General features: G+C 40.1%; 2 protein-coding genes and 4 pseudogenes across 2 annotated transcripts; 2 read left to right on the top strand and 4 right to left on the bottom strand.

Moving 5' to 3' along the window:
• Positions 13,238-14,145, bottom strand: Vmn1r-ps126 (vomeronasal 1 receptor, pseudogene 126; annotated as a pseudogene).
• On the top strand, positions 27,861-28,442 carry Gm19153 (predicted gene, 19153; annotated as a pseudogene).
• On the bottom strand, positions 35,414-36,517 carry Vmn1r214 (vomeronasal 1 receptor 214). Its single transcript, NM_134214.1, has one exon. The coding sequence runs from the start codon at positions 36,515-36,517 to the stop codon at positions 35,414-35,416; it is 1,104 nt and encodes a 367-aa protein (NP_598975.1).
• Positions 47,309-47,604, bottom strand: Vmn1r-ps125 (vomeronasal 1 receptor, pseudogene 125; annotated as a pseudogene).
• Positions 54,489-54,645, top strand: Vmn1r-ps124 (vomeronasal 1 receptor, pseudogene 124; annotated as a pseudogene).
• Positions 58,452-59,606, bottom strand: Vmn1r213 (vomeronasal 1 receptor 213). The gene has a single exon (NM_134215.1). The coding sequence runs from the start codon at positions 59,604-59,606 to the stop codon at positions 58,452-58,454; it is 1,155 nt and encodes a 384-aa protein (NP_598976.1).
• Between the last annotated feature and the right edge of the window lie 9,261 nt (positions 59,607-68,867).

Below are 68,867 nucleotides of genomic sequence, written 5' to 3'. Positions count from 1 at the left end.
GTGGTACATATACACAATGGAATACTACTCAGCTATTAAAAAGAATGAATTTATTTAAATTCCTAGGCAAATGGTTTGACCTGGAGGGTATCATCCTGAGTGAGGTAACCCAATCACAAAAGAACTCAAAGAATACCCAAGATACAAGATACAATTTATGAAATATATGAAACTCAAGAAGAACGAAGACCAAAGTGTGGACACTTTCCCCCTTCTTAGAATTGGGAACAAAACTCCCATGGAAGGAGGTACAGAGACAAAGTTTGGAGCAGAGACAAAAGGATGGACCCTCCAGAGACTGCCATATCCAGGGATCCATCTCATAATCAGCCTCCAAAAGCTGACACCATTGCATACACTAGCAAGATTTTGCTGAAAGGACCCTGATATAGCTGTCTCTTGTGAGACTATGCCGGGGCCTAGCAAACACAGAAGTGGGTTCTCACAGTCAGCTATTGGATGGATCACAGGGTCCCCAATGGAGGAGCTAGAGAAATTACCCAAGGAGCAAAAGTGATGTGCAACCCTATAGGTGGAACAACAATATGAACTAACCAGTACCCCCGGAGCTTGTGTCTCTAGCTGCATATGTATCAAAAGATGGCCTAGTCGGCCATCATTGGAAAGAGAGGCCCATTGGTTGTGCAAACTTTATATGCCTCAGTACAGGGGAACGCCAGTGCCAATAAGTGGGAGTGGGTGGGTAGTGGAGTGGGGGGGAGAGTATGCAGGACATTTGGGATAGCATTGGAAATGTAAAAGAGGAAAATATCTAATAAAAAATATTTAAAAAAAGAAAAAAAAGAAAGGCATATATTCCAGGTTGTTTTAAGGTTGGTTTAGTTTAGTGATATTCTTAGTTAGAGTTCCAAAGACTGCCCGCCTTCCCCAATATCTCACACTTTAACGTAATCACTTCATGAATAGTATGGTAATTTCTCTCTTTTTCTTCTTCTTCTCTCTCTCTCTCTCTCTTTTTTTTTACTTTGTGTATTGCATTAAACAATAAGCTGTTGATGCTGAAATTTAACCTATTTGTATCACCCCTCACGAAGCACATAGAACTTCACGCAACCTTAATTTCTATTTGCCCTCCATAATTTGACATCTCATCCACTTGAAAATCAGTTCTGAATTACTTTGAAACCCTCCCAATGACATGTTGACATTGGTGCTTACATTTCTACAGGAATCTGTGCTGTATTATCCAGGACTGATCTTTGCCCAATCTCCGTTCCTCATGGCACCTGCTTAGTGCTTTATCACTTAAGCTTTCCATGCCCTCAAAAGTCTGTGTTGCCTGTGTATATTCTCCCTTCCTGCACTGGGTAGTGAGCAGCCCTCAGAGACAATGGCTTCTATGTTTAAGTAAGTATTAGCATAGTGCCTGTTCAAAAGGTCATAGGTTGCTCAAGGAAACTGTTGGTTTAAAACTGCACTTTAATCACAGATATAAACTGACAAAGCAATTTGCAGAAACATTTGAGTTGGGCTCTTCCTGAGGACTGATAAAGCGCAGTATTCTGGAGAAATCAATTCCCCTTACATGGCACAGTTTGTAAGTATTTAAAACTTCCTCCCTTTTAGAATGCCATGAGATTTCCAGAAATTTACTAAAAAAGCATGGGATATCCTTGAAGTAACTTAACCAACAATGCTTCATTTTCTCTCAAAATCTCTCTATTAATATGCTTACAGTTTGATACTTTCTAGTTGTACCTGTGTGGTTTCTGACGTGCCAATAGAGAGGCTGGTAATGATACACATATACATGCACACGCGTGCGCGCGCACGCACACGCACACACACACACACACACACACACACACACACACACACACACAGAGCTTTCCCAGGTTAATTGGGAAGAAATATTTATATACATGTTTAATAAGCTTTTTAAACCCTCACTCCTCTAATAGTTAAGAAATAGCACAGAGCAATCTGGGTGAAACTAATCAAGGCAGCATGTTCTTTCAGAACTGGGCCATGGACCTTAGGGGCATAATATAAGGCTCAGATACATGTGAGAAAAATCAGTAAATTGGAGAAGGATAAATTATAAAATCGACAAGTTCAAGCTTTGTAACATGTCTGTTACATGTTGTTTTTCTTAATTGTTATATGCTGGTCTTCGAACATTTTTCTTGGCTCCTTTAAGACTCACTAATGTACAGAGGTACTTTGTACCATTCAAGCGTATTGTGAGGATTCAATGGAGCAGAGGCACATAGTGCTTAGGACAGTGTCTGCCCAGTGTTAAACATGCTCTAATAGCCATTGCTCTAGGATTTTGTGTCATGTCAGTTTTCTGCTCAATTGTGTTATATTCTGAGTCAGGAGAGAGAAACTTCAGGAACAATGAAACAACGACAAAGAAAGGCAAAGGGTAAAGTCCCCCATTATGAGAAAGTTAAAGGATACCTGATTTAAGACACTGTGGAGTAGAACCTCTTACTCCTGTGAGGACAAACACACAAACTGGAGAAACTGCAGAGAGGAAAAGCTTCCTCATATGAAGCTGAAATTTCAGCCCATGTCTCCTGTACCTGCCTGAGCTGTAGTGAGCATCTCTGGCTCAGTGCACCACACACAGCTGCACTCAGCTCCCTCATGGTCATGGAAATAATTCTGATTGGCAGGTGGGAAATGAAAGATTCTCCCTAGATCTTGTCACCTTCCTCTTTAACAGTGACAAAGGAACCCAGAAACTCCAGTCACCTCCCCTAACTATCCCTACCTCACAGTGTCTCTGTCAAGGTGAAAGGCAACTTCAGTCCACTCTGACATGATGGAACTCTCACCTGCAGAGTCTGTGCAGGGCTCAGGGTGGGTGTCCCTCACAGCACAACTAGACCTCATTTATAATCCTTGAGCCCTGGGCTCACAAGAACTTTCACTGCTGCTAGGATGTCGTCATCATCAGGAGTTTGGCTTCTCCAGGGAACAGGCTCCTTCTGCATATCCCTATCCTAGATGTCAGGTCTGTGTTCTCCCTGGTGCCCTGCCATTTGCTGAGACAGAAAGTTTCTGCTTCTAACTGTAGTACCTCTGTTTCTTGGTCCCTGGGACTTTTCTCTCCTAGGAACTGAATTGGGAGAAACTTCTCAGAAACAGAAGCATTGGCTCTCCGAATACTTCAAAGTTCAATAACATTATTCCTGGAGAGATGGCTCAGTGGTTATGAGTAATTATTGCTCCTGAAGAGGATCCAGGTTTGATTCCTCACACATGAATCATGTGCTTCAAACATGGTGGCTCAAAAACATGTATGTCCAATTCCAGGGTATCAAATGCCTCTGCATCACCTCCATGAGCATCAAGCACACCACACACCACACACACACACACACACACACACACACACACACACACACACACACACAGAGAGAGAGAGAGAGAGAGAGAGAGAGATAAACACAGATAAACACACATAGACACAATGGATTCATATAATAAAAATAAAGTTTTAAAAGTAAACAAACTAAACCTAGAAATCCCAGAAACACATAGAGTAAAAGATACTCAAGGACCAAAGACAGTGGCTGGTCTTATGTTATGGTATCCAGGGCAGGGCAGTAATGGGACTTTTTAGAGGTTGTGTCTGCTTCTTGCTCTGAGTGCTTACTTTATACAGGGAAGTCAACTCCTCTCCTGCCTGAATTCTTCATTTCTCCTCTTCTTTGCATCTAGCTCTTTATGATGTTCTCTCTCTTCATTAGATTCTTCAGCTATTGGCGAGATTAATTAGAGCAGGGTTGCATGTAATTCACTCTGTGGACCACACATCAGTTCTGGGTCTCTAACACCAGTTTTGAAAAAGAAGTCTTTAGTTCTCACTTGCTGTTAGGCAGCAGAAGAGCTCAAGGGGTAAGCACTGGACTCAGCATCCACACAACCAGCCCTTCAGAGCTCACACTTCCCTACCTCCACCACTCCTTTCCCCTCCCAGGGCCTTTTTACTTCCTGGTGTGAAGAAATGCACTGGAATAGTAGTGTTTGAAAACTAATATTCAGTAGACACCTTTTCTCCTCTGCAAGAACATCTGTACTTCCATTGGCTGAGGTGGATCCGTGATGTGGGAGAAAGTGGGATCCTAATCTTGCCCAGAGACACCCTGTGATCTTAGCCCTGGGCCTTTCACTCTCCCCCACACCCCGCCCAAAAGGGAGGCTGTGGTCCCTCTGCAGCATCAGTATGTGTCTTACTGAAGACTCACTGTCAGCCCAGGCCTGCCTGGGAATGCTATACAGTCACATTTTCTTCCTTTATTTTTCTTCAGCCTTAGTGGTAATGTGGCTAAGAGGCTACCTTTAAAGTTACAGGCGTGTGTGTGTGTGTGTGTGTGTGTGTGTGTGTGTGTAAGTCACAATCACATTGTTTGGTGTATACGGAGAATACGTGTAGCTTCCACCTTTGGTGTGTAGGATATAAATTCTCTTAACCAGTGACATCCTAGTTCTTGATAATAAAGAGTTTTTTACTTTTTTTCCCCACTCACATTTGGTGCTACACTAGGTCTCTGGGTTATTTAACCTCTGGTTCCTGGCCATCCAGGCAGTGTCAGGTACGGGCTTCCTTTCAAGTTATGGTCTTCAAGTTGGACCAGTCATTGGTTGGTCACTCTCACAAATTTTGTTGAATTATTACCCAGGCATATCTTGCAGGCACAAAAAATTGTAGGTCAAAATTTTTGTGGCTGGTTTGATGTCTCAGTCCCACTGCTGGGAGCCTTACCTTGTAAAGAAGATGACTGGTTCAGACTTCATGTATCTGATCACTAGGAGTCTTTATTAGGTTCACCCTCATAGATTCCAGGGAGTTTCCAATGTACTAGGTTTCTACATCACCCTGCAAATGCTCCCCAATTCCATTCATCTATCTTAGTATTTTATCCCTCCATACCCTCACTTGATCTTCCCTTGCCCCCAGTCCACATGTGTGCTTAGTCTTGTTGTAACTAATTATGCCATGTTGGGTTGATCTCCCTGGGAGGTCTGCTCTTTTCTGAAGGGTAACAGATGGGAAGTAGAATCTGGTGGCTAGGGGAAATGTGTGCTTGGGTCTGTGTCTTCTTAGTTTGGGTTTGTTGCTGAGAAAAGACACTATCGGCAAGGCAATTCCTATAAATCAAAATTTAATTGGGTCTGGCTTATAGTTTTAGAGGTTCAGCCCATTATCATCACGGCGGAAAGCATGATAATGTGTAGGCAGACATGGTGCTGGAGGATCAGAGAGTTCAACATCTTGATCTGAAGGCAGCCAGGAAGAGGTTCTTATTTTATACTGGGCAGAGGCTGAGCATAGGACACATCAAAGCCCAAGTACACAGCAATACACCTTGTTGGAAGAAACCAAGAAGCCCATACCTTCTCCAATAAGGCCACACCTCCTAATAGTGCAATTTCTTATGGCCAAGCATTCAAACACATTAATGTCTGAGGTCCCAACTTATTCAAACCACCTTAGACTAAGTGGCTTGGAGGGAGAGGAAACAGTTTTCAGCATGTAATGTGTACTTATTTTTATATTACTGACTCAGTGTAGTGTTTCAAATCAATCCCTTATAGTTTTCACAGCATTTTATTTGATTCAATATTTTTCCATTTCTAGTATTTCTATTTGTTTCTTTTTTCTTCAAAGTCGCATTTTTTTTTTTTCTGAATGTTTAATCTTCCCTGTTGACTTTCTGGTCTACATCCTGCATTTACCTTTCTTTCATTCTGCTTTTCGAATTCTCTTTGAGGTCACTGATCATTTGAAAACCATAGTTTTTTTTTGTTCTGAATTTTAAATATCACACTATTTTCATGTATAGTATATGTATGAAGCTATGGATATTTATTGTGAAAAATAATAAAAAAATGAATACACACTATTGCCAGCAAGGCACTAGTGGGCTGGCCAGCCAAGCACTGGTGGGCAATGACTGGCCTATTCTCATCTCGTGGAGACTCTGACTCAGAGCTCCAAAATCTTTCCACCAAGCTCCCTAAGAGCCCATCGGGGGCTCATTACCATGCCAGCCCCATGCTTCAAAACTCCCACAGCCTTTTGTGGTGTACTTTTGTCAAACCCACGCTTTGCCACTGCACCTTTCTCTCTAGAACCCAGTTGAGCGATCACGTGAAGGAAAACACCACACAAACTTAGTTCTGAATCAATTGTAACTCAATCGCTGGGCACATTAGCTAGAATCCTAATCTTGTAAGACATATTAAATCTAAATCTTCTGGTGGTGAATCTTGGCTGATTCGCCCTAGAAACCAGCAGACCCTAGTAGTTAGATTTTTGTCCTCTCACTCTCCCCATCCAAAAGTCCTTATTGCTCTCCTCCTTCCTCTCTTCCTTTGTCCAACCCAGAAGTTCTGCCTACTCGCCCAATGATTGGCTCCTTTATTCATTAGGGAAAGGTTCACAAGAAGTCCGCTGAGTATGTGACTCCTTCCTTGTTCTAGACAACCCCTCCGGGGGGAAAAAGCAGAATTAACATCAAAATATAAACAGCACCAGGGTGTTGCTACCATCTCCGACCAGCAGAAAAGAAACGAGAAGCGAGGAAACCGATGTCCTTCTCAAGGCAGTTTATTTAGGACTTAACAATGTGCAGGAAAAAGAATGCCCCGACCTCTCTCGGCCATCCCCCTTTATACTCTCTTGTCCACTCCCCATCACCCCAGTCCACATAGGCACAGTTCATAGGCTCAGGACTACATTTGTCACATCATCCGATCTTACGTTTTGGTGCATCTGCGCAATGCAGCTCAAGGTATGTCGCTATCTTGAGGGATATGAGGAAGTCAGGTGCCAGTCATAAGACTTGGCAGCAGTCCCGGGTGCCATCTTGGGGCCACAGCCACACCAGCTCCTCACACCAGGGCAATCCACAACACTTCCCCCTTTCTGTCCACTTAAGACTCTTTTATCTCAGATATAAAAAATGAGCACATCTATTAGCATTTTGTAATTTATAAAGTACAAGATAGACCTAACACCCAGGCCATCATTTTTAGGGGAAAGTGTCGTGGATAGTTCTGGTGTTGCTTGTATTTTGATGCTAATTCTGCTTTCCCAGGAGGGGTTGTGGATGAAGAGTGAATCACATACACAGGTGACTTCTTTCGAGCCTTCTCCATACCTTAACTTGTAAAATAAAGGCTAGAGCTGTGACTGGGAGGTAGAAGGGTATGTGGAGCTGAAAAGTTTGGGGGAGACGGAGGAGAGGCAGGAAAAGAGGACAGGGAGGAGAAGGAAGATAGAGGAAGAGAAAGATGATCATGATTCTGCATGGCTTTAAATAGCCACACATAGCTATGAATAGCCTATAAGGGATGGATAATTACATGACAGTTTGTCTTATCTAGGTGGGCAGTTATGTCAATATCAATTGGCTCTGAGTAAATTGTGTGGACATTGTGTGGGGTGAGAATTATTGATATATAAATCTGACTGATTAATTATAAGCTTCTAGAGTTTTGATTTACTGGGTTAAGGGGATTTGTGACAACTAGACTCAGCGGGTAGATGGCCGAGTGAGGTGAAACCAAGATATCTGGGGTAGAGAGTAGCTGAGTATAGTGCAAGATGGTGCATTTTTTAATATTTACAGCGACAGATATCCTCAGGGTGGGCTCAGAAAAAGAATATTGTATTTTAAATCCAATCCACATGGAATGAAGCAATACGATAAAACAATCAGAAGGTGATCCATTGGAGCACAGAAAGTCACCACAATCAGGTGAATAAATTCCTTAAACTACAATGATGCAGCCAGCCTTGTGAAGCAGGGCCCAACAGAAGCTGAAGAAAAATGAGTTTTCTAAGAAACCTTGATGAAGTTTCTTGATGAAGCACTGAGATGGCCTCATGCAAAGGCCGCCCTGGACCTGTGATGAGAGCAGATACTGAACACAGTGACAGATGCTCAAGAGTGCTGGTGACATCTGTCAGTAGATCCAGCATTCTGTCCCCTGGTACACACCTTTCCATCTCAGGTAAGGAGGGAAGGTCCTCAGGTTCACTCTTCCCAGTTCTATGATCTTCCAAAGAGAGACCAACATTTGTGGTTCTGAGGGACACTGACATGTGCAAGTGAATCAATGAACTACCAGGTCCACTCCCCACAATGGCTGAGCAGCAAACTCTGTCTGAGTTCTTTTAGCTAGTGACATTTGCTTGGCAATATTTATATCTCCAGTGTTTGCATAGCTCTCAGTCACCATAAAATATTAGGGAAACCCCAGTTTCCAAAGTTGTCACCATGTGAGGGAGCAGCAAGCTCTCCGTGAATTCTCAGTCCCTGATAAGCAACTTTCTTCTGCACCCTCCACAATTACTTCACTTGACTCACAAGTTATCCTAGTCTTAATTATATACTTTTAAAAATTAATTATTTTATTTACTTATAGCCCAAATGTTGCCCTCCCCCTTATACTGCATTGTTTTCTTATGTAAGTTTGACATTTATTTACATATATATTTTTGTATTTTGGTTTTAGCTAGATTTGTGGAAAGAGGCATAGATATCTGAGCTCTGGCCCTTGTGATTTGGTACAGGAGTACTCTGTGAAGAACACTTTTGTCCATGTCTACATCTTGAAGTATTTTCTTTACATTTCTATTCTGTGGTTTCAGAATTTGGGGCTTCACATGATTTGGGGCTTCTATAATTTGTTTAGAACTGCCATTTACACAAGACAAGAAATATTCTCCAATGCATTCTTTACATGTTGATTTCTAATTTTCCCAGACATTTGTTCAATAGATTCTTTTCCTCAAAAGCTTTTATGCCCACACTTGTAGAGAATCAGATGGCTGAGGGTATGTGCGCTTGCCTTTTCATCCTCTACTTCACCTCAATGGTCTAGATCTCTCTGACTCTGTGACATTTCCACATTGTTATTTCACCATGTGTTTATGTTACGATTAGAAGATGTGCTTTGTGGTGCCCCCAGAATTATTCTTTATGCTCTATCTTATTTTGGGCATTTGCAGGCTTTCATGTGTTCCTATGGTTCCTAGTGTTCAATTGTGGTTCCAAGCTCCAAATCTTCAGATGAGAATCCATAACCTGATATAACTGTAGAAGTAGGGAAATTAAAAAAAAGGGGGGGGCTATGGGCATGCCTAGTAGAGGGGGAGAGGGACACTTGATAGAAGGACAGCATGATATATGTGATCTGAATGAGACAATAGAGGTGTAATTTTGAATTTTGGAGGGAGTGAGGTTAATGTAGAGGTCAAGAAGGGTTAGGAGAAATAAGTAACACTAAAGAGGTTTGAAAATCCAGTATCTAAATTAGGGTCTCTATTGCTGTGATGAGACACCATGGCTGTAGCAACCTTTATAAGGAAAACATTCAAATGGAGTTGGCTTACAGTACAGAGGTTTAGTCCATTATTGTCATGGTAGGAAACATAGGAACATGAAGGCAGATAGGGTTGTGAAGAGGTAGCTCAGAGTTCTACATCTGGATTGTAGGCTGGAGGAAGTAATTACCACACTGAGAATGGCTTGAGCATCTGAGACTTCAAAGCCTTCCTCCATTGATCACTTTTGTAGGGTTAATGGGTCCTGTGTCTGATCTGCCATGAGAGGTAGGACGTGGGAAGTTGATAGAGCTTACCCCATGTGGGAGGATGTTAGGCAGTAGGGCAACCCTGAGACACTGCTCCAGGGGTGGGGAAGCACAGTCTCAGGTCCTCAGATACCCAGGTGCCGCTGGGAGCTGCAGAAGAGCTGAGAACAGAATGGGGGCCCACAGGCTGGATCTAACCCAGGGCTGAGGGGAAAAAGAAGGGAGCTCCTGCTGGTCCCTCAGGGATCATCCTTGGCTTGGAAGGTGGCAGCGGGCTTGGGCTTGGCTTGGTGGTGGCTGTGGCTGGGAGCACAGAGAGGCTTTCTATGGAAGACTAGACAGTGGCTCTATAGGCAAAGGCCTTCTCCATGGCTCCCCACAGGGGATCCCAGTGAAAAGAGATAGTCCATGGATTTAAGACATTTACTGTCATGGTTGAAAGTGGGTGAGTAAAACTATATCCCATTTCTCAGGGTCAGTCTGAGGTTATGCCTTTTGCAGGGCGGAGTGTCTGAGAAGGAAAGCTAATTGGCTAAGCCCTCCAGGCCTTTAGATTCCTCATTAAAATGAAGATATGTCTTGAGCCTATATGGCCACAGGTCATGTCCTCCACTTGCGGAGGGGCTTGGGGCATTGCCCTTACATGACTGATGACCACAAATCTATAGAGGTATGCAGCTAGTGAGAAGGAGCTGGTGCCCAGGAACAGGCAAAACACCTACTGTCCCTTCAAGGTCTCCGAGATTTGAACTTTAGCTCAACTGGGAACAAGGCTGCCTTTCGTGGTCCCACACACTTCCTCAAATAAAAGCATAACTTATTATGATGCTGTTCCCTGTGGGCCTATAGGGGTCATTTTCTTTTAAACCATCACACATAAGAAATCATATTATGTTATGTTTGCTTAAAATTGTACATCATGCACATATGTATGTGGATAGAATCAGTGAACTTGTGCCACTGCTTCTCTTAAGAGTCATAGTCTGTCTGGCAGAAACTCCAGTGTCAGGCTGAAAAATCTCAGAGTTACTGGCTTGAATATCCAAGGGACTTCAAAAGTATCACAGGCTATTACTGTTGCCCTTGGTTGCCTTCCATAAGTTAAAGGGAAAATTTCAATTGCTAAATATATGTACTTGAGATACAAGACTTGGGAGTTTGGAGTTGGAGATAACCTGAAATTCTCCTCCCTAAGGACTAACATTCATAGAACAAAACAAAACAAAACAAAACCAAGAAAAAAAAAACCCAAAACCAAAAACCAACCAACCAAACAAAAAACCAACCAACACACGAATGAACAAATGAACCAACCAACAACGAAACAAACAAAAACTCCAAACTCCAAACCAGAGCTAAGGAAAAAAACCCAACAAACAAAACAAAACAATTGCCCCAAGTCCCCCAAAACAAGCAAACAAAAGAGAAACTAATTTAAAGAGTTTTTTAAAACTTACTTTATGAGTGCTATGCCTAAAGATTTTAAAAATCTTATGGGTGTTTTGCCTGTCTACACACACACACACACACACACACACACACACACACACACACCCCATATGAGTGTCTGGTGCACATGGAGGTCAAAGAAGGTGTGAGAACTTCTAAAACTAGAGATATAGAGGGTTGTTAACCATCTTTTGGGTGCTGATGGACATTCCACTGCAAGAGCCACGAGCATTCTTAACTGCTAAACCATTCCTGCAGCTAGGAAAGACCATTATCCTTCCTGCACATTATCTTTCCCACACATTATCCTTCCCACACATTATCCTTCCCACACACATTGATTACTAGTATGGCTGAATAAAACTGTAAATTACCACAAGCAGAATTTGTTCTGTGATTTTCTTTTGTTTTGTAACATTTCCTTTGTCGGGTGCTCACATTTAACCTGTTCATGTTTCCACAACCCATTGGAGATGTGAATAATATTTTGTTGCTTTAGCCTATTTAATTCCTTTCGATACAGCTTGTCTATGGGACTTCATAGTGATTATCAAAACTACATACACTCAAAATTAAATATATAGAGTTTTTATTTTGATAATGTAAGAAAAATATAGGCAATAAATGGCTCTGGATAGGAATGACAGGCAAGGCACAGAACTCTCCTTTTTGTCCACTATCCACTCATGAGAATAACCAGATACCCTGTGTGAACATTCCAGGAAGTCTTTGGTGAGGCAGCCCTTCTCACCAAGGTGGTTTTAACCTAGTCAGACATTATTAAAATTTATGAAAAGGACATCACTATTTAACAAACCTGCAACCAGGACTGTTGAATGTATTCTTTGGGAGAATTTCAACTCTTGACCAGGGAAAAGACAATGGAAGGAGTGTGTATGTGTGTCCTTGGCTCCCCTGCCAGGTTCTGTTTGATACTCCTTCCATGACTGCTGAGATGTTTCCACTTTTCAGGTAGGAGCTGCAGTGAGCTGAAGGAGAACTTTGGTGAACATCACATAGGGCGCCTACAGGAGCCTCCCTGGGAAACCTACAGCATAGGGGACCAGGAGGATGAGGGCTCAGGGAACTTTCGTGATCCTTCTTGTTCCCCTGGGCTGGAGGCTGTGGAGTTCTAGGACCCAAAAGCTCACACTGCATGGGCTTCAGCAAGCAGCTCCTTTCTGGGCCCTCAGCATGGCAGTCCTTACATCATCACCTGAACTCCATGATCCTGAGCAGCAATGGGTGGATGGAGCCCATGCATGGCTGGTATTCAGGGAGTACAGTCACTTCGAAATCCCACATATTCTGTCTACACATTATTGGGTAAATCTAAGTGGGAACCAGCTGCTGTGGTGCAGTGTTCCTGAGCAGTTTGCACAGCCTGGATCTCAGGAACTGTCGTTCAACTGGAGCTTGTTTTCCAAACTCTGATGGCACTCTGAAAGATGACATTTCCCCTGTGCTTTCTTGTTTATTTTGTGACCACACATCAATGTCTTGAATGTATCTGTAAATGTTGTACGAGCTTTAGTCTTACCTGTTCTTTAGATATTGGGACCCTGCAATGCCAAGCACTTACTAGGGACAGTGAATTAGCTTCTGTCCCTGGTCATCTCTTCTTTGCAATCAGCCTTCAGATAAAGGACACTTTCTGACATCCTTCTTCTTCACTTGTTTTCCTGCTCTTTGGGTTAGGACAGCCTCTGGGACACAGTAAGTGCTTTTTAAATAAGTAGAGGAGTCAGTGATGGTGGAAGAGGAGAGGAAAGGTTTGTGGGTCCTTACAAGACTAAAACTCTAGCATTCAGAAAAATACAACTCTAATTCTAGGTGAATGCCCGCCCTCTTGTGTTCCCTGATGATGGATGCAGCAAGCTAAACAATTCATAGGAATGGTGGGATAGTGAGCTTCCCTGCCCCTTCCAGAGCCTGAACCAATCTTCAATTATCTAGAACAGGCTGCCTGAAAAACAACAACAAACCAAACAAAAACAAGACAAAAGAAATAAGCAAACAAAACCACAAAACAAAACCAAATCCAAAAACCCTCCATGAAACCAAAAAAAAAAAAGATAACCCAAACCTAACATTTATTATCTCATAACCAATTTATTGCTATGGTACATTAGAACGGCAAAGCACAGCAATTCCAATGTTTATAGCTTTGCTCACAAGGAACTAGGTGTGAAAAGGAAGTTCTTATTTTTCAGGGAACACAGCAGGGCTTAGAAACACGGGCATCTTTGATGATCAAGACAAAGGGGCTGAGACCAGCATAACTAAGAACTAAAAATGCTTTAATATTTAGTATTGTGGAATCATGTGTCACTGTAGAACCTATATATAAGGAGAAAATCAAATCTGCCCAATAAAAGAAAAGGAAACATGCCATGAGTGTGAGAACCCTCTGGGTAGCTCTGATTTCTGGCCTAGAATTATTTGCAGACCTGGAGCTGTGAAGATAGAGGACGCGGACATGATGTTTGTATAGATGTAGAGCCAATGACCCACTGCTCCATCCCATGAGACTCTGAAAATGACATCACGAAGAGCCATGAAAGAGAGGAACAGCCACTTAACTGTGGGCTTGGATGGTAGCATATAACAATATTCAGTAAACATCCCAATTTCAGACCTGTTCATGCTACTGCCTGGTGTGATATAGTGCAGCAAATTGGAGCTTATGAGGGAATTAAAGATCCAAAAGAGGAGTAGAAAGGCAATAACATGCCATGCTGTCTGTGGTTTGAGCTTTCTCCACAGTGTGGTCCTGGGACTGACGGTGACAGCCTGGACCATGCTGAGGAGACAGGTGGTGCAGATGGAGAGGCCACGGGCAACCCTTTCTAGATAAATTATAGTTTTACAACCAACATCACCTAGGAAGTTTCTGATGTAAAAAATTGTCGCTATGTCTCTGACCCCTATGCAATAAATAATGATTGTGTTTACAAAAGCCAAGTGGATGATAATGACATCTAAATTTTTTTTATCAGGACCTATGATGAAAGTATACAAATGTCTTACAAATAATATGATGTTTCCTAAAACTCCAAGTCCAGTAAGTGACAAGAAAATTATACTTTGGATGAGGTCACTCCAAATCATCTTCATGCCCAGAACTAGGAAAAACCTTTTGAGAAACACAAGGAAGTAAATATGATGTAGTTCATGCCTGTGGGTTTTCTGTTTTCTGTAGTGAAAAGAATAGTGTCTTATGTAAATGCTCAGAGATCCTTGCTTGTAAATACTTCATTTTCTTCTTGTGCCTTTTTTTCTTGCTTCTACTGACACAGAGATGATGTTGACAATTGGACATGAACACCATGCTGATGCCTTTACTGCCTTCACAGAAGATAGTTTTTTATATTCTTCATCTCTAAATGTTTTCTCATGAGAACGTCCAAACAATGTACAGCATCCTTCAGTTTATAAGCCATAATATTGAACATCAGATGCCTTCCTTCTCAGATCCTCTTTGTCATCTTCTACACATTCATCTCTCAAGCACACACTGAGCTAACAGAAAAATAGTTTCACTGATGAATTGTAATGCTTGCCCAAACAGTGTTGCTTTCCAGGTAAATCCATGTAGTTTTCTCTGTCTGCAATTCTGAATTGGCTTTGGCAATAACTAACAAATAGATTAATTGAAATGCCAAGCATCCTGAAGACAAGGTTGACAAAGTTCCAGTGCTTGGTCAGCCTGTACTGCCTTTGGTGGATATTTGCTCAACACCTTTTGCTGTACTTATGTTTCTTACTGTTAAAGGTCTCTCTTCGAAAGCTAGAGATGGGATAACAAAAACTCAGTGTAAACAAGAATGAAATTTCTGAAAGTTCCCTGGAAAAAACAGTTATGCAGAAAACTGAGTCCTTCCTAAAAACTTAGTACTTCAATAAACATTTAGATCATTAATTTGAGTATTGTTAGTAAGCATGAGATAGAGGATTTGAGAAGAATTATTAAAGAAGGAAAACTTAGGGGAAATCTGGAAGTTGACAAGCTGTAACTGAATTGCTAGGTTTTTAATGTTCGACAAGGAACTTTTATGAAGAGGAAAAGATTTTGATGATACAGCATAATGACAAGGCTTGGTACCTTCCTGAAGGCAAGAGTAAGCAGTTTAGGAATCCTGGTGTTTTTCTGTTCTTTACAGAATTGTAATAAAGATAGGAATCATACTGAAACAAGGGTTTCTGACAGAGACACAGAGGGGAGCATCTTGTCTCAGTGAACTCCCTGCCTTTCTGAACAGACTTGTCAGACCAGAGCTTTCATGACAGACTGATCCTGCTTAAGCAGAGGAACTGCACAATATTTTAAGAATCAAAGAAAAAGGCCTGTGCTCTTTTCTAAATATAAAAGAATTATAGAGGAAGGGAGGGAAGAGTTAAATATGGGCTAGAGACTGAACATTTGTGGAAAGCCAAGTGTGATATAATTGGTAGTAGAAAGTAACTCTTGATATATTAATCTTATACCAAACTGAAACAGAATCAAATTCAAATGCAGTCATTCTGTCTAGCATTTCTGAGACCACAAGGCACTATGATGCTAATCTTAAGGAAGAAGATATTGAGTTTAAAGAAAACTGATTTTATCATAACGTAAATTGTCAGTTCTCATAAAATTGCTGTTTGTTTGTTTTGTTCCTCTTCCAATATTCTTATCTAACCAAGGAAGACTTTAGAAGAAAATGTATATTGAAAAGCTGTGTAATAAATGAATAAAATTTCTGAGGACATGATCTTATGTATAAATAAATCCTGAAAGAGACAAAAGTTTTCATAGTAGGAAAAGCCATATAGAGATGTGCTTCTTCTCTGTCCTGTCTCTCAAGGAATGGCATCTCATGTCTGTTCCTTCCTTCCCTTTGCCATTCTTGCATCCATCCTTTTCCAGATCCTGCCTTCAGCTGAGGCTGGTCCCTGACAGATTAAGTAGGTAGAATTGTAGGTAGCTCATGTGGGTGTGATTAATTCTTGTTCCATATTATCTTATTTGTGGGATCATATTAAATGTAAGCTACCCCCTTACTTATGTGCTTTTTCTGATCATTCCCCAAGAACCTTCTCCCAAGGAAATATCAAATCTCAGCTCGCAGGTTAGGCATTGTTCTTCTGGACTGGAGCAGAAGCACTTCCTACCACTTTGATTTCGAAGGTTCATAAAATCAGTCATTTTTATCAGTCAGTAATGCTATACCCTATAAATGACAAACAATCTAGTACCTCATACTGATTCGGTTAATTTTTCACATGACATCTGTTTTCTGTATTCTCTTGTTTAAATTAAAGTGAGGATTAAACCATAAATATATTCATTGTGATTCTATTTTCTAAACTATAAACAATTTTATATTGGAACCTTAAGTCTATTTGTCTTCCACATTTTAGTTTTCTTTGCTGCTCAACAAATTTATCTGTGAATCATTTTCAGCTTCTCCTGAGCAGGTATAACACTCGCACTCACCCTCCAACAATGGTAGCTGTGATGTTCTCTTTCTGATCTGAGTCCAGCCGTGACCCTTCATAGCTCAGTGCTGCCCACAGATCACACATGTGTCTCCTACAATTTCCCTGAGCCCTCAGGAGTGTGTTGTCTGTTAGTCTGCTTATATTAACATCTCTGTGCTGAGAAGACCTGAGAGATGCTTTAGTACATATGTTACCTTGTGTAACCCTGTTATGGAATGCTTAAAAAATGACTTGTGCATAAATTGCTAACTGAGTGTTATGGCTGCACTGTCCTATGGAAATCACAGAGATGAGCTGAATGAGAAGATGTGCTGGTTGCTCTCATTCTTTAAAGCCCTCTGGAAGTCAGCCCACTTTTCCAGTAAGGTTTTCTGTGTTTCCTTGCATGCACAGGGGAAGTAAATTCCCATGTTCTCACAAATTCACTGACGATCTTTAAAAACCATTCTTCAATGTGGCTAATTTTTAGTTGTGTTATCTCTGTAATGTATATTTTTAAAAAATGTACCCCTTGCTGTTTTGAAATATCATAATATTTATTGAATTAAAGCTTTGTTTTCTGAATAGTTTCACCTCTACACTGAAAAATTATCCATTTACATTTATTCAATGAACTAACAGAGAGATATTTATATGAGTATTTTATTGTATTTTGTTTTAATTTTAGCTATTGTTGTGTGTGTGCATATATGCCTGGTACCACTTGTGTGTCTGGTGCCTTCAGAAGTCAGAATAAGGCATTAGATTCCTTGAACATTGAATTGTAGATGATGTTTGGCTGTCATGCAGGTGCTGAAAATTGAATCAGGGAATTCTGCAAAAGCAGTAAGTGCTTTTAACGACTGAGTCAGCTGTTCAATCCTCATATGTACATTTTAATCAGCTTTCACAAGCTTCTTCTCTCCAAGATGGTAGAATCAGTCATTTCAGTTAAATAAGGAATTTCTCACAAATGATGTGGTGGAGGGTTATACATATTCCAGAAGCTTGAGTGATACTAAAACATTAGTAATAGAAAGTTCAGGATTCACAAGAAGATGCTGTGTGAACACTAAGTGTGGATGTAAATTCTGTTTTCACTAATTCATATGTTCATCATTTTGAGCATATTATTTGGCTTTTATATAAACTATTTCATATGTAAATTATGTTTTGTGCAATATAGATAATATTTTATGGAGTCAATACCTAGGGAAGTGCCCAGTATGCTTTAAAGACAACTTTGATTATTAGATTATTAAAATTGATTATTAGAGTTAAATATAGACTCATGTCTACTTTATCTACAATTTTCATATGGTACAATTTACATTGGGTCTAAGAAAGGGTAAATTCACAAGAAATGAAATCATGGTAAAGAAAGAAGGAGTGCCATGCCCACAGGACTGACATCACTAGGAGTTACACAGTTCAGATCAAAGCTATCAGTCTTTGGAGGGAAAATCACCTAGATTGTGCAGAAGCTGTGGGAGCAATAGCTTCCTACTCCAGGCTGCACTGCAGGTGTCTCTGTCTCGTACACCTGCCTGTCTAGTGTAAGGAACAGTTCATGCCAACGACCACACATACTTTCCTTGTAGACATTGAAACAATTCTGGATTGAGTGGAATCCTGCCATTCTGCACCCCTCACAGTGACAGAGAGCCTACCTCCTTCTCTCCCACACATAAGTCTTCCACAAATTTCTTTCAGTGTAAAGGAGCCCAACTCCCATCGCATGTCAGCACTCACCTGCACAGTCTAGCAGGGCTCAGGTTGGGTGTCCTCACAGCACAGCTAAGCCCTGTTTATCAAACCCAAGTCCTTGTGTTCAAGTATCAGAATGTCCCCCCAGGAGTTTGGCTTCCTCAGGGAAAGGCTTTTCTGTCTTTATCCCTGAGAGCAGCTCTGCCTTCTCCCTGGTGCTCTGTCATTTGCTGAATCCAGAAACTTTATGATCCTATTTACAGTGCCTGTGGGTAAGAGGAAGAGTGGTGAATAGTGCCCAAGGGGTTCTGGCCCTTTGGTCTTAACTCCAGTATTGCCTCTTTCCCTCCATGTATCCTCAAACTAAGGACTGCTTTGATAACTCAAAGTGATCATTTTTGAATAATTTTAAAGCATATTATTTAGAAATAATAAAGTATCATTGAATAATTGAATAAGAACTATCTTCAGTGTTGTGTTTAGGACATAGTAATTAGGAGACTATGGCTCCTGGGGATTTAATTTTTTCTGATCTATTTTTGTTTTCTTATTTTTTTCATACAATATGTTTTGATCATGTTATTTCCACCATGTAATACCTTCCCTATCCCATATTCCACCCTACCCATCTAACTTTATGTTTGCTGTCTTGTGCTTTCCAACACAAATACAATAAAACAAAACAAACACCAGAAAGAAAAAATAATGAAAAGAATAAAAAAACACAAAACAAAACAAAAACAAAAACAAAAGCAAAACAAAAGGGGAACATGGATGATTTCCTTTTGTGTTAGAAAACTATACCTGGGCATGAGTCCTGATCTAGAGTGTGGTTGACTGTCACTTAGTGACATTTCACTGGAGAAAACGGATTGCCCCATTTCTAGTAGACATTAATTTCAAATAGATTCTTGGCTGGCAATTGTGTCTCCTTCCCCTTTTAGTACTTGGACCCACATCTAACTTGAGACTGTGTAAGTCTTGTGTGTGTTTCCTCAATTGATGTGTTTATAAAACGATAAGGAGATTTAGGGTATGCTCTATGGAGGTGTAGTCAGGTGTGGGGAAAGTGGGTGTCTCTAAGGGCCTATGCTGAGGCATCCCTTCCCCCTGAAGGACTAGCCACAGGACAATGGTATGGTATAGAATAGAACTTATTTAGGGCATGGGGAGGGGAGTTGAGAGGGAAATAGAAGCAGAAAAGGGAGAGAGAGAGAGTGAGAGTGAGAGAGTAAACAAGTAGAGGCTGGCCATGAGCACATGGAGAGAGAGGGTGCAAAGGAATGCAGAGTGATCAGGAGCAGGAACTCAAGAGCAAGAGAGAGAGGAGGGAGCAAGAAGCCCCTTTTATAGTGAGTCAGGTATACCTAGCTATTGCCAGGTAACTGTGGGTGAAGCTTAGACAGAATGCTAACATCAATCATCTTGAATTCGTATGTGCATCAGTCCTGCTGTATGAAGAAACTGTAATCTATCACCTCTGGCTCTTCCAATATTTCTGCTTCCTCTTCTGAACAGAGATCTCTGAGCCTTGAGGGGAGGGAGATGATGAAATCATCCCATTTAGGACCAAGTGCTTCAAAGTCTCTGCACATTGTCCAGTTGTGGATTTCTCTTTTAATCTCAACAACTGGAAGAAGAAGCTTCTCTGATGAAGACTGAGCAATACACTGATCTATGGGTATAGCAATATGTCACTAGGAGGTATTTTATTGCTATGTTCCTTTAGCAGAATAATTGTAGTAGATTTTCCCTTAGACCCATCTAGTCTCAAGGTCTTGGCCACTTTAGCAGTGTCAGGTATGGATTCGATCTCATGGAGTGGATCTTATATTCACTCGAACTGTGGTTGGTTACTTGAAATGTTTGTGTCACTGTTGCAGCAGTTCATAGTACAAGCATGTCACTGTTGTAGGGAGCATTGTTTGTAGCTGTGATATTGATGATAACTTTCCTCCTCTAGTGTTATGCAGACTACCTTCAAGCACCTTGAATGCTAGTCAGTAGGGGTGAAGCTTTTGGTTGGGAACCAAAGTGACTACTCTTGTTTGATGACATGTAGTACCTTCAGCAATAGATCCTTAGCACCAGGTTGTAGAGAGCAAACAATAGCTATAGTAACATCCTGTGATGTTTTGGGAGGGGTCATGGAACACCCTAGGTCAATGACTCAAGAAGATGTAACCCATTGCTGTTCTGTTCAGGAATTTTTCCCCCTGTGCCCGTGTCTTCGAGGCTTTCCCTCACTTTCTCCTCTATAAGTTTCACTGTCTCTGGTTTTATGTGGAGTACCTTGATCCACTTAGATTTGACCTTAGTACAAGGAGATAGGAATGGATCAATTTGCATTCTTCTACATGATAACCACCAGTTGTGCCAGCACCATTTGTTGAAAATGCTGTCTTTTTTCCACTGGATGGTTTTAGCTCCCTTGTCAAAGATCAAATAATCTTTTAGATCTGGTTCACCTCAAATAGGGTGATTGTTTCTAGCTACTTCTATTTAATACTTGCAAATTTCATTTTTCTTAACAGATCAATAATATTCCAATTTGTAAATGTACCATAGTCTCGTTATTCATTTGTCAGTTGATGGACATCTAAGCTATTTCCTGTTTCTGGGTATTATGAATAGGGCAGCAATGTACATGGATGAAAAAGTATTTCTGTAGCAAGTTGCAGAGTCTTTGTGCATAAGCACATGCTTGTGAGACCTAGATCTTGAGGTAATTAATTCTTGGCTTCTTGAGGAACCTCTACATTGATTTCTATACTCACTGCATGCATGTGCACACCCACTAATAATGAACAATTGTCTCTCTTTCTCAAAATCCTTGTCAGAATATATCAGTAAGCTTTTCATTGATATTGGTCATTCTGACTGGAGTAAGATGAAATCTTAAGTAATTTTGATTTGCATTTCCATGCTGTTTAAGTGTGTTTAACATTTCTTTTTTTTTTACTTTTATTTAATCTTGTTTTTTTTACACTTTAGATTTTACCCCCCTCACACTCTACCCTCTCCTTTGACTGTTCCACATCCCATATCTCCTCTCCTGCTCCACTCACATCTCCACAAGGATGTCTCCACCAACACACCCTGTACCTCACCAGACCTCCCCACTCCCTGGAGCCTCCAGTCTCTTGAGGGTTAGGTGTATCTTCTTTGACTGAACACACACCCGGCAGTCTCCTGCTTTATATTTGTTGGGGAACTTATATCAGCTAGTGTATGCTTCCTGGTTGGTGGTCCAGTGTCTAAGAGATATTGGGGATCCAGGTTAATTGAGACTGCTGGTCTTCCTAAAGGGTTGCCTTACTCCTTAGCTTCTTCCAGCTTTTCCCTAATTCAAACACAGGGGTCAACAACATCTGTCCATTGTTTGGGTGTAAATATCTGCATTTGACTCTTTCAGCAGCTTGTTGGGTCTTTTGGAGGGCAGTCATGATAGGCCCATTTTTGTGAGCACTCCATAGCTTCAGTAATAGTGTCAGGCCTTGGGGCCTCCCCTTGAGCTGGATCCCACTTTGGTCCTATCACTGGACCTCTTTTTTCTCAGGTCCTTTTCCATTTTTGTCTCTGCAGTTCTTTCAGACAGGAACAATTATGAGTCAGAATTTTTGACTGTGGAATGGCAACCCCATCCCTCACTTGATACCCTGGCTTTCTGCTGGAGGTGGGCTCTACCAGTTCCCTCTCCCCACTATAGGGTGTTTCATCTAAGGTCCCTTCCTTTAATCCCGAGAGTCTCTACTTCTCAGGTATCTACTACATTCTGGAGAGTTCCCCTAACTTCCACCTCCTGAGAGTACCTGTTTCCATTCTTTGTGCTGGCCCTAAGGACTTCAGTCCTTTTCCCCCACCCAATACCTGATCATGTTTCACTCTTCCCCTCCCTGTCCCATTTCCCACCCTGATCCCTCCCTCCCTCTCTCCTCCTCTGATTGCTTTCTTCACCCTCTCAAGTGGAATTAAGGTGTCCTCACTTGGGCCCTTCAACTTGTTAACCTGTTTGAGTTCTGTGGACTGTATCCTGGGTATTCTGTGTGTGGGTTTTTTTTTTTTTTTGCGCGGGGGGTGGGGGGCTAATATCCACTTATTAGTGAGCACATACCATGAATGTCCTTTTGAGTCTGAGTTACATCACTCAGGATGATATTTTCTAGTTCGATCCATTTGCCTGTAAAACTCAGGATGTCTTCGTTCTTAATAGCTGAGAAGTATTCCATTGTGTAAATGAACCACATTTTCTGTATCCATTATTTTGTCGTGGGACATCTGGGTTGTTTCCAGCTTCTGTATATCACAAACAAGGCCACTATGAACATAGTGAAACATGTGCCCCTGTGGCATGGTGGGACATCTTTTGGATATATGCCCAAGAGTGGTATAGCTGGGTCTTCAGGTAGGTTTATTTTCAATTTTCTGAGGAATCGCCAGATTGTTTTCTAGAGTGGTTGTACCAGTTTGCAACCCCACCAGCAATGGAGAGTGTTCATCTTTCTCCACATCCTCAACATGTGCTGTCACCTGAGTTTTTTTTTATTTTAGTCATTCTGATTGGTGTAAGGTAGAATCTCAAGATCGTTTTGATATGCATTTCCCTGATCATGTACTTCAAACATTTCTTTAAGTGCTTCTCAGTCATTTGAGATTCCTCTGTTGTGAATTCTCTGTTTAGTTCTAAACCCCATTTTTGATTGGTGTGTTTGGATTTTTGGTGGTTAGCTTCTTGAGTTCTTTATATATTCTGGATATTAACCCTTTATTGAATGTGGGGTTAGTGAAGATTTTTTTTTTCCCATACAAATCTTTCACTTGTTTGGTTAGAGTTGCTCCAAGATATTTTATATTATTTGTGGTTATTGTGAAGGGAGTTGTTTCTCTAATTTCTTTCTCAGTCTGTTTATCATTTGTATAAAGGAAGGCTACTGATTTATTTGAATTACTGAAGTTGTTTATCAGCTGCAGGAGTTCTCTGGTAGAATTTTTAGGGTTGCTTATGTATACTATCATATCATCTGCAAATAGTGATACCTTTATTTCTTCTTTGCCAATTTGTATTCCCTTGACCTGTTTTTGTTGTCTTATTGTTCTAACACTTCAAGTATGATATTGAATAGATATATGGAGTATGGGCATCCTTATCTTGTCCCGATTTTAGTGGGACTGCTTCAAGAATATCTCCATTTAATTTGATATTGGCTGTTGGTTTCCAGTAAATTCTTTTATTATGTTTAGGCATGGGACTTCCTGATCTCTCCAATACTTTGAACCTTAAGGAGTGTTGTATTTTGTCAAGTGCTTTTTCTGCATCTGAGATGATCATGTGATTTTTTTCCTTTGTGTTTCTTTATATAGTGGATTATGTTAATAGATTTTCGTATATTGAACCAACCTTGCACACCTGGAGTGAAGCCTACTTGATCATGGTGAATGATGGTTTTGATGTGTCCTTGGATTCAGTTTGTGAGAATTTTATTGAGTATGTTTACATCAATATTCAGAAGCAAAATTGGTCTGAAAAATTTTTTGTTGCATCCGTGTGTGGTTTAAGTATCAGAGTAATTATAGCTTCATAAAATGAATTAGGTACTGTTAATTATGTTGTGATTTTATGGAATAGTTTGAGGAATATCGCTATTAGATCTTCTTTGTAGGTCTGGTAGAATTCTGCACTAAAGCTGTCTGGCCTTGGCTTTTTTTTTTTTTTTTTTTTTTTTTTTTTTTTTTTTGGTTGGGTGGTTTTTAATGACTTCTTCTATTTTTTTTAGGCCATATGAGCCTGTTTAGTTTGCCAGCTCTTGAGTGAACTTTGGCATGTGGTATCTGTCTAGAAAACCATCCATTTCATCTCGATTTTTCCAATTTTGTTGAATATAGGCTTTTTAAAAAGTGTGTCTCAGCCATTTGTGTTTCATCATCTGAGAACTCTGTATATCAATAGTTCTCAACCTGTGGTTCACAGTCTATTTGGCAAACCTCTATGACTAAAAATATTTACAATATAATTCATAACAACAGCAAAAGTTATAGTTATGAAGCATCAACAAAAATAATTTTATGGCTGGGGTTACAACAACATGAACTGTATTAAAGGGTCACAGCATTAGGAAGGTTGAGAGCCACTGTTTTATATAGTTCTTTTTCCTCCTTTTAAATTGAGTTATTTGTTTTTTATTTTATTGTTATAATCTTTATTCTTCTCTAATACAATACATCCCGACTGCAGCCTTCCCTTCCATTCCTTCCACTTCACCTTCCCTCTTCTACAGATTCACTGCTCCTTTGTTCTTTTTCAAAAAAGAGCATTCCAGTGATATCAGCTGAACATGGCATAAAAGATGTTATTTATATTTTGATGTCCAGTTATTTTTAGTTCTTTGTATCATCTACATACTAACCCACTGTCAGATGTATAACTGGTAAAGCTCTTTCCCCATTCTATAGATTCCCACTTTGACTGAATAATAGTGGCATTTCTCTATAGAGCTTTCCAGCTTCAAGAGGATCCATTTATTAATTGTTGGTCTTAATACTTGTGCAACTTGTCTTCTGTTTAGGAAAGCATTTTCCATGCCAATAAACCTATTTCTTACCTTTTCTTCTATCAGTTTCAGCACATCAAGTAAGTCTTATGTTTAGATATTTTATTCCATTTGCAGTTGATTTTTTAGGGTGGTAAACATAAATCTGTATTCATTTTTCTACATGCAGCCATACAGTTTGACCATCCTTTGTTGAAGGTGCTCTCTTTGTGTGCTTTGAGCTTTACTAATGTGTCTTTAATGAATGTGATTGCCCTTGTATTTGGAGCATAGATATTCAGAATTGAGAGTTCCTCTTGGAGGATTTTAACTTTGATGACTATGAAGTGTCCCTCCTTGTCTTTTTTGATAACTTTGAGTTGGAAGTTGATCTTATTCAATATTAGAATGGCTGCTCCAGCTTGTTTCTTCAGACAATTTCTTGGAAAATTGTTTTCCAGCCTTTCATTCTGAGGTAGTGTCTGTCTTTTTCCCTGAGATGGGTTTTCTGTAAGCAGCAAAATGTTGGGTCCTTTTTGTGTAACCAGTCTGTTAGTCTATGTCTTTTTAATGGGGAACTGAGTCCATTTATATTAAGAGATATTAAGGAAAAGTAATTGTTGCTTCCTAATATTTTTGTTGTTAGAGTTGGCATTCTGTTTTTGTGGCTGTCTTCTTTTACATTTGTTGAAGGATTACTTTCTTGCTTTTTCTAAGGTGTGGTTTCCGTCCTTGTATTTTTTTTTTCTGTTATTATCCTTTGAAGGTCTGGATTTGTGGAAAGATAATGAGTGAATTTGGTTTTGTCATGGAATACTTTAGTGTATGGTAATTGAAATTTTGGCTGGGTATAGTAGCCTGGGCTGGCATTTGTGTTCTCTTAATGTCTGTATAACATCTGTCCAGGATCTTCTGGCTTTCATAGTCTCTGGTGAAAAGTCTGGTGTAATTCTGATAGGCCTGCCTTTATCTGTTACTTGACCTTTTTCCCTTACTGCTTTTAATATTCTATCTTTATTTAGTGCATTTGTTGTTCTGATTATTATGTGTCAGGAGGTATTTCTTCTCTGGTCCCATCTATTTGGAGTTCTGTAGGCTTCTTGTATGTTCATGGGCATGTCTTTCTTTAGGTTTGGGAAATTTTCTTCTGTAATTTTGTTGAAGATATTTGCTGGCTCTTTAAGTTGAACATCTTCATTCTCATCTACTCCTATTATTTGTAGGTTTGGTCTTCTCATTTTGTCCTGGATTTCCTGGATATTTTGAGTTAGGATCTTTTTGTATTTTGCATTTTCTTTGATTGTTGTGCCCATGTTCTCTATGGAATCTTCTGCACCTGAGATTCTCTCTTTCATTTCTTGTATTCTGTTGCTGATGCTGGCATCTATGGTTCCAGATTTCTTTCCTAGGGTTTCTATCTCCAGCGTTGCCTCACTTTGGGTTTTCTTTATTGTGTCTACTTTCCTTTTTAGGTCTAGTATGGTTTTGTTCATTTCCATCACCTGTTTGGATGTGTTTTCCTGTTTTTCTTTAAGGACTTCTACCTGTTTGGATGTGTTTTCGTGTTTTTCTTTAAGGACTTGTAACTCTTTAGCAGTGTTTACCTGTATTTCTTTAAGTGAGTTATTAAAGTCCTTCTTGATGTCCTCTACCATCATCATGAGATATGCTTTTAAATCCGGGTCCAGGTTTTCAGGTGTGTTGGGGTGCCCAGGACTGGGTGAGGTGGGAGTGCTGCTTTTTGATGATGGTGAGTGGTCTTGGTTTCTGTTAGTAAGATTCTTACGTTTCCCTACATCATCAGTTAATCTCTGGAGTTAGTTGTTATAGTTGTCTCTGGTTAGAGCTTGTTCCTCCTGTGATTCTGTTAGTCTTTATCAGCAGACCCGGGAGACTAGCTCTCTCTTGAGTTTCAGTGGTCTGAGCACTCTCTGCAGGCAAGCTCTCCTCTTGCAGGGAAGGTGCACAGATATCTGGCATTCAGAACTGCCTCCTGGCAGAAGATGAAGGCCTGAAACAGAAGTTGTTAGCTTCTGTATTCCACATTCTCACCTACACAGACTAGTCTCGGAGGGATCCAGGAACCAAGATGACTTCCCCAGGTGCTCCAGCAAAGCCCTCCTGGGCAGGGAAGACACCTGTCCTCTGGCAGGGATGGTGCCCAGATGTCTGGAGCCTGAAACGGGGTCTGCCTCAGAAGCTGTCCTCTAGGGACCTTGGTGGTGTCCTCCGATTCCTCCCCCAGGAGACCTGGTGCTGGTGCCGACCAGAAGGGACTTGTGACCCTGGTCAGGCCAGGTTTTCTGCTTCCCTAATGCTGGTCCCGCGCGATTGGACTGGAACAGAAGTTGTGTTCCCCTCACCGGTGGTCCTAAGATTGCGTTGAGAGACCTCTTGGGACCTTGGGGGTGTCTGCCAACTCTGAGCCCAAGGTGATCCATAAATGTTCCTTTCTTTAATGTTTGCCTTACTTCCGACCACCATCATTTAAAAATAATAAAAGCAACACCATTTTCTACTCTAATATAGTTCCCCAAATCATTTTACCTACGTATTTCCAGATTTCTGGAAAGAACCAGATTGTTCTCATCAAACTGAGATGCCTAATAGAAGATAGAGCTTCTAGATTATGTTTAAATTAGTTCTTTAAAATGCATGCACCAATGTCCATGAGCTGACTTTAAAGAGAAAAAACTAAAACTCAGAAAATACCTCCTGGTTTTCTCCCACAACTTGCCACTCTCTCAGAGCTTTTTGTGCACATGTGTGTCCTGTGATAATTTAAACAGTTAGCAGGTTATTAGTATGGCTGTTATTTACATCTCTGGGGCCCAGAAATGACCTTGTTTCCTGCTAAGAACAGACACAAAAGTCAGGGTGTTCACAAAGGTTACCGTTGCTGGAACATGCTAGATACACTAGAGTTGGCTTCCTAAAGAATCTTCAGAATATGATTTTAATTACTGCTTTGTAAATGCCTAAAGTAGGAGTCCCAAGATCACACAGTTAATATGTGGTAGGAACTTGGTATACCTGGGGTCTGCCTGACTTTTCGGTGTTCCCACACCAGTGATCTGCGTAATGCTTTGGACATCCTCTGTCCTCTTCTCACTATCCTCTTCTCTTCTCTCTTTTAGAAGTGCAAGATTCATTCAGTGAACCTGGCATAAGATTGATGATACATCTGGGCAAAAAGTTGCCCAGGGCAATGGACACTATATCAACAGTCAGTGGTCAAGTCCAAGGCTTCCATAGCCTTCCCCAGCCAAGGCAACAAAATACAGAATCCAATGACAGTACTTATGTTCTCTCATGTAGCCTGACTTCACAAGGCTACACACCAAGAGCAGCCTCACAGGGTCTGTTATTGATAATTAGGATGTGCACACCTTCAAGACACTTGGGACCACCCTGTGTCAGGAGTCAGGAGACCTCTTTGTGGCTAATATGAATGTTCCAACCACCTGTCTATCAGCCTACTAGATTCCTAGAACATTCACATTGGACAAGAAGCACATTGTCATGGCAGTGGCCACTCCTGGAGACTAAGCTATAGCTCCCCCATTATGGCTCTGCAAGCCAAGTCAGGCAAAAATACCTTGATGGGTCATCCCTTAGCAAAGACCTCCAGTCAGCAAAAATAGCAGATCTGTAGCTGCTACTATACCCAGGCACAATAATTTTCCTGCAATGGACAACTGCTGACACCACCGAGGTCAGTGTAATCTGGAGCTGAGACCAGAGGGCCAGGGGTGGGGTGGTCTAGGCCCTTAGTCATTGTTATCCCTTCGTCACCCCCAGGCCAAAGTAAACTTAAGGAGTACTAGATTCATGGATTCAAGTTGAAGCATCTTCTGTGCAATCTCCTTAGCAGCTGATGCCCCACCTAGATATCAATATGACACCTACCACGGCAGAAGTGTAGATAGCTTACCACCTAGCTATCTATATCACACCTACCATGGCAGAAGTGTAGATAGCTTACCACCTAGCTATCTATATCACACCTACCATGGCAGAAGTGTAGATAGCTTACCACCTAGCTATCTATATCACACCTACCATGGCAGAAGTGTAGATAGCTTACCACCTAGCTATCTATATCACACCTACCATGGCAGAAGTGTAGATAGCTTACCACCTAGCTATCTATATCACACCTACCATGGCAGAAGTGTAGATAGCTTACCACCTAGCTATCTATATCACACCTACCATGGCAGAAGTGTAGATAGCTTACCACCTAGCTATCTATATCACACCTACCATGGCAGAAGTGTAGATAGCTTACCACCTAGCTATCTATATCACACCTACCATGGCAGAAGTGTAGATAGCTTACCACCTAGCTATCTATATCACACCTACCATGGCAGAAGTGTAGATAGCTTACCACCTAGCTATCTATATCACACCTACCATGGCAGAAGTGTAGATAGCTTACCACCTAGCTATCAATATGACACTTACCACGGCAGAAGTGTAGATAGCTTACCACCTAGCTATCTATATTACACCTACCACCTACCATGGCAGAACTGTAGATAGCTTACCACCTAGCTATCTATATCACACCTACCATGGCAGAAGTGTAGATAGCTTACCCCCTAGCTATCAATATGACACCTACCATGGCAGAACTGTAGATAGCTTACCACCTAGCTATCTATATCACACCTACCATGGCAGAAGTGTAGATAGCTTACCACCTAGCTATCTATATCACACCTACCATGGCAGAAGTGTAGATAGCTTACCACCTAGCTATCTATATCACACCTACCATGGAGAAGTGTAGATAGCTTACCACCTAGCTATCTATATCACACCTACCATGGCAGAAGTGTAGATAGCTTACCACCTAGCTATCTATATCACACCTACCATGGCAGAAGTGTAGATAGCTTACCACCTAGCTATCAATATGACACCTACCATGGCAGAAGTGTAGATAGCTTACCACCTAGCTATCTATATCACACCTACCATGGCAGAAGTGTAGATAGCTTACCCCCTAGCTATCTATATCACACCTACCATGGCAGAAGTGTAGATAGCTTACCACCTAGCTATCAATATGACACCTACCATGGCAGAAGTGTAGCAGATTCTATCTTGGAGATGTTGATTTTTCTGGGTTTGGAGGCTCAAATAATACTATTTTATGTATTTAAAACTAAAACCAAAAAATGTAAAAAACAAATCTAGAAGATCAGCAATGTTAAAGAAAATAATACAAAATGAGATCTTCAGGATATTTTCATGTCATAAAAAAATCTCTGGTTGGAGTCTGAACTTGGACTTGAAGCTGCTAAGTTCTGTGCTCACTTATCACAGAAGAATTCCAGCTCTGCATAAACCCTCTGTTCAGTGAGCTCTCTTTATATCTTGCAAAACCTTCTCATCCCCTTGCTGAGACAATAGCATAGATTGCCTCAGGTCTATGGGGTCAAGGACCCTGCTTAGGACTCTGCACTCAGTCAGGTTGCCTGAGCAGTCACCCTGTGCTTTGGAACTGTATATCACATACATAACACATTCCTGCCCTTCAAAGCTCAGTTCTTATAGGAAAAAGAAAAACGACATATATAATTAGTATAAATGTCATTACCAAAGTATTCCCTGAGGTTAGAGTGGGCTAAGTGGGAGGTATTAGAAGAACCCAGAGCTAAAGTCAGGAGGCACACTGCAGATGCCCACACTGGCACAGACATGAATATCAGGAGAATGGCCAAAATGGACAGGGACGGGAGAGTCAACATGGGATCAGCATGAGTATAAACCCTCTTCCTTCATCAGAGCTTCTTCCTGTGAGACCCAGATACTCATGGATTAGGCTGTTAAAATTACCTAGTTTTACTCTTTGTTATAGCTAAACCAAGTATCTGCATCCCTTGTTCCCAGTGGCACTCACAGCCCAGCTCCAAAGGAGAGTACTGGCAGTGTGGACTTCCATCTGGGCTTCCCAAGCCCTCACTGAAAAATAGCTGGAGGTTGGGAATGAGTGAATCCACCCCACTAACCACATGGGATATAAGTCTACTTTCTTCCACTTTTTAGCATTCTCTGCTATTCATCAAATTTATCTGTGAATGACTTTCAGCTTCTCCTAAGCAAGTGTAACACTGACACTCTGACATGAGAATACATGTGGTGTTCTCTTCCTAATCTGATTCCAGCCATGAGTCTTCATAGCTCAGTGCTGCCCACAGGTCACACATATATCCCTACAGTTCCTTGAACCCTCAGGACTGTGGTATCTGTTAATCTTCTCATATCATCCTCTCTGTGCAGAGAAGACCTGAGAGATGCTTTAGTATGTCAATTACCTTGTATATCTGTATTATGGAATCAAACTAGAGGGTATAGTCAGGAGAGTGGCTCTTGAGGGGTTATGAGGTGGTATTGAAGTGAGAAGTCTGAGGTTTGATTTCTGGCATCCAAGTGAACTTGAATTTAGAAAGCAGAATAGCAGCAGCAGTAACAACGACAACAGCAACACCTGAAATGCCAGCAAGTTTCTGCAACTAATTTCTAGTTTCTCTAGGCCCATCCTTCTCCATCTACATTTTTATGGTATGAACCTCCTCAGGGATCCACTTGGTCTCCATGAGAGCATTTAGGAAAAAGTAAAGAGAATGTATGGACAAGATAAATATTGGATTTTCTGGCAGACCTATGTCAAGAGTGATGTGGTCATGGGTCACCTTGAAACAGAGTGGCTATATTTCCTACAGAATACATTTGCTCACAGTCACATATACTCACAGCTGAAGTGTAGAGTAGCAGTTTCCCTTCTAGGGCTGGCAATGGGACCTGTAAGGTTCTATTATTGGATGCTATACAGATTCTAGGGATGCTATCTAGATTCTAGGCTCCAGTTCGTTCTGCGATAGTTGCATTTATTGTTGTGAAGTATATAGGAGGTGGAAGCTTGATTGAGAGTTGGGATCATGCTTTCTACAGCTTTTGGGTTTTCTCCCATGTTGGAGCCAGAGTTTCTAGATGCAGCTGTGTTTTTGTTTTCCATACTCCTATGAATAACGATGTGCCCACATGATCCAAGCAAACTAATTCACTCAGCTCAAATTGGATGGGACCAATTCTATACACATTTTTATCTTATTTGAGGTGAACAACTGTTTTCTAATATTTTCTTAGGAGAAGTCATATGATATGGAGAAAATCAGGGAGAAGGCAGGGAAACTCTGAGCAGCTGCAAATTAATATTTCTGATTGTATGGAGGAACCAGCCAAAAGCAGGGTTCAGAAATGGAGGTTGTTTTTGAGAGCTGTAGGCGACATACCTCACACTAAAGGCTTTATTATCTTTTGTATTTTCATCCCACCTATTAATAAAATCCTGTGATATTTGTCTACAAGAAGCTGACTTATTTCTTTTAGTATAAAGTCCTATGGGACTATGCTAGTTACATGAAATGTGTCCAGCATGAAGAAATGATAAAGTTTGAGGTGATTTTTTGGGCGGGGAGTGGGGGGTGGGTTCGAGACAGGGTATCTCTGTGTAGCCCTGGCTGTCCTGGAACTCACTCTGTAGACCAGGCTGGCCTCAAACTCAGAAATCTGCCTGCCTCTGCCTCCCGAGTGTTGGGATTAAAGGTGTGCGCCACCATGCCTGGCTTCTTTTTTTTTTTTTTTTTTTTTGAGGTGATGTTTATACTAATCCAATTGTTAAATCTCTTTCTTGTTTCCCCAAGAGCATCCTTGAGACTTGTTTCCAGGCTGCCTTTACTATCCCTTCTGAATTTAGTCATGACTATTTCCATTATGTATTAAAATTTTAATTTATGTTCCAACCAAGATTTTGTCTTATTTTATCCAATATCCTCTGTTGTTCAGTGAGAAGGATAAAATAGCAACTCTATGAAGACCTTTTGCCTTCATGCTCTATCAAAAAGTATTCATTTCTTATCTTTCATTTTTAAATTTTTAAAATTAAATTTAGAATTTATTAAGTATGTTCCTGTGTGTCCATATGTGCATCTCAGCATGCATGCAGAGGTCAGGGGACAGCATGTGGGAGTCAGTTTTCTCTTTCAGAGACAGATCAGGCTGTCTGGATACCAGGAGGTGCTTTTACTCACTGAGTCATCTCTCTATAGATTCATTCCTATCTATTCTTAATACTGGACAAACTCTTCATCACTCAGATTAAACACAACTTTCTTCATGCCTTCTCTATGTTCTCACATCACTTCCTTTTGAGTCAAATTACACAGACTGATTTAGAATATGTTGGTTTGTCTGGTTCTTTATGTCAGACACTTAGACAAGGGCTTTAATATAAGAGCCATAAGAATAACATGAGCCTCTAGATGGTCCATCCTTTCGTCACAGCTCCAAACTTTGTCTCTTTAACTCCTTCCATGGGTGTTTTGTTCCCAATTTTAAGATGGGGCAAAGTGTCCACACTTTGGTCTTCATTCTTCTTGAGTTTCATGCATTTAACAAACTGTATCTTATATCTTGGGTATCCTAAGTTTCTGGGCCAATATCCACTTATCAGTGAGTACATATTGTGTGAGTTCCTTTGTGATTGGGTTACCTTACTCAGGATGATGCCCTCCAGGTCCATCTATTTGCCTAGGAATTTCATAAATTCATTCTTTTTAATATCTGAGGATCTATCCCATAATCAGCTTCTAAACCCTGACACCATTGCATACACTAGCAAGATTTTGCTGAAAGGACCCAGATAGAGCTGTCTCTTGTGAGACTATTCCAGGGCCTAGCAAACATAGAAGTGGATGCTCACAGCCAGCTATTGGATGGACCACAGGGTCCCCAATGGAGGAGCTAGAGAAAGTACCCAAGGAGCTAAAGGGATCTGCAATCCTATAGGAGGAACAACAATATGAAATAACCAGTACCCCCCCTGGAGCTCGTGTCTCTAGCTGCATATGAATCAGAAAATGGCCTAGTCAGCCATCAGTGGAAAGAGAGGCCCATTCATCATGCAGACTTTATATGCCTCAATACAGGGGAATGACAGGGCCAAGAAGTGAAAGTGGGTGGGTGGGGGAGCGTGTGGGGGACTTTTGGGATAGCATTGGAAATGTAAATGAAATAAATATCCAATTAAAAAAATAAAACAACTTTTAAATTTAAAAAAAAGACTAACATGAGCAGTGGATGTTACCTATAGACAAGTCACAGAAAGATTAGGAGGTAGAGGGATGGTCAAAATTCTTGTTTCTCTTATAGAGAACTCCATTTCCTCACTCAACACCCACATCATAGGACACTCATGACAGCTTGTAGCTTTAGCTCCTTGGGACCTAAAACTCTCTTACAGCCTGTACAGGTGCCTGTACAAATGTGGCATATACTCACACAGACAAATTAACTTAAATAAAAATAAATATATTAGAAAAACAAGATATTTAATAATCTGCAGCACATTACAATGCACATCATTTACTTAAAAGTCTTGAATATTTTGTATAGACATGCAAAAAGAAAGTGCCTATTCATATTGTAAAGTACATCCATGATGAACCCATAGTGTTCATAAGAAGTTATCAGATATGACAGATAATTTTTCAAAATAAGGCATATCTTTGCCACTAACCACACTGCAATATCATGCTCAATGATTATGTCAATAATTTTTTAAAATAATCAGTCCATCAGATTACTAGAACCATTTCAATAACATTGCATTGACCCTATTTAAGAAATTAAGCAAGGAATCCTTCATTGAAATGAATGTAGAGTCAGATCCAACTCAAATGAGCTGAATAGTGCTATGGAGAGTCCTTGGGCATCAACAAAGGGCAGTGGCTAACAAGTCTTGGTCTGCTTCAGTCATTTATTAATTCATCTTGGAAAAAGGCAATCCCACATTTTAAAATCAACATAGGAAGTATAGACAAATATAAAATGAAACTTCACTGTTTGTTAACTAGTTTATCCCATATCTGTAGTCTTTATTCCTGTAGAGAACCTTCAGGAATATAACACCAACGAAATGTTTCAGGTCATTTAAACTCTGTGACTGGTTCATTGGTCTCCTCTTGATTGAATGTACAGTACATATCAATTTTTCACAGTTCTGTAAATCTTTTCTTTGGATGGACAGAAACTTTGAAGTAGCCTAAAATAGCCCCATTGTACAAATATTTAGCAAACACAAATAAGGTAAAAATGTAAGAAAATTTTGAACATGATTACCTTAGTATGAATTTTAATAAAGTTTATGAACTTGATTTGCATGTTTCAAGTCATGGTAGTAGTACTGCCAGTTTTACAAATCCTAGTTAAATGTTTGTTTGTTTTTTTTTTTTTTTCTTTTTGTGCTGGAGTGAGGGCTCAGCTAAGAGCACTATTCGATTTCAGAGAACCCAGGTTAAATTCATAGCAACTACATATTACTTTAGAACCATCTGTCAAATCTAGTCAGTCAGAGGGCATTTGGTGATATCTTCTAGCTTGAATATGCCCCAGGCATTCACATGTTGCATAGTCATAAATGCAGGCACACTATTCATACAGTAAATTAATACAAAAAGGTTAAAAAAAAATAAAGTCCCTTAGAAGGTAGCCAATGGAGAATGAGATATCAATATTATTGTAATTTGCTAAGATTAACCTCAGTGCAAGGCTTGAGTAACCAAGATTATTAGTTGAGAAAAACACATGCCTAAACTACTGTGTGGGATTTTGTCTTACCCACAGTGTTGCAGAACTGAGAGTTTCTTCTTCCTTGTTGAACATATAAATGAGAGACAATTTCTCAGTTTCTTCAACTGAGCATGACAACATTCAAACAGAAGCCCATCCCTGTGAATCAGCACCAGGGGACTAAACGTTGCATAACCAAGGGTCAAAAGTTCTCGAGGATTTACTGTCAAGGTTTTGTCCCTTGAGGAGAGACTTAAAACTAGAGAAAAGGCACAATCAGTCCAGTAGAAGAAAACAAAACAGAGCATCAGAAGGAGGACACTCTGGGCAGCTCTCAGCTCAGGGGGAGTTCTGTAGAGAAGCTTGGAGTTCTGAAGGTAGAGGACATGCTGGTGGTGCTTGTGGAGAAGAAATACCATGTAGCCACTGGCCCCTCCCATGGCACCCTGAAACACTGCATCTCTCAGGACCATGAGAGGGAGAACAATCCATTTGATTTTCTGACTTGGTAACATAAAATAACAATAGTTGTCATCACTCTTAAGTTGTGATATATTCAGTCTTGTACTTGTGATGGAATTGATTAGGTTCATACTTATTAATGCATTGAGTATCCAAAAGAACAGGAAGAATGGAAGGATGTGCCGTACAGACTTTGGCCTGAGCCTCCTCCATCCAGATGCTCTGGGGCTGATGATGATGGCCTGGACCACAGTGAGGAGACTGCTGGTGCAGAGGGAGAGGCCATGGGCCACCCTCTCCATGTAAACAATGATCTTACAGCCTAAGTTATTTAGGAAGTTTCTCAAACCAAAAGCTACAATAGTCTTTTGCAATCCTTTTGTAAGAAGGATTATGATGTTTGTAAAAGCCAAGTGGATGAGAATAAGGTGTACGGATTTCTTCTCAGGGCTTCCCCACCAACTGAGCATAAAATTCACAGAAACAAACATGTTCCCCAGAATGCCAAGCATGGTCATGAAGAGAAAAAGTATTTTCTTAATTAACTTCCAAATCATTTCTTCCTTCCTTGTATGCAGGATGAAAATACATTTTAAAGAAAGCATCAGTAATGCTAGACATGGGTCTGAGCACCACAGTTGGTATAATAGCATTTTCTTGTGTTCAAGAGGCAGTGGTAGACGCATGTTGCAGATGAGGTCTTAGAAACTCCTGCCTCTCTTTCTGTGGACTCTGGGTTAATGTGTCCTGACAGGTGTTTGGTAACTGGTTGATATGTAAAATTTAAAAGAGATTTTATTTATTTATTTATTTTTAATTTTATACTTCTAGGATTAAATTTATTTTATGTACTTAACTGTCACAAAAACAAACAAACAAAAAATACATAACATAATTAGAACCAGAAAAGCAGTGACCTTTAGGATATCTTTCATAACCTGTTTGCATTACATGTGTGCAGCACATCCTCAATTGAACTGATTACCTCATCATTCATTAATCTAAACACTTCAGGGTATTTTAAAATAGCAATTTATTTTCTTATTGCCATAAATGATTTCTCTCTCTCTCTCTATTGCTTCTATTCTTGTACTTCAATGCCTCCTTCTAAAAGCTTGTTTAACAGGGGAGGGCACTGAGCAGGAAAAGAGACAGCATCTGTCCTTGGCTTATAATGCATGAGGGGACATGAGCACTAGCAGTTGGGGAAAGCTCAGCTTCTGTAGTTTATTCTCTCTGTAGGGGACCATAAAGACCTCTTTCTTTCTTTCTTTCTTTCTTTCTTTCTTTCTTTCTTTCTTTCTTTCTTTCTTTCTTTCTTTCTTCCTTCCTTCCTTCCTTCCTTCCTTCCTTCCTTCCTTCCTTTCTTTCTTTCTTTCTTTCTTTCTTTCCTTCTTTCTTCTGTCTATTTGCAGTGTTGAGGCTCAGTGAAGTCCTTAGGACTTTTCTACTGTCTAGACCCCTTCAGGCTGAAAGACCTGGATGAATGACATTGAAGTCTGTAGATAGGAAGAAATTCTTAAGACTGGGTTTTCCCTCTGTGCTGAGGAAAGACTAGTCCTCTAGCTTGTTCCAGTGTCTAGAGGGAAGTCTGGGGTACATGTTTTGGTTTGTGTTTCTGAATCTTTTTCCTCCTATTTACAGCAGAATTTCTAAGAGGTTTTAATTTGATAGCTCTACACTAGTAAAACTGACATGTTCAAGTTTGTGTGTGTCTGTTTGCATTTATGCATTCTCCTTGTTAACTCTCAGCATAGTTGAAATGAACTTCATGTTTCCCTAAACAAAATTTCTTTCTGTTTCTCATTGTGTTCCTTCATATTTCTCCACCCAATTTCCAAAGCCTGAGACTCATGCTGTACCTGTCCTCTTTCCCCACATCACACACAGACACTGGGAAACCCTGCTGCTCAACACCTGCAGCATCTCTCACATTTAGTTACTTTACCTTTCACATCTCTCCTCCTTTGTTCTACATCTCTTTCTTATCTGCATCTTGATTAGCACAACAATGTCTAGATTTGTGTTTGGCTACTAAGTTTGTATCTTGTATTTCTGTTTTAATATTTAAAATTTTTTATATTGGCAATTTTGTGAGTTCACTCCATATAAATGATTACTGGTTACTTTTTAAGGCAGTCCTCTATGTCAGGAAAATTGAACAATCCATCAGGGTAGGACCCAGCAGAAGGGGATTGATGAGGTGTTAGCTGCTGCCATGAGATGCGTAAATGAGTGTATGAGTTATGAGTCCTTAGTATGGCTGCATGCAGCACAGTAGGTTGGTGCATACCACTGTGGGCAGGGACACTCCCCTCTAAAAGGTCATGGTGGGCATTTGCCTCTGTGGGGCCTTGTAAGCAGCAGTTGTCAGTTTGCTTTACAGCCTGCTTCTCCTCCTGTTTCTTTTCCAATCTGTTTGTCAGGCAGGCTGCTTTGATCTACATTAGTCCAAGCTGATTCCAGAACTTAGAGATCAGCAGTATGTCTTAGACATCAGCAATATGTTATTATTCATGTTGCGGAGCTCCATTCTCATACCTTGGATAATTTTAGCAAGTTTTGGGCACCTTTCTTAGAATAAGAGCAATCTGGATTGCCTCAGTGTCTCCATGGGTTTGTGTGTTCTGAGTACTTGGAATGCCTCTGTTCCTTGCTTTCCTTCCTGTCAAGCTCACAAGATTATTTAAATGTCTATACCCTGGTGATTGCACACTTGGTATGTGTGAACCTGGTTTTTCCCCTAGGTTTTTGTCCAGGTGGCTTCATGACTCTAAATCTCAGTTATTGCCTTTCATCTGCTCCTCTACAGCAAATCACATCATCCTAAATATCTGAACACAGTGAATAATGCTCTGGACATTAATACCAAGGACATCAGCAACATTAACAGATTTAACATAAAAATGAAGTATTCAGTTAGTGATAGGAACCTGTAAACAACCCTGCTCTCAACTCACCCTAACTCATAATGGGAAGTACTAAAAGATGGGCTGGCCTTGTGTTTAGATAGATGGGTTATATGCTATCTGTGTCTAATTCACAAGTCTTGGGAAGGTTACAATCATCCACTCTGGTTTTCCAAAAAGAACAAACAAAAGCAAAGACTGTATTGCTTGTGTGCTGCTTAGCAGTGAGATGAGCTGTTTCAGGATGCAGTTTGTTCACAGCCTGGATCCTTACAGCAGGACTTATCAATACAGTAGCGTTAACTGTTACTCTAGTGATTTATCTGTATACACACCCACAGGTATGCAGTAACTAAACTGACAAGTATACATAGCAGTATGTGATGAAATCCAAAGAATATTAGGATGGATACAGAAGGAAAAGTTTCAAATAAGGAATTCAATGTTACTCTAAAGAAAACATATGTCAGTATGTATATAAAGCATGGAAATACATGAAAAGCAAAAAAACAAAAACAAAAAACAAAAACAAAAAAAACTAGTGACACTGTTGGAGTCACAATACTAGCAAGCATGAAGCCTAAAATATGAGAATTTTGGTTTGTTTTTCTCTTGTTTTCTTATTTTGAGACAGAATCTCCCTGTGTAAATCAGGCCAGCATTCAACAATTATCTGGCTTCAGTTTCTTTTGTGTAGATTTTAGAGGAGTTTATCATTATGCTTGTCTCAAATTTTTGATAGATATCAAAAGATCTTTTGTGTCTTACTGATTCTTTTAAAAATAGTAAGGATATACTAGAGAAGGTACCCAAGGAGCTGAAGGGGTCTGCAACCCTATAGGTGGAATAACACTATGAACTAACCAGTACCCCCAGGGCTTGTGTCTCTACCTGTATATGTAACAGAAGATGGCCTAGTAGGCCATCATTGGGAAGTGAGGCCCCTTGGTCTTGCAAACATTATTTGCCCAGTACAGGGGAATGCCAGGGCCAAGAAGTGGGAGTGGGTGGGTAGGGGAGCAGGGCGGGGGGGGGGGATGGAGGGTATAGGGAACTTTCAGGATAGCATTTGAAATGTAAATGAAGGAAATATCTAATAAAAATTGAAATAAACAAAACAAAAACAAAAACCAAAAAACCACTTTTCTACTTGCTATAAAATAAAATAAAATAAAATAAAATAAAATAAAATAAAATAAAAAATGGTAAGGACATAACCTTAGGGAAAGATCCACCTGGAGCTCTGTCCTGACTCCAGACTGAGGATGGATATTGATGCCTCAGCATTTCTGTTTCATTTCTGTACCTCCCGTAACTTGTTTCCTTTAATCTTTCTGGTCCCAGGGATCAGTTTTGTCAGGGTCAGAAGGAAAATGGAGGACCCAAGGCTCACAGAGCCTCTCAACTACTCCCCATCTTAACCAGAGAGAGACTTCCACTTTAATGCATCTCTCCATGGCACAGCTGAGGGCATCTAAGGTCTTACTTACCTCCATGTACTCACCTGGACCTCTGTGGCACAAACAGCCTCTGGAGCAGCTCTGGGAAGGTGACACTTGCCAGGTCATATTTGTACTGTCTGGATCTGTGGGGCTCTTGGCTGTCATCAGGTACTGCAGACTTCAGGTTTCATGTTGTCACAGTGTCAGGGGGAAGGGAGGCCACTGCAGAGCCTCAGTCCCTGAAGTACAGCTTCCCTCTCTCCCTCAGTTACAGCATCTGTTTTGCTCAGAAATTATTCCAGCTTAATTAGGGTTTAACTATTTTGAGAGGAAGGATGTGAGGTGAGAAAATGAGCAACTAACCAAGTTCTGTGTACTGAGCTTCCTGAGTCTCCAGAGGACCTGTGGACACTCATTGTGGTTCTGTACTTGCTACTTCAGCCTCTTTTGGCTAATATGTACCTCACGTGGTTGATTCAGCGGTCCTTTTTCTCCGAATATTCCCCTTCCTCTCTAGCTCTTACAGTCTTTCTGCCTCCTCTTCCAAAAGATCCCCAGTGCCCTGAGGGGAGTGATTTCCTCCCAGGTAGACTCCCTTTCTGCTTAGTTTTTGACTGTGGAGCTCTACATCTGTTCTATCTGCTGCCAGAGGAAGCCTCTTTAATGAAGGCTCGATAACACACTGATCTATGAGCATAGAAGAATATCATTAGGAGTCATTTTATTGAACTGTATATTTTGAAGACTAGTAGTGTTTGGTTTTACCTTAGGTCTGTGAGCTGTCTAGTCTCTAGTTCTTAGTTACAGTTTTGGGAATGGGTTCCTTCTGCTGGAGTGGGACCTTAAGTAACATCTACATTGGTTGACTAGTCCCATAAGTTCTGTGTCACCATTGTCCTGGGCTATTTTCTGATAGGACAGATTCTAAGTCAAAGGTTTTACGGTTGAGTTGGGATCCATGTTTCTCTTCGTGAGGGCTGAAAGAGTACCTTCCCACATCAAACATTTTAGAAGTAGGGATGAAGGCTCTATGTAGGTACCAGCTCAGTCCCTCCATGTTCAGTGAGTTGTATGGGTGCTGTCATTGCTAATGGGGCCCTGATTTCAGTTTTCAGAGGGCTACCCATTTTTTAGCAAATGCTTGGTTTGGGGGTGGGGGCATATTTTTGCAGAACACCTTTGGCAAACAACCGAACTGAATGCATTCTCACCACTGCATTCTGACTACTAGAAACCTCACCTGGATACAAGAGATGGCCAGCTCACAGTTCATATTCCCCGTTGCTAGAAGTCCTCATTAGGATTATCTTCATAGATCCCAGGATGTTACCACTGCTCTGGATTTGCACCTCCAAAATACTCTCCAATTCCAGCCATCTCTCCCCATACTCTCTTCCTACCCCTTACTTCCCCTTCAACCTCACCCCCTTGTTCCTGTCACCTCATGTCCCCAGTTCATTTATGAATCTGTTCTGTTTTAAAGATTTATTTATTATGTAAGGAATGCTCTACCTGCCTATATACCTGCACACCAGAAGAGGGTATTAGATGCCATTATAGTTATGAGCCACCATTCTGGTTCTGGGAATTGAACTCAGGGCCTCTGCCAGGGAGCTCTTAATCTCCAAGCCATCTCTCCAGCCCTCACCCCCATAAAATCTATTGACTTTGCCCCACCCAGAGAGATCCATGTGTCCTTCCTAGATCCATCTCCTTTCCTCTCCTCACTAAGTCTACAGGGTATAGCTTGACTGTTTTACTTATAAGGAATAAATCCCATATTTATCTTTCTGGGTCTGTGTTACCCAGACAGTTTTACTTGCAAGCATTCATTTCAATAAGTCATTGATCTGGTTCCTGGCCTCTGGCTTTTGCTACACTATCAACACTAGCTCTTCCTGAGTACTCCTCTCAGGATTCTTGTTGTTGCCCCATGTCATAGATTTGGATCCTTGCAGTTTTGGATCTGCATGACCAGCACCTAAATGTGCTTCTGTAGTTCATAGACAGTGTAGATATTGGTGTAAGTCACTCAAAGCTCTAGATCTGGTCTTGGGTTTTTCAGGCTGCCAGCTCTCCTGTGCCTCTTCCACCAGGGTCAGCTCTCTTGCTTTGTCCAGGTGAGAAATAGGGCCACTTCACCTTTTATCATGCACTAAGGATCAGCTCTCCAAAGGTCACTTACTGGGGGCTGGCTCACCTGTACCAGGACACCAGTCTACTGTGCTGACCAGGTGAGCAGGTGAGATACTGGCACAATCTTGCAAGTGCTGCAGCTGGAGCACGGCAGACCAGGGATGATCATTGAGCTTTTCTTTCCCTTCCTTCCTTCCTTCCTTCCTTCCTTCCTTCCTTCCTTCCTTCCTTCCTTCCTTCCTTCCTTCCTTCCTTCCTTCCTTCCTTTCCCTTTCTTTCTTTCTTTCTTTCTTTCTTTCTTTCTTTCTTTCTTTCTTTCTTTCTTTCTTTCTTTCTTTCTCTCTCTCTCTCTCTCTCTCTCTCTCTCTTTCTCTCTCTCTCTTTCTCTCTCTCTCTTTCTTTCTTTTGAGATTTCAGGTATGCTGTTAAATTTCTAGTATGAAATCTCTTAAAATTTTAATATGTATGCACTTAGTGCTATGAATTTTCCTAGTAATATCACTTTCATTGTACTCCATAAATTTGAATATGCTATGCATACATTTTTGTTAAATTCTGGAAAGTCTTTAATTTTTCTTATTTCTGTCTTGTCCCATTTTTCATTCTGTTGATTAACTTCTGTGAGTTTGTAAGCTTTTTGTTGTTACTGTTGATTTTGCTACCAAGCTTTAATCTGTGGTGGTTTGGCAGGATGCAGGGGATCATTTCAATTTTCTGGTATTTGTTGAGACTTGCTTTGTGTTCCAATATATAGTCAATTTTAGAGAACTTCCTATGAGGTGCTGAGAAGAAGGTATATCTTTTGTGTTTGGGTGAAATATTCTGTCAATATCTTCTAAGTTCATTCTGTAAAATAACATGTTAGCTCCAACATTTCTTTGTTTAGTTTGTGTCTGAATGAATGGTTCATTGGCAAGAGGGGGATACTGAAGTCTACCATGGCATATGTGTAGGGTCAATGTGTGATGTAATCTATAGGAGGGTTTCTTTTACAAAAGTAGTCACACTTGATATTAGTCATTGATGTTAAGAATTGAAACATTGTCTTGGTGATTTCTTCCTTTGATTAATATGAACTATCCTTCCCCATCACTTCTGATAAATTTTAGGTTAAATTCTATTTTTTTAGATATTAAAATAGATACAGCAGCTTGGTGTTCTTAAGTCCATTTATTAGGAATATCTTTCCCCAATCTTTTACTCTGAGGGACTATCTGTCCTTGTTGATGAGGTAAGTTTGATGGATGCAGCAGAAGGATGGGTCCTGCTTTTTTTCATCCATTGTGTTAGTTTGTGTCTTTTTATTGAAGAATTGAGACTATTGATATTGACAGATATCAATGGCCAATGAGTCTTGTGATGGTAGTATGTTTGTGTGTGTTTCCCTTCTTTTTATGTTGGTGGTTCGATATCATTACTTCCTGTGGTTTTGTGGGTGTAGTTAATCTCCTTTGGTTATAGTTTTCCTCTTAATACCTTCTATAGGGTTGGATTTGAAGATAGATATGGTGTAAATTTTACATTATTGTGGAATGTCTTGTTTTCTCCATCTACAGTGACTGAAACTTTTGCAAGGCAAAGTAATATGGGCAGGTATCTGTGGTTTCTGAGAGTGTGCAGTACATCTATCCAAGTCCTTCTGGCTCTTAGAATCTCCATTAGGAACTGAAAGACCCACAACGTGAAGACTCCCCCACGTTCTGACTCAGGAGAGGCGACACCCCAAAATCACCCACAAGAAACGGTCTTGCTGCAAACTGCAAGAGGATTTTTATTCAAGAGCGCTCTCGGGCCCACGGTCATAAACCACGCAGGGGTAGAGGACCTTGGCGCCCCGAGTAGATGGATAAGTGGGTATTTAAAGGAAGAAACCACAACTCAAGGAGGTGGGAAGGGCGTTGTTGGAAAATACCAAAAATACCAGTTAAGAGTCACAAGGAAGTGCAAACTCACAAGAGTCATGAGGAATACTTGGTAATTGTGAGGGTTATTTCTCAAGACAGTTTCTAAGGGCCCCTAACAATAGCACCTTTGCATAGCAGGTTCCAGCAATGGTCAGGGTGACTTTATTTGAATGAATATTCCTTGAACCCAGGAAGTGGGTGGGTGGAGGGATGTTGCTATCTGTTTTATGATTAGCATACCTTGGAGCATTGAGTCACAAAGGCAACATTCCCAAGCTTGGCCTAAAGGCCTAGAATTTTGTTTTTATGTTTTACTCTTTCAGAACTCATGTGTAATTCTAATAGGTCTGCCTTTATATGCTACTTGCTCTTTTTCCCTTGCATCTTCTAATATTTTTTCTTCTGTATTTTTATTGTTTTGATTATTATGTGTAGAGGGGATGTTCTTTTTGAGTGCAACTTATTTGATTGTTTGTATGCTTCTTGTACTGTAATAGGCTTCTCCATCTTTAGGTTAGGAAAATTTTACTTCTATGATTTTTTGAAAATATTTTCTGGACCTTTGAGCTGGGATTCTTCTCCTTCCTCTATTCCTATTATTCTTAGGTGTAGTTATTTTCCTGGTGTCCTAGATTTCCTGAATGTTTCCTGTCATGAGCTTTTTTAATGTAACATTTTCTTTAACCATTGTATTCATTTCTTCTATTGTATCTTTGATGCCTGAGATTCTCTCTTCCATGTCTTATATTCCATTGGTGAACCTTTCCTCTGCACTTCTTGTTCAAATTTCTAAATTTTTCATTTGGAGAGTTCTCTGAGTTTGTTCTTTCTTTATTGAGTTTTATTTGTATTTTCAGATCTGGAACACTTTTATTCACTTCCTTCCTTTGTTTGTTTTTTTCCCTGGATTCTTGCATTTTGTTTACTTGCTTCCTGCAACTTTTTTTTTTTATGTTTTCTTGGATTCTTCCATATCTCTTTATGCATCTCCATCATCTTCATATAGGTGCTTTAAGTTCTTTTCCTTGTGCTTTAGATATGTTAGGATACTCAGTATCTGCTGTGGTAGGAGACATAGGCTCTAGTGGAGACATATTGCCATGGATATTATCAATTGTATTTTCACACTGGTGTCTAGGTGTCTGGGATTGGGATGACTATAGTTCTAGGTACTGATTTCTGGAGTTATCTTTGTATTTTGTTAATTGGTTTCAGTTTCTTCTCTGTATTTTTGGAGAGTGCAATGGATGTGTGTTACCTGTTTACCTGCCCTTCACAGGTAGTGTGTTCACAGGAAATGTCTTCCGGTGTTGGGTGTTGGGCTACTGGGATGAGTTGGGGGAAGGAAGATTAGAGGAGAAGGTGTTTGTGATCCCTTGTGGATGGGGCAAGAAAGGAAATAGAGATAATACTAGGTTTCTGCTACAGAGCTGAGATGAGATAGGGCAGACTGGATCTCAGAAACAGTTTAAGAGCTGTGGGTATAACTTGAGCCTCCTTCTTTGTAACCTCCCCCAGCCTGAAACTGGCTGATCCAAACTTTGACCTTGCTGCCACTAAGAAGCAGATTACCTAGGGTGACCTAGATGGCTCTATTCTTCTGACCTAGATGGCTCTATTGTTCTGCCACCTGCCACTGCTCCTCCAAGACACTGCTACCTGCTGAGAGGCCACTGAGATATTGTGGAGACTACACCCTATCTTGCACATAGTCACCTGCAGCTGGTTCAGGCTCCAAGAATGGATTAGTGGGGGATGGGCCTCCCCCCACTTTATAAGCACAGTTTGCTATTAAACATTTGAGCCTTGATCAGGAACCTGGACTTGGCATCCATTTTTCTCTTTACTGCCTAGTTTCTGTCTTTCAGCCCCCACCTGCCACTCAGGTGTACCCAGTCCATGTGAGCCGCAGGCCGGCTCCCAACACTTCTTGTCCTGTGACAGGTGGCACTTACCCAGCTCAGAACAGAGGGGAACCTCCCTGCATTGACTGAAGTGGATCCATAATTGGGATGGTTTATGGACTCTTGAAGACCTCTTGGGTTTGAGGCTGTACAGATCACAAGGCTCCCAATGACCAGCTGCATGGAATGGTCATGCCACCTGGGTTCCTTCATGATCATCCCTTGTACTCCTTTGAAACTTTTGCCTCTTTGATGTCAGCTCAACATCTGTACCTGTGCAGCATCATGGAAGATGCAATAAGGCATTCAGAGGAAAAGCAGGCCTAGCAAACAGGGATGTTCGGTACAGGCCATAGTGAGTGACCCCAAGAAAAGGTACAAGCAATCTGTCATCAGGATTTTAACACATCAATGTGTCCATGAGATCCTGGGTAAGAGCATAGTCTCCTGAATCTTGATGGCATCATTTGAGAGAGCCTGTTTTCCAGAGCTTCTTGTAGTGGTATTTTAAATGCTAACCTGCTATAATTATCCTCTTGCATTAACACAATTTTTCCTAGCAGTTTTTGAACTGAAGTATGTCACACAATTATTGACCAGATGTGTCTTGTTCTAGGGATTTCACTTGTTTCACTGTCATCTCTAGTTTGCGCTCTAAACTCAGCTCAAATAAGGGTCATCTCCTCACTTCTACCTATCCTATCTTATTTTCTTATTTGGTCTTTGTGGGGAGGAGGAAAAGAAATACTTACTTCTGACAGAAGCCTTATCTCCAGTATTTTTCCAAAGTGATACCGAGAAGCTAAGGGTCACATGATAGGGATGCTAGAACAGCAATATGGTAAGAATGCACTATTCACCTGTCTAGAAACTTCAAATCAGTTTTAAGATGATTAATGTAGTGAGACTTCTTAAGAAAATGGAATCTCTTATTATAATATTTACTTTAATGTTGTGTACATTAAAACATTTAGGCAAATGGTAACTTCTTGGGGGAATGCCTGTAATTAGGGATAGAGAGGCAGTTCAAGGTCAGCCTGTGCTATGTAGTGACTACCATGTATGTATGCAGCATAGAAAACATTATGCTTCCACTTGTAATATTTATAATGGGGAGGCAGTTTGTAATGTCTATACATTTAGCTCATAGAGTATAGATGTGCTATGTAATTTCTATACTTCCTATTGAGCAAGCAAGACATTAGGAGCATAAATATCTCTGTCATTTAAAACATAGGTCTGAAACCAGCATAACCAAGTTCTAAAAATGTTTTAATACTTAGCAAAATAAAATCATGGGTCCTTGTGAAATCTGTGTAGAAGAAGAAAATGAAAGCCACCCAATAGAAGAAAAGGAATCAGGCCATAAGAATGAGAATACTCCATGTAGCTCTGATTTTTGGAGGGGATTTGTTTGCAATCCTGGAGCTGTGAAGGTAGAGGACACACTTGTGATGCTTAAACAGATGGAGAGCCATGAACATTGTGTGCATTTGGGTTTTATTTCTATGAAGATACTCCATGAACAGAGCAATTCTTGTGGAAGACAACATTTAATTTGGGATGGCTTAGAGTTTCAGAGGTTTAGTTCATTATCTTTAAGGCTAGAAGCATGGCAGCATAAAGGCAAACAAGGTCCTAAATAAGAAGATGGGAATCCTACATCTTGATTTGCAGGCAGCAGGAGACTGTGTGCACCACTGGGCATAGCTTGAGCATAGGAGACCTCAAACTGTGTCCTCACAGTGACACACTTGCTACAACAAGGCCAGATGCAGCCTCGTCCCCCATGACATGGCAGCACTCAACTGTGCAGTCTATGCAGGGCTCAGAGTGGGTGTCCAAAGTGATCACTTTCTGAAAAAATTTCAAGCAAATTTTTATTAATATTCAAATATCATTAAGTACTAAACATAAGGGCTATCTTCAGTGCCATGTTTAGGACACAGTCACCAGGAGAGTACAGGATCTACTGTGCTCTCTATACTACTTTAAATGTCTTCTGTGTGTTCTACAGTCAGTACTGAGTGTTTCATTTGTTTCTGATGCTTTTTTCTTTTCTTACTTAATATTTTTCATATAATAAATTTTGATCATTTTATTCCCACATCCTCCACACTCTTGTACCTAACTGACTTTAAATTCTCTCACTGTTTTTTGCCCCTATTACAAAATAAACAAAAAACCTGAAGAAAAGAAAATTAAACAAACAAAAAACCAATAAGACAACTTAAACCCACACACCTATGGTCACTTGATCTTTGAGAAAGGAGCTAAAATCATCCAGTGGAAAGAAGACAGCATTTTTAACAAACAGTGCTGGTTCAACTGGTGGTTATCATGTAGAAGAATGTGAATTGATCCGTTCTTATCTACTTGTACAAAGCTCAAGTCTAAGTGGATGAAGGAACTCCATATAAAACCAGAGACACTGAAACTTATAGAGGAGAAAGTGGGAGAAAGCCTCAAAGATATGGGTACAGGGGAAAATTTCCTGAACAGAACACCAGTGGCTTGTGCTTTAAGATCAAGAATTGACAAATGTGACTTCATAAAACTGCAAAGGTTCTGTAAAGCAAAGGACACTGTCAATAAGACAAATAGGCCACCAACAGAAGGAGAAAAGATCTTTACCAATCCTAAAAACAATATATATAAAGAACTCAAGAAGTTAAGGACTCCAGAAAACCAAATAACCAAATGGGATACTGAGCTAAACAAAGAATGCTCAACTGAGGAATACCAAATAGCTGAGAAGCACCTGAAAAAAATGTTTAACATCCTTAATCATCAGGGAAATGCAAATCAAAACAACCCTGAGATTCCACCTCACACCATTTTGAATGGCTAAGATCAAATATTCAGGTGACAGCAGATGCTGGTAAGGATGTGGAGAAAGAGGAACACTCCTCCATTACTGCTGGGATTGCAAGCTGGTACAACCACTTTGGAAATCAGTCTGTTGGTTCCTCAGAAAATTGGACATTGTACTGCCGGAAGGTCCAGCAATACCTCTCCTGGGCATATATCCAGAAGATGTTCCAACTTGTAAAAAGGATTCATGCTCCACTATGTTCATAGCAGCCTTATTTATAATAGCCAGAAAAAGAACCCAGATCTCCCTCAACAGAGGAATGGATACAGAAAATATGGTACATTTACACAATGGAGTACTACTCAGCTATTAAAAACGATGAATTTATGAAATTCTTTGGCAAATGGGTGGATCTGGAAGATATCATCCTGAGTGAGGTAACCCAGTCACAAAAGAACACACATGATATCCACTCACTGATAAGTGAATATTAGTCCAGAAACTTAGAATGCCCAAGATACAATTTGCAAAAGACATGAAACTCAAGAATAAGGAAGACCAAAGTGTGGACACTTTGTCCCTTCTTAGAATTGGGAACAAAACACCCATGGAAGGAGTTACAGAGATAAAGTTTGGAGCTGGGACGGAAGGAAGAACCATCCAGAGACTGCCCTAACTGGGGATCCATCCCATAAAGAACCAGTGAACTCAGACACTATTGCATATGCCAGCAAGATTTTGCTGACAGGAACCTGATATAGCTGTCTCTTGTGAGGCTATGCCAGTGCCTGGCAAATACAGAAGTGGATTTTCACAGTCATCTATTGGATGGAACACTGGTCCCCCAATGAAGGAGTTAAAGTACCCAAGGAGCTGAAGGGTGTCTGCAACCATAAAGAAGGAACAACAATATGAATTAACCAGTATGCCCAGAGCTCATGTATCTAGCAGTATATGTAGCAGAGTATGGCCTAATCGGCCATCAATGGGAAGAGAGGCCCTTGGTCTTGTGAAGATTATATGCCCCAGTACAGGGCCAGGAAGCGGGAGTGGGTGGGTGGGTTGGGGAGCAGGGTGGGTATTGGGGACTTTTGGAAAGGAAACTAGGAAAGGGGATAGCATTTGAAGTGTAAATGAAGAAAATATCTAATAAAAAATTTTAAAAATAAGAAAAACTTTCCATTCTCCTTCAATTTTGACTGACAGCTTTGTTGGCTGTAGTTGTCTGGCTTTATATCTTGTTTTGTTCAAAACTTCCATAACATTCGTCTAAATCCTTCTGAAAATTCTATTGCTAAATTGATGGGTCTGCATTTATAAGTGACTTCATCTTTCTGTCTTTCAGCTTTCTGTATTTTTTTATATCATATACATTTGGTGTTTTGACCATAATATAAGTTGTGGCATTTATCTTTTTGTGTTATTTTGTAAACTGTATACTTCTTACACCTTGGCAAGTATCTCTTTCCTTAAACTATTGAAAACTTCTATGATATTTTGTTGAAATTATTTTTTGTTTTTGACTTGGGTCTTTTCTTTTAAGCTATGAACTGTAGATTGATGTTTATTTTACAGTGTTCCAGTCTTCATGCCTTTTTTTTTCATTTGCTGTTTTAACGTTTTGTTTGAATGAATAATCCACATTCTCTACCTAGTCTTTGCCATCTGATATTTTTTAAAGAGAGATGAAATTTTTAAGTTCAGAATCCATCTTAGAGAACCTGACATAAGTTTGACTCAAGGCCAGTACCTAGTATTAGTTTCCAAATTACACCCCACCCCAACCAAACTGGAATCTACCTCCAATATCTACACTAACCCCTACAAAATCTGCTCTTCCATGTTAATCCCCACAAGCCCACTCTCTAACTAACAACCACAAATTAGGAAGAAGTCAGAAGTTAAGTTTACAGTTTGGTTCTCAACATCAGCCAGTTATGCTAAAGGCAATAGTAGCACACCAATTAGATGCTTGCCAGGTTAGAAACACTCACCCCTTGCTTGCTGGTTTTTATAAAACCTTGTCCCAATGAGTATTTGGGGATCTTCTCCACTAAAACCTTCCTGTGGGTTGGCTGTGGGCCGTACCTGAGCTAGCACTAGTAAAGACCCTACTAGGATTGCATCGGATTGGTTCCTGACTAGTCTCTTGTGCTTCAAGAACACTTCCTTGGTACCACACTATTTCACAATGTTGGCTAGAGAGAACAGGATATCTCAGACATAACAGCCCTAGGATGTCACAGCCCAGGCTAAGTTTTAAGTCTGTAAGTCCCAATTCTGACTCCTACAAGGCACTGGCTCCAGGGTCAGAAAGTCACTACTAAGCATGTTTCTGGACAAGGATGCAGAACCAAGTTATCCTTCATCCTTTCATCCAGCCCTATGAGAAAGACTTTAGCCTGCATCCCCAACAAAACCTCAGAGGAATGCGTCTTGGTGTCCAACTCTCAATGGCCCACTTAGTTTGTTTGTTTAATATAAATCAGAAAACCATGCCCTGAGTGTCATCAACCCATATGTATCAGACCTTCCACCCCCAAAACAGTCATTAATGAAGAAAACTTCACACTGCTTGTAGGCAAATCTAATGAAGGGGCTTTATCAGTTGAGGTTCCTTTCCCAGAATATTCTAGTGTATATCAACCTGACAGGGAACAAAACAGAACACTGATGATCCCAGCCCAATTTGGAGACAGTGTTTCATGAAAGAGGAAGCATCTCTTCTAGCCCCAGTAAGTGTTTACTGCTTGTATTTCCCTGGGAAGAGTGTCTTGCGAGTGTTCTAAGTTTGGCAAGCTACCCTAGGCTTGTGAGTTTTCTTGGTCCATCTAGGAGAAAATTGTTCAACCTGAAGAAAATAGTTATGCAGCAGTGTCCCATGATGTAATCTGTTGGTGTGAAGCAACTCTACAGCATTATGAGAAGGAGTGAGGGCTAGATTGTGAGTTGCAGCCTTATCTGGAATATTAATTAAACCCACAAAGCTCTCTTTGTAGAATACATATCTATGTACGTTTTTGCATATTTTGACCATTATTCATGATATTTTAGGTCCATGAATTGTATTATTAGTATATTTATCCTTACAAGTTTCATTATCACTTTGAAGACATCACCATTTAATGACCAGAGGAGACTGCTCTGCAGCTGGAATAAGTACTGTCACTGGTCAGTTTGACTCTGCCTTGAAAGCTGAACCCAGATGAGCCAGGCCTCCTGACACCCTCCTTTCTCATTTTTCTTCTATGCACATTTTTTCTCAGGAGCCCTCAACACATACTATATAGGCTTTTTGTTTTGAAGACTCAATGAGTTGAGGAATATATTCTTTATATAAACCAGCCGCATGTACATAAGAACTATTCTTTAAAAGTAATTATCATTATTACTGTGTGTCTTTGTGTCTGGTTTTCATTAAATTCCTCTGTGTTTATGTATTTTGTTATGTTTTTGGATAGTTAATGCTTTAACAAATATGAATCTAATCACTTCCATCTGCCAAGAGCCAAGCTTTAGAATGACAAATGGCTTTAGGACTCATGGAAAGCAGCCCACTAGTTAGCATAGCCAGGGTGGGTTTGCCTTGCAGAGGCATGGCCCTGAGAAGTTTGTGTTCTGAGGATTTCATGCTTTTGTGAAATTCTGTTCTGCTTGTTACCCTCACATCCCTTCTCATCTAAGAATTGTATGAAATCTCAAAGGGAGCTTTTCACAATAATAATGTTGGATCTCTTTCAGACATTGCTGCTGGAGCAGATTAATGATTCTATCACCACCCACCCTAGGAAAGAGCTTAGAAACATAGATTGTCAGCAGTGACCACCACTCTTAGAAAGCATTTGAAAAAAAATAAAATTCTTAGTCAGGCTAGGTTAAGAGGTTTTTGTTCCTGCCTCTGATGTAGAAAATCTTAGGAAACAATTTGAAGTTCAGAAAGACACTCTTAATAGTTAAACTAGTTAATTTTTAAGGTCAGGGAACAAGAACAATGGAAGTACTGGCTGAATTGTCTTTCACTGATGCTGAACTGGTGAAAATTGATTTCTTATACTCATTTTTTCCCTCAGCTTCATGGTATGATTTAATTAAAAAAATGCTCATGAGTAGATGTGCATTCTGAAGATTTAAAGTTGATATGACTGATTTTTATAGAAAAGTTTAGATTTTTGATTATTTGAAAATTCTTGTAAGATTACTTAAAAAAAAATAGCTCATGCCCTCTTGGTCTCTTGCTCTTTTCTTATTTCTCTGCTCTTTCTCTTGTTTCCCTGCTTTGCTTTCCCCTTCTCTCCCCATTCTCTTCCCACCTCTCTGTCCATGTACTCATGGCTGGCCTCTACTGCGCTCTCTCTCTCTCTCTCTCTCTCTCTCTGCCTTTTTTTGCTGCTACTACCCTCTTTACTCCTCTCCCCATGCTGTTAATAAACTCTATTCTGTACTTAAAAAAGATAAATAATAGAGTCTTTGATCCCTTTCTTTGGGACCACATATTGCTGCCTGCCAGTAAGAGAAACTGGTTGAGAAAACTGCCTTGTATGCTCACACTTTGTTAATCTATAACAAGCTGCTTAGTTACAAATGTATTCAAGTTCTTTGGAATAATTTGTTTTCTTTACCTGTAATTCATAATGTTATTTCATGTAAGGGTATTGGAAGCAACCTCTTTTTTCATAGTCATTCACTAGAAGAAAAATAGAACACAATTACATTGTAATTTTATACTGCTTGAAAGATTTTTCTGAAATATATAAGCTATGGGAGAAAAAATACAGTTTGTATTGGAGATTGCTCCATCTATCAACTCTGTGCATATATGTATATACATATATATGTGCAAAATGCTGGAGTATGCTAGTTGCTACTATGTTACACACACACACACACACACACACACACACACACACACACACATATATATGAAATCTTAGGGAGCAATTTGAAGTTCATAAGAACATATGTGTGTTAGATACATACATATACGCACACATACATTTGTCTAATAGTGAAATGCTTGGATCCTTCTGCTATAGCTTTGCTCTATTTATTCAATGTGTGAATATGTATGTATCTGTCCATCTGTCTGTCTATCTCTCTGTATTCATGTCTGCATGTATATATGTATTTGTATGTATGAGGTTATTGGAGTCTGCCTTTTGCTTCATCCACTTGGGATGTGTGTGTGTGTGTGTGTGTGTGTGTGTGTGTGTGTGTGTGTGTGTGTATGAATTTTCTTTCTTGCCATTTATTTCTTGCTGGCTTCTAAGAGTTAAAAGAATTCATAGTTGTTTTTTACTGGCTACAGGGAGTTGTCAGGCCCAGTGAGTCAAGCTTTGTTCTCACAAAAGAAAGTCTGCTGAGATATTTCTGTAATTGCTGGCTATTATAGGCAGCAACCCCTACCAGTAGTTATCTGGACCGGCCCCCATCTGTCCCTGTTTATGCTGACTCCCATCAGTGGCTCTCAACACTGACTCCAAATTGTCTATGCCACACTTCACTGCCTGCCTCGGTTTATCTCCTTCATGTCAAAGCTTGTCTTTGGCATTCATCAAACCTATAAGCCTGAATATGTCACAGCTTAAGAATGGCTACAACTATTGTTATTTCATGCTAGAAGTCAGAAAATAAAATTGATTTTTTTCTCTCTCTTATGGTCCTGAGAGATGCTATGTTTCAGGGTGCCATGTGCATATATTGACATAAGCATGTTTGATGGTGTGTGTGTGTTGAATTTGGAGAACACTTCCTGAAACTGATTCTGCTTTTCTAGAATGTGGTTTTAGGATGGAACTCAGATTGTCAGGCTAGACAGAAAGTGTTTTCTTGCTGAGCAATCTCATTGGACCACTACATTGATTCAGTTTTCCCTGCTGTCTTCCCCTTTGCTAAGTAAGATGGCTTTTATGGTTGCCCTTCCCCTTCAAATTTGTGTGTTTTTGTTCCATAGCTTTAAATTTTCCTGAGGTTTATGTGAGTCTCAAATTGATTCTGTGCTTTAATATTATGGTATTTGTAGGCCTCAGTATTGTGTTAAGGTGATTTTCCAGTGTTATGGTCCAAAAGTTAAAGATGAACCACCCAAAGATGCCGAAATGATTTTCTTGTTAAAACAAAATCAAATAGTCCATGAGGTACAGCCAGGAGAGTGGTCCTTGAGTAACTGTGCAGTAGTACTGAAGTTAGAGGTTTGAGGTTTGGCTCCTGACCTCCAAGAGAATGTGAATTGAGAAAGCAAAACAACAACAGCCACAACAACAAGAACAACAACAACAATAGCAGCAGGAACAATAACAGCCACACCTAAAATGTCACCATATTTCTGTAACTAATTTCTAGTTCCCCTAGGCCAATCCTCTCTGCCTACATTTTAATGGTATGAACTAGCTCAGGAACCCATTGGTCTTGGGGTTGAGCATCTAAAAATATTAAGAGAGCTTTCTGTAAGGAATGAAGATAATTATGAACCAGAGAGTATTAGATTTTTGTGGTGGATCTATTTTCTTCAAGAGTGACATGGCCATTGATCACCATGAAGCAGAGTGACTGTATGTTCCACTGAATACATTTGCATGTAGTCATGCAATGGAATAAGCTGAGTGGGAGAAAGGTAGCTTGTTTGATGGGACTGGCAATGAGACAGGTAATGTTTTATTGTGGTCTGCTATGGAGATTGTAGTCTCTACTACTTCCTACCATAGCTGCATATTGTGTTGCGAAGTTTATAAGAGGCAGAAGCTTGATCGAAGGTTGGGTTTTTTTGTTTGTTTGTTTGTTTGTTTTTGTTTTGTTTTGTACATCTTCTTTGGGGTTTCTCTGCAATTTTGGAGCCAGAGTTTCTAGATGCAGCTGTGTTTGTGTCTTCAACACTTCTATGAATAATGATGTGCACATGTGATCCAAGTGAAGTGTTCTATTTAGCTCAAATTGGATCGAACCTATTCTATGCATACTCTAGTTCTGTGTCTATTCTTAAAGTTGAACAACCTCTCTATCACTCAGTTAAATACAGCTTTCTTCTCTCCTTCTCCATGTTCTTACATCACATCCTTTAGTGTCAAATTACACAGGCTGACTTAGAAGGTTGATTTGTCTCTCTCTCTCTGTGTGTGTGTGTGTGTGTGTGTGTTTTAATGTCAGGTACTTCAAAAATAGGTTTAGCATAAGAGCTGTAAGACTAACATTAGCAATATACATTGTCTATAAACAAATCTCATTTACATTAGAAAGACAAGTAACTAGAGGGATGGTTAAATGACACATTCCTCTTGAAGACAATCCTGGATCCTTATCTATCATCCACTTCATGGGACTTATGACTGCCTTTAGTTCTAGTTACCCTGGATCCAATACCCTCTTCAGGCCTGTATGGGCACTTTTACATATGTGGCATATACTCACGAAGAAATATACACATAAATAAAGATATTAGAAAATCAAGCTATTTAATAATCTATAGCACAATACAATGCACATCACTTAGAAGTTTTGTATCTCCTATGCAGGTATGCAATAAATAAATAAATAAATAAATAAATAAATACCCATTTATATTGTAAAGTAGATCTAGGATGCATCCACAATGTTTACAAGTGGTCTAGTCTAATATGACAGAAAGTTTTTATGAAAATTAGACATATAGCTACCTCTAACCATACTACAATTTCAAGTTCAATGATTATATCAATAATTTTTTTTCAAAATGTACTCTTCAGATGCTTAGAACCATGAAATAACAGTGTATGGATCCAATTTAAGAAATTAAGTGGCGAATGCCTCTTTGAAATGAATGTAGAGTCAGGTCCTTTTGCAGATCTTTGATGAGGAGGAGCTGGATAGTGCTGTGGAGAGCACCTAGGATTAATAAAGGGCAGCTGCTAACAAGAATCAGTCTGCTTCAGTCACTAATTGATTCATCATAATCATCAAGATACTTCCACACTTTTTAATTAACATAGAAACTATAGATACCCAAGATATGGGATACAATTTTCGAAGCACATGAGACTCAGGAGGAACGAAGACCAGGGTGTGGATGCCTTGCCCCTTCTTAGAATTGGGAGTGGAACGCCCATGGAGGGAGTTGCAGAGACGAAGTTTGGAGCTGAGATGAAGGGGTGGACCATCTAGAGACTGCCATATCTGGGGATCCATCCCATAATCAGCCTCCAAACGTTGACACTATTGCATACACTAGCGGGATTTTGCTGAAAGGACCCTGATATAGCTGTCTCTTGTGAGACTATGCCGGGGCCTGGCAAACACAGAAGTGATGCTCACAGTCAGCTATTGGATGGATCACAGGGCTCCCAATAAAAGAGCTAGAGAGAGTACCCAAGGAGCTGAGGGGATCTGCAACCCTATGGGTGGAACAACAATATGAACTAACCAGTGCCCTCCGGAGCTTGTGTCTCTAGCTGCATATGTATCAGAGGATGGCCTTGTCGGCCATCAGTGGAAAGAGAGGCCCATTGGTCGTGCAGACTTTATATGCCTCAGTGCAGGGGAACTCCAGGGCCGGGAAGTGGGAGTAGGTGGGTGGGGGAGTGGGGGATGGCGAGGGTGTGGGGGACTTTTGGGATAGCACTGGAGATGTGAACGAAGAAAGTACCTAATTTAAAAAAAAAAAAGAAAAGAAACTATAGAGACAGAGATAAAATGAAACTTTACTGTATATTGGTTATCTAGCTTATCCCATATTTTAAGTATTTATTCCTGCAGAGAACCTTCATGAATATAACACCAATGAAAATGCTCAGGGCATTTAAGTTCTATGACTGATGCATTTGGTTTCTATTGATTGAATTCATGGTACATGTCATTTATTTATAATTCTGTCAAATCTTTTTTACAGATGGATATTCACACACACTTTGAAATAAGCCAAGATAGCCCAATGCTACAGCATGTACATCATTTAAAAGATAAGGAAAATTTTGGACTAACATGATTACATCAGTATGAAATTTGCTAAGATTGATGAACTTTATCTACATGGTTCCACACATGGTAGGAGCCAAACCAGTGTTACAAAGCCTGGATAAAGAAAGTGGTTTCCTCAGTGCTGAAGAGATGACTCAGCTGCTAAGAGCATTGGCTGGACCTCCCAATTTCAATTCACAGCAATAACACATTAATTCAGAACAATTTGTCAAATCCAGTTAGACATGCGGTGGTTAATGATCTCTTCCAATTTCTATATAGGCCTCAGGCATGTACATGTTACAGTCATAAATGCCGTCAAACTATTCATACACAGTCAGTTAATATAAAAGTAGAAATGTTAAAACAAAGTCTTTTTAAAAGAGTGGTCAATGGAAAATTAAGTTTGTATATTATTTAATTTGTTAAGATTACACTCAGTGCAAGTTTTAAGTCATCAAGATTATTGTTTGAGAATAAGCACATGCCTAAACTACTGTGTGGGATTTTGTCTTACCCACAATATTGCAGAGCTAAGTTTTTTCCTCAACTGTTGAACATATAAATGAGACATTTTCCCAATGTCTCCTACTGAACATGCCTACATTCAACTAGAAGCCCATCCCTGTGAATTAGCACAAAGGGGCTAAAAGTTGCATAACCAAGGGTCAGAAAATCTCGAGTATTTACCATCAAGATATTGACCTCTGAAGAGAGAGTTAGAAACAGAGAAAAGGCACAATCTGTCCAGTAGAAGAAAACAAAACAGAGCATCAGAAGGAGGACACTTTGAGCAGCTCTCAGCTCAGGGGGAGTTCTGTAGAGAAGCTTGGAGTTCTGAAAGTAGAGGACATGCTGGTGGTGCTTGTGGAGAAGAAATGCCACATAACCACTGGCCCCTCCCATGGCACCCTGAAACACTGCATCTCTCACAACCATGAGAGGGAGAACAATCCATTTAATTTTTTGAATTGGTAGCATAAAATAACAGTAGTTGTCATCACTCTTAAGTTGTGATACATTCAGTCTTGTATTTGTGGTAGAATGGATTAGGTTCACACTTATCAAAGCATTGAGTATCCAAAAGAATAGGAAGAATAAAAGGATGTGCCATGCAGACTTTAGCCTGAGCCTCCTCCATCCAGATGCTCTGGGACTGATGATGATGGCCTGGACCACAGTGAGGAGACTGCTGGTGCAGATGGAGAGGCCTCGGGCCAGTCTCTCCATGTAAACAATTATCTTACAGCCTATGTCATCCAAGAAATTTCTCAAACCAAAAGCTGCTATTGTCTTAGGCAATCCTTTTACAAGAAGGATTATTATATTTGTAAAAATCAAGTGAATGAGAATAAGGTGTATGGGTTTCTTCTCAGGGCTTCCCCACCAACTGAACATATAATTCACAGAAACAGACATGTTCCCCAGAATGCCAAGCACTGTCATGATGAGAAAAGTTATTTCCTTAAGAATCTTCAAAATCATTTCTTCTTTCCTTGTATGCAAATACATTTTAAAGAAAGCATCAGTAATGCTAGACATGGATCTGAACTGCACATTTTGCATAATAGTATTTTTCAGTGTGCAAGAGGCAGTGTTGTGCCTCAGACTGGACTCAGTGGGTCCCTCAACCCTCAGGGAATCAGGGTCCCAGTATTCAGGTAGACAAGGAGTCAGTGGGGTGACAAACAGACACATACACCAGGGAGTGTTGATCTGAATGTAATTTCTCAAAGCAAGCATCAGATTTATAATACAGAAGAAAATAAGGAAGTTAGGTGACACATCAGCCAAGGTACATTGAGGTTATTGAATGCTTAATGAGTCTTTACACAAACCAGAGGAATGCATACATAAAGACTAGCAGGAACTAGGCAATATAACAACCGAGACAAATTCAGCTCTATCTAAGGTCAGCTATATTCTTAGAAGCCAGGTGTGAGGTTGTTATGCTCTAGGGGAAAGGGTTTTCACACCCAAGCCATAGTTGTAATTAGGGAGTTCTGCTATAGTTAACCTTCTCATGAATAATGCAATATTCTAGTTCCTCCTTAAACCACAGCCTGATCTTCTTCCTAAACCATTGTAAAATCCTGTATATGGGAGTGACTCAGCTGTTATTCTAAGTGATTTGGGGGGGACTTTCTTCTATTAAGTAATGTAGTTTGCCATACATAACTATAATAAGAATTCTAAACTTACTTTGCTAAGCTTGCTCTGAAATTCCTAACTCTATGTAGTAGATAGTAATGCCTGATTTCTTTTGCTATCTCTCTTACAATACTGGAGGCAATTCTGAATGTTACTGAACAGGTAACATTCTTACTGAATTCCAAGCCCAGGGTCGGCTCAAGGACTGCCTAGGACATTGGTGAAGGCTAGGAAGAAAGTTCAATTTTGCTTAGGTATTTGACAAATCATTGCTTGGAGGCACCTATAATAAAACAATACTGAAAGAAAGCACACAGATCCATTCACTGACTAATGCAGGGACAAGTCTGGAGCATTCGTGCTACAGGATGCCAAAGCTCCAGGAGACTAAGTTTCCATGAAACTTTTTGCCTCAGGACTATGTCCAAGCTTTTGGGCCTGCCATGAAGTTTTTACTGGAGTAGGTGTGGCAGTGTTGAACACATGTAATGTTGCAGATGAGGTTCCTGAAACTCCCTCTTTTTCTGTGGACTCTGTTATTGTGTGATATCAGATAGATGTTTGGCAACTGGTATTCAAATCTAAAGTTTTAAATGAGATTTTTATTTTTAGCAAAATTGGCTTGTTCAAGTGTGTGTGTGTGTGTGTGTGTGTGTGTGTGTGTCTGTCGGTCTGTCTGTCTGTCTGTCTGTCTGTCTGAATCCTTGTTACCTCTCATCATTGTTAAATGGAACTCCAAGTTTCCCCAGCCACGATGTCTTCCTCTTTCTCATTCTATGTTATCATATTTATCCACCCAATTTCCAAAGCCTGAGGCTCATACTGAATCTGTCTGCCTTCCCTATATCACACAAAGACCCTGGGAAACTCTGCTGAACAATACTGCAGCATGTCTCAGATTTAGTAACTTTACCTTCCATGTGTATCCTCCTTTGTTCTTCAATATTCCTTCCTTAATTTCATCTTGATTAGCATTAAATGCATAGATTTGCATTTATCTCATAGTTTTATATCTTCACTTTCTATACCTTAACCTTTTAAAAGTTCTTATATTGACTCTTCTGTGATTTCATTCTACACAAATATTTGCTAGGTAATTTTTTAAAGGTATTTAAAATTAATATTTCTCAATGTTAAGTCAAGTTGAATAGTCCTTCCATGTAGGGCCCAGCAGTTAAAGCTGAATCATCAAAAGATCCTGAAAATTTCATGTAACCACCAGTTTATACTCAAGAAAGATGTCTATCTGAGCACTGGGTTACTTCCTAAGACAGTGGTTATTAGAGCAGGCAGGCTGCTTTGTTCTACATCAGTCCATAATGATTCTCGGACTTAGACCTTGACAAGATTTTTTCTTGTTTGGGAGCTCAATTCTCATTTCTCAGGGATTTCTGGTAAGCTTTGGGCACCTTTTCTAATATGGATGCTTTTGTGTCTCCATGGGTTTGTATATTCTGAGTACTTGGAATGCCTCTGTTCCCTGCTCCCCTCCCTGTTAAACTCACAGAATTATTTAAATGTCTATAGCCTGGTGATCTCCCACTTGGTTACATGAACCTGTTTCTCTCCACTACCTAGGTTTGTGTCCAGGTGGCTTCATGACTCTGAAAATCAGTTATCACCTTTTGTCTGTTCCTGTACCATATCCTAAAAATCATAATATCATCCTAAATATCTGAACACAGGGAAACATGCTCCAAACATTTATCTCAAGCTCATCATCAGCATTCATTAACATATTTAGAATTAAAATTTAGTGTTTATTCAATAATTCAAATCTGTAAAAATCCCTGCTATCAATTACCTCCTAGATATGATGGAAAATATTGTTTTGTTTGTGTAATGCTTGCTTTCCTGGACATTTCTTCTTTTTTAGTCATCTCTTCCCTTTTCCAAACTTTAAATCATATTTGAGATCAGCGACTAATATTTTAAGAATCAATTCCTGCTACCTGTGGCCTGTCAGATGAGGGACAGAGGTGATTCATCTCCCACATTTTTCTCCAAGAATGCTAGAAAATAATTTTAGAAGATGGAATGGACTTGTGTCCAATAGATGGATGATAACATGTCTGGGTCTAGTCCTGAAGCCTTGGGAAGGTTACTTCCATCTATCCTGGTTCACTAAAAAGAAGCAAACAAAAATTAACATAGTTTACTGCTCTTTGCTGCTTGACACTCAGATAAAATTAAAATGAGCTGTTTCAGTTCAAAGCCTGGATTTTTTATAGCAAGAATTCTTAAGATGGTAAAGGTTACTCTAATGGCTTATACTTCTGCACAGGCACCAGGCATACAATGACTGAAGCTGAGATTAGTATTATAATATTATTTGATAAAATCAAGAGATTATAATAATGGATACAGAAGAAAAAGCTTTAAATTAGGAATTCAAAGTTATGATTATATAAAATGTGCAAATATTTGAAAGGTGGAAATGCATAAAAGCCAACATATTTAAATTTTACAAACACAAGTGACACTTTTGGAGTCACAGTGCTGGTTTGTTTTTCTTTTGTCTTGTTTGCTCAAAGACAGAATCTCCCTACATTAACCAGGCTAGCTTTGAACAACTTTCTTGGCTCAGTCTCTCTAGGCTTGATTTTACAGGAGTGTATCCTTAGGCTTTTCTTAAAAATTTGATGCACATCTTCTCCATCTTACTGACTTTTGAAAAAAAAATGTGAAAGAAATGTTAGACAATGCCCCACCCAAAGCTCTGTGCTGACTCCAGCCTGAGGATGGACAGCAACGCCTCAGCACTTCTGTCCTATTTCTGTATCTCCGAAAACTCATCTCCTTTGAATTTTCTGGACCAAGAGACCAACCTTGTCAGGGTCAGAAGGAAAGTGAAGGACACAAGACTCACAGAGCCTCTCAACCCCTCTCTGGCTTAATCAGAGAGAGATTTCAGCTTTAATGACTCTCTCCATGGCACAGCTGAGGGCATCTAAGATCTTACCTCCATGTACTCACCTGGATCTCTGTGCTGCAGACAGGCTCTGGGGCAGCTCTGGGAAGGTGACACTTGCCAGGTCATATTTGTAGTGTCTGGATCTGTGGGGCTCTTGGCTACCATCAGGTACTGCAGACTTCAGGTTTAATGTTGTCACAGTGTCAGGGGGAAGGAAGGCCACTGCAGGGCTTCAGTCCCTGAAGTACAGCTTCCCTCTCTTCCACAGTTACGACATCTGTTTTGCTCAGAAGTTATTTCAAGCTTAATTAATGTTTAATTATTTTTGAGATGAAAGATGTGAGGTGAGAAAATGAACAACTAACCAAGTTTCTGTATAGTAAACTTCCTGCATCTCCAGAGGACCTCCTGTATTTGGGCTCTTTAATTGCTGTTTCAGTCTCTGTGAGCTCAAATGTACTTTGCTTAGTTGATTCAGAGAGCTTTGTTCTCCTGCTAAACTTTCTCTTCTCTGGCTCTTACAATCTTTTTGCCTCCTCTTCTAAAAGATTTCCTGTGCTCTCAGAGGAAGGGTTTAACAGAGACTTCCCATATGTATTTTCTACTTCTTAATATTATGCTGGGGGTCTCTACATTTGTTCTTATCTCCTGCTGGGGGAATTCTCTCTAATGGTGAGTAGATAACACACTTGTCTATGTATATAGAAGAATATCATTGGGAGTCATTTTATTGATACTTAAAAAAAGGTACTATTTGGTTTTATACTTAGTCTGTGAGCAATATAGTCTCTGGTCTTGCTCACCTATGCAGTATTGAGTATGGGTACCTCTTATGGATTGTAGTCTTAAGTATCAGCAGACATTGGTTGGCTTTTCCTATAAGTTGTGTGTCACTATTGCCCTGTCATATTTTTTTGGGAAGAACAGATTGTAGTTCAAAATTTTTGTGATTTGGTTGGTGCCCATCCCTCTCTTTCTGGAACCTATAAGAGTACCTTCCCACACCAAAGAGTTTAGAAAATAGGGGTAAAGACTCTCTATAGGCACCAGCTCAATGTGTTCTTGTTCAATGAGTTGTGTGGGTGTTGCCCTTGGCAATGGGTGCAGGATGTCTGTTTTTACGAGCAACACTTTGAGTTAGCAACAACCTGAATTGTTTGGGACTTTTTGTAAGAAACCCTTGGCAAAGAACTCTACTAAATGTAGCCCAGTCTTAACATTGGAATCCTCTCCTGGCTTTAAGAGATGGCCAGTGCACACTCTATATTCACTATCACTGGGAGTCATCTTTATAGATTTCAGGAGGTTACCACTGCACTGGATCACCACATCACTATTCAAATACTCCCCAATTAGCCAGCCAACTCTCCCCATATTCTCCCCATCTACCCAATCTCTTCCTCAATTTGTTCCTCCTGTTACTGTCACCTCATGGCCACAGGTCATCTATAAAATGTATTTAAGATTTATTTATTTTGTATACCGTGTTCTGACATCATATATGCCCTCGTTCCAGAAGAAGGCACCAGATCTCTTTATCAGTGATTATGAGCAACCATGATGGTGCTGGCAGTTGAACTCATGGCCTCTTAACTGCTGAGGCAGTTGAACTCAGGTCTAGTGCGCTTGACTTCTGAGGCATCTCTCCAGGACACCATAAAATTTATTTTATTTGCCTCATCCAGGGAGACCCATGGGTCTCTCTTAGACCTCTCTCTTCCTAGCCTCTCTAGGTCTAGTTTGGTTGTTTTCTTTAATTGCTAATATCTACTTATAAGTGAATACGTACCATACTTAGCTTTCTGGGTCTGAGTTACCCAGATCATTTTATTTGCAATTAGGCCTTATAACAAGTCATTGGTTTATGCTGTATTATCAATACTGGATCCTCATGGGAACTCCTCTTGGATATCTTTTTGTTGCCCTGTGTCATGGATAATCCACAGCTTTGGATGTGCATGACCTGCACAGTAATGTACTCCAGGAGTTCATAGATGGGGTGGATATTGGTGTGAGGCAACTCAAATTTCTGGGTTTGAGCTTGGTAGTGCAGTGGTAGCTGAGTTATTCAGCCCACCAGCTCTCCTGTGCCTGTGGTATCAGGATTAGTTCTCCTGTTTTGCCCATGTGAGAGGCAGGGATAGCTAACTTGTTTTTAATGTTGACTCTCCCAAGATCACTCCCTGGGGCCAGTTCACCTGTGCACATGCCATTACTGCAGCCTATGAGGAACAGGACCGACTCTGTTCAGCCCTCAGACATCAAGATGGCCTCAGGCATCTGCCCAGACAAGGGATGTCCATATAGCTTTTGGTGGTAACATAGGTTACAGACATAGACATAACCCCACTACTGCTGGGCCAAAGACTCAGATATAGCCTAAAACAGCAACATGGGCCAGGACATCACTATGGTCTCACGTAGCAGCACAGGCTACTCACATCAAATTGCTCGTTAGAGATTTCTGGTATGCTGTTAAGAGGCTATTATGAGATCTCTCAAATATTTATTATATAGGCTCCTAATGCTATGAATTTTCCTATTAGTACCACTTTCAGTGCATCCCATAAGTTTGAATATGCTGTGTATTCATTTTCTTTAGATTTGAGAAAGTCTTTAATTCTGTGGAAGTTTGATAGGATACAGGGGGCCATTTCTTTCTTTCTTTCTTTCTTTCTTTCTTTCTTTCTTTCTTTCTTTCTTTTCTTTTCTTTCTTTCTTTTTTTTTTGTATATGTTGAGACTTACTTTGTGTCTGAGTATATAGTCCATTTTGGAGAGTGTTCTGTGAGGTACTGAGAAGAAAATACATTCTTTACTTTTTAAATTAGTTTAGTTATTTATTCACTTTATATCCTGATCACTGTCCCTTGTCCCATTGCTTCCATCCTATAGTTCCCCCTATCTCCCCTTCTCCCCTGAGAGAATTGAGGATCCCCCATGTTATCTCCCAACACTGGCTCTTCAAATCTTTGCAAGGATAGGTGAATCTTCTCTCACTGAGGCCGGACAGACAGCTGAGTTAGCTATATATATTAGCTATAAAAAAATAGGATATGCATCCTATACCCCACAGACCCAAAGAAGCTAAATAAGAAGGAACACACAGCCAAAGATGCTTGAATCTCACTTTGAAGGAGGAATAAAATATTCATAAGAAGCAGATAGAGGCAAAGAACTGAATAGGAGAAGAGATAAAGAGGGGAAAGGAGTGTGTGTTAAGGATCAGATATGGGGAGGGACAGTAGGAATGACCAAATGGCCGGAGTATGAATGGAAGTCTACAACTGACAGGCATGGGTTTGTGGGGGGCATCTCCTGGATGAGATAGAGACCTAGGGAATTGCCCAAGGATCAATGGAGCTTTCCTTAGTTGTGAGTCACAGCTTTGGCAATATGGAACCTGAAGAGGCTACCACCTGTTGTCAGGCAGGAAGCCCAGTGGAGAGATAAGGTCACAAAACTTTTGACCCAATTTTTTTTTCCTACCTACAAAAAAAAAAAGGAAGGGATGGGGAATGGAGCAGAGACTAGGGAATTTTCAACCAATATCCAGCATGTAGGCATACATTTTTTGCAACATACTTTTAAAAAGGGTTCAACCTCTCCTCTAGCCCACTATACAGCAGAGATAGTGGAAGTGAAGAGTTATTAGAATATGGGGTGGATGGAGTGGACCTAGTCAGCAAAAGTTCTTTGTGGATGAGTGCAATCTTCTTGGGCAGCGGTTCAGTCCTGTAGCAAACATCAAATATAATTCAGCAACTACAGTCCAGTCCTTTCAGCAAGCAGACACCAGGCAGCTTTAGTTCAGTCCTCAGGAAACCTCCAGGCTCACCAACTGGTCTAAGGCAAGGCTGAGAAAGCAGCAAGCTGGTGCAGGAACCTCATGAGCAGTTCTTGAGCTAGTTTCTCTCAATGTCAGCATTACTACAAGTTGAGCTCAACAATGCTATGTAAGTTGAACTAATACATGTCTTTACTGAAGAACAGTGAGATGGAGCAAACCAAACAATGCTCAGTGCTTGTCTCCCACTGTATGTGGTGTCATATTTATACTTATTCATCAAGCATTCTTTCACATGTTGGCTATATCAAAACATCCTTTCACCTGTGTCTGCCTCAGGAAAATATTCTTTCCTATGTCTGCTTTAGTAAGATATCTTTTTACCTGTGTTTGCTTCAGGAAAACAATCTTACACATATTTGCTTTAGCAATACACCCTTTCACCTGTGTGCCCCAGCAAAACATATGTCATTTGATATAATTAACTTTCCAAAGAAACTAAAAGTTTCCACTTTACTGGCCCAAGTTAAGACCCATCCCATGGGTAAGCACCAATCCCTGACACTATTAATGATACTCTTCAGACAAGAGCCTAGTATGGATGCCCTCTGAGAGGCTCCATCCAGCAGCTGACTCAGAGAGATGCAGGCACTCATAGACAAACAGTGGGGACTCTTATGGAAGAGTTTGGGGGAATGATGGAGGTCCCCAAAGGGGATAGGAACTTCACAGGAAGACCAACAGAGTCAACTATGCTGGAACCTTGGGGGTCTTCAGAGACTGAATTAACAACCAATGAGCATACACAGGCTGGACCTAGTTCTCTCCAAACATACATAGCAAAAGTGCAGCTCAGTCTTCGTGTGGGTCCTGAACAACTGGAATCAGGGTAGCTATCACTAAATCAATTGCCTGTCTGTGGAATCATGGTAAGTACATGGTATGTACTTACAAGTGAGTACATACCATGCATGTCCTTTGGGGTCTGGGTTACCTACTCAGGATGATGATTTTCTCAAATTCCATACATTTGCCTGAACATTCATGACTTTTTTCTTTTTAATAGCTGAATAGTATTCCATTGTGTAGATGTATCATGTTTTCTTTATCCGTCTTTAAATGAAGGACATTTAATTATTTGGTTAAGATTTATCACAGTCTTTAGGCTAATGTTTTGACATATTGATTCTGCCATTTGCTTTACAGAAGCTGCAGTTTCATGATGTTTTATATTATTTGTAGCTTTTATAAAGGGTGATGTTTCCCTAATTTCTTTTGGGGCCAGTTGATCATTTGTATAAAATGGGAGGCTACTGATTTCTATGAGTTAATTTTATATTTATATTTTGTGGAGCAGTTAACTACTGGTTTTATCTCTTCTCTGAAGGTCTGGAAGAATTCTGCACTAAAACCATCTGGCCCTGGCCTTTCTTTGGTTGGGAGGTTTTAATGGCTGCTTTTTTTTGTTTCTTAGAGGTTATAGGACTGTTTAGATAGTTTACCTGATCTTGATTTAACTTTGGTACATGGTATCTCTCTAGAAAATCATCCATTTTATCTAGATTTTCCAGTTTTGCTGAGTATAGGCTTTTGTAATAAGATCTGATGATTTTGTATTTAGCCACTTTGCTGGGAGTTGTAGGAGTTCTCTGATAGAATTGCTATGTATATTATAATATTATAAGGAAATAGCAATATTTTGACTTCTTCCTTTCCTGGCTTCTTTGATTGTGGATTCCACGGGAATTCTGGGATTGCTTAGCCTGGTATGACAAATTAATAGCCTGGAAATAGACTTATGCCATAATATAGAAGGGAATTTAATTGAAGTTAAATACAGAAGAAAGAATGGTAATTCAAGTTATATAATGAGAAAGGGGATGCACACCACACACACACACACACACACACACACACACACACACACACAGAAACAGAGACAGAGATTGATCTCCATAGAAGTATGAATTTAAGTATTCATAGATGAATGAACAAATTTAGGCCTTGATCTCAGTATTAAAAATTCATCATATAATTGCCTAATAAATAAATGCCTAATCTTACAAACAGGCAGGGTATAGTGAAGGAGTGCTGACTCAACTTCAGACCTATTTTGCTTATGTATAACAATGGGGAACATGATTTTTAACCAC

This window comes from Mus musculus, chromosome 13 (genome assembly GCF_000001635.26).
Source record: "Mus musculus strain C57BL/6J chromosome 13, GRCm38.p6 C57BL/6J".
Taxonomy (NCBI): domain Eukaryota; kingdom Metazoa; phylum Chordata; class Mammalia; order Rodentia; family Muridae; genus Mus; species Mus musculus.
Note: the sequence above shows the minus strand (reverse complement) of the source record. Positions and strands in the feature narration are given on the sequence as shown.

Coding starts and splice junctions, on each gene's coding strand:
- Vmn1r214 (NM_134214.1), bottom strand. CDS start 36,517: ATGCGTCTACCACTGCCTCTTGAACACAAGAAAATGCTATTATACCAA.
- Vmn1r213 (NM_134215.1), bottom strand. CDS start 59,606: ATGCTTGCTTTGAGAAATTACATTCAGATCAACACTCCCTGGTGTATG.